The 72,089-nt window shown below is 33.8% G+C and overlaps 3 protein-coding genes across 3 annotated transcripts in view; all 3 read right to left on the reverse strand.

Annotated features, from left to right (window-relative positions):
• Window positions 1–25,130: 25,130 nt before the first annotated feature.
• Window positions 25,131–33,534, reverse strand: LOC139519620 (uncharacterized). Its single transcript, XM_071311813.1, has 5 exons — window positions 32,452–33,534; window positions 30,755–30,823; window positions 29,380–29,460; window positions 27,521–27,989; window positions 25,131–25,633 (listed from the first exon to the last, which is right to left on the reverse strand). Exons 1-5 carry the CDS (start codon window positions 33,532–33,534, stop codon window positions 25,581–25,583), a joined length of 1,755 nt encoding a protein of 584 aa, XP_071167914.1. The 3' UTR covers window positions 25,131–25,580.
• A 9-nt stretch (window positions 33,535–33,543) lies between these two features.
• On the reverse strand, window positions 33,544–42,079 carry LOC139519621 (uncharacterized). The gene is made up of 4 exons (XM_071311814.1): window positions 41,815–42,079; window positions 35,774–36,346; window positions 34,309–34,466; window positions 33,544–33,693 (listed from the first exon to the last, which is right to left on the reverse strand). Exons 1-4 carry the CDS (start codon window positions 41,963–41,965, stop codon window positions 33,544–33,546), a joined length of 1,032 nt encoding a protein of 343 aa, XP_071167915.1. The 5' UTR covers window positions 41,966–42,079.
• A 20,899-nt stretch (window positions 42,080–62,978) lies between these two features.
• Window positions 62,979–72,089, reverse strand: part of LOC139519630 (interferon-induced helicase C domain-containing protein 1-like) — a 12,164-nt gene continuing 3,053 nt past the window's right edge. The window contains exons 3-5 of the mRNA XM_071311830.1: window positions 71,706–72,053; window positions 70,831–70,887; window positions 62,979–63,438 (exon numbers count right to left, since the gene is read on the reverse strand). Coding sequence (XP_071167931.1) covers window positions 63,068–63,438; window positions 70,831–70,887; window positions 71,706–72,053 — 776 coding nt within the window. The 3' untranslated portion in view covers window positions 62,979–63,067. The remainder of the gene's footprint in view (window positions 63,439–70,830; window positions 70,888–71,705; window positions 72,054–72,089) is intronic.

Genomic DNA, 72,089 nt, shown 5'->3' on the forward strand with positions numbered 1-72,089 from the left:
TTCTAAAGGTTCCCCTGTTGTTTATTTTTCAAGTATATACTATAGGGCGTTCTACAGAATACCTGAGCGATCGATCAACAGGATACCCTGTTTATAAAAATTATGCATTTAAGATAATACTTTCAATAGGTTCCCCTGTTGTTTGTTTATCATGTATATACTATAAGGCTTTCTATAGGATCCCTTGGTTGGTCTAAAGGATCTTCTCTTTTCTCGACATTATTTATCTACTATAAGACGTTCTATAGGGTCCCCTGTTGTTTGTTTTTCAAGTGTATACTATAGGGCGTTCTACAGGATCCCATAGGCGGTCTACAGGATCCCTTGTTTTCTCAACATTATATATCTACTATATGACGTTCTATATGATCCCCTGTTGTTTGTTGTTCAGGTTTATAGTATAGGGCGTTCTACAGTATCCCCTGGGCAGTCTGCAGGATTCCCTGTTTTCTCAACATTATTTATCTACTATAAGACGTTCTATAGGATCCCCTGTTGTTTATTTTTCAAGTCTATACTATAGGGCGTTCTACATGATCCCCTGGACGGTCTACAGGGTGCCCTGTTGCTTATGAAAATTATGCATTTAAGATAGAACCTTCTAAAGGTTCCCCTGTTGTTTATTTTTCAAGTATATACTATAGGGCGTTCTACAGAATACCTGAGCGATCGATCAACAGGATACCCTGTTTATAAAAATTATGCATTTAAGATAATACTTTCAATAGGTTCCCCTGTTGTTTGTTTATCATGTATATACTATAAGGCTTTCTATAGGATCCCTTGGTTGGTCTAAAGGATCTTCTCTTTTCTCGACATTATTTATCTACTATAAGACGTTCTATAGGGTCCCCTGTTGTTTGTTTTTCAAGTGTATACTATAGGGCGTTCTACAGGATCCCATAGGCGGTCTACAGGATCCCTTGTTTTCTCAACATTATATATCTACTATATGACGTTCTATATGATCCCCTGTTGTTTGTTGTTCAGGTTTATAGTATAGGGCGTTCTACAGTATCCCCTGGGCAGTCTGCAGGATTCCCTGTTTTCTCAACATTATTTATCTACTATAAGACGTTCTATAGGATCCCCTGTTGTTTATTTTTCAAGTCTATACTATAGGGCGTTCTACATGATCCCCTGGACGGTCTACAGGGTGCCCTGTTGCTTATGAAAATTATGCATTTAAGATAGGACCTTCATAAGGTTCCCCTGTTGTTTATTTTTCAAGTATATACTATAGGGCGTTCTACAGAATACCTGAGCGATCGATCAACAGGATACCCTGTTTATAAAAATTATGCATTTAAGATAATACTTTCAATAGGTTCCCCTGTTGTTTGTTTATCATGTATATACTATAAGGCTTTCTATAGGATCCCTTGGTTGGTCTAAAGGATCTTCTCTTTTCTCGACATTATTTATCTACTATAAGACGTTCTATAGGGTCCCCTGTTGTTTGTTTTTCAAGTGTATACTATAGGGCGTTTTACAGGATCCCCTAGGCGGTCTACAAGATACCCTGTTTTCTCAACATTATATATCTACTATATGACGTTCTATAGGGCCCCCTGTTGTTTGTTGTTCATGTTTATACTATAGGGCGTTCTACGGTATCCCCTGGGCAGTCTGCAGGATCCCCTGTTTTCTCAACATTATTTATCTACTATAAGACGTTCTATAGTATCCCCTGTTGTTTATTTTTTTAAGTCTATACTATAGGGCGCTCTACATGATCCCCTGGACGGTCTACAGGGTGCCCTGTTGTTTATGAAAATTATGCATTTAAGATAGGACCTTCTAAAGGTTCCCCTGTTGTTTATTTTTCAAGTATATACTATAGGGCGTTCTACAGAATACCTGAGCGATCGATCTACAGGATACCCTGTTTATAAAAATTATGCATTTAAGATGATACTTTCAATAGGTTCCCCTGTTGTTTGTTTATCATGTATATATTATAAGGCTTTCTATAGGATCTCTTGGTTGGTCTAAAGGATCTTCTCTTTTCTCGACATTATTTATCTACTATAAGACGTTCTATAGGGTCCCCTGTTGTTTGTTGTTCATGTTTATACTATAGGGGGTTCTACAGTATACCCTGGGCGGTCTACAGGATCCTCTTTTGTTAAAAAATTATGCATTTGAGATAGGAAATTCTATAGGTTCCCCTGTTATTTGTTTATCATGTATATACTATAGGGCTTTTAAGATGCCTTGGGCGGTCTGCAGGAACCCACTGTTGTCTTAATTAACATTATATATCTTCTATAGGACGTTCTATAAGACCCCCTGTTGATTGTCTTTCATGTTTATACTATACGATTTTCTATAGGATCCCTTGGTCGGTCTGTCGGATCCCGTTTTTTCTCAACATTATATATCCACTATAGAACGTTCTATAAGGCCCCCTGTTGTTTGTTGTTCATTTTATACCATAGGGCGTCCTACAGGATCCCCTAGGCGGTCTACAGGATCCCCTGTTTTCTCAACATTATGTATCTACTATATGACGTTCTATAGGGCCCCCTGTTGTTTGTTGTTCATGTTTATACTATAGGGCGTTCTGCAGGATCCCCTGGACGGTCTGCAGGATCCCTAGTTTTCTCAACATTATTTATTTACTATAAGACGTTCTACAGGATCCCCTGTTGTTTGTTTTTCAAGTGTATACCATAGGGCGTTCTACAGGATTCCTTAGGCGGTCTACAGGATCCCCTGTTTTCTCAACATAATATATCTACTATAGGACGTTCTATAGGGTCCCCTGTTCTTTGTTGTTCATGTTTATACTATAGGGCGTGCTACAATATCCCCTTGGCGGTCTGCAGGATCCCCAGTTTTCTCAACATTATTTATTTACTATAAGACGTTCAACAGGATCCCCTGTTGTTTGATTTTCAAGTGTATACTATAGGGCGTTCTACAGGATCCCCTAGGCGGTCTACAGGATCCCCTGTTTTCTCAACATAATATATCTACTATAGGACGTTCTATAGGGTCCCCTGTTGTATGTTGTTCATGTTTATTCTATAGGGCGTTCTACAGTATCCCCTGGGCGGTCTACAGGATCCCCTGCTTTCTCAACATTATATATCCACTATAAGACGTTCTATAGGATCCCCTGTTGTTTGTTGTTCATTCACTGGGCGGTCTACACGATCCCCTGTTGTCTGGACATTATATATATACTAAAGGACGTTCTATAAGACCCCCTATTTATTGTTTTGAATGTTTATACTATAGGTCGTTCTACAGGATCCCCAGGGCGGTCTAAAGGATCCTCTTTTGTTAAAAATTATGCATCTGAGAAAGGAAATTCTATAAGTCCCCCTTTAGTTTGTTTTTCATGTATATACTATAAGGCTTTTATGATCCCTTGGGCGGTCTCCAGGATCTCCTGTTTTCTCAACGTTATATATCTAAAAAAGGACGTTCTATAGGGTCCCCTGTTGGTGTTGTTCGTGTTTATTTTATAGGGCGTTCTACAGTATCCTCTTTTGTCTGAACATTATATATCTACTATAGAACATTTTATAGGATCCAATATATTGTTTGTTTATTATGTATATACTAAAGGGCATTCTAAAGGATCCCCTGTTGTTTGAACATTATATACTTGCTATAGAACGTTCTATATGATCCCCTATTGTTTGTTTATCGTGTATATACTAAGGGGCGTTCTACAGGATTCCCTGGGCGGTCTACAGGATCCCCTGTTGTTTGAATATTATATATCTACTATGGGACGTTCTATAGGTTAGACTGTTGTTTGTTTTTTATGTATATATTAGAGGGAGTTATATATATGTGCCCATGGGCGGTCGATATGATCCCCTGTGGTTTAATAGTTTTGTATCTGTATAGGGCGTTCTATAGGATCCCCGGGGCGGTCTATAGGCTCCCATTGTTTGGTTATCATGTATTCACTAGATTTATCTACTATGTTAGGTCTATAGGATCACCTGTTGTGTTATAATCGTGTATCTGCTATAGGGCGTTCTATAGGATCCCCTGGGCGGTCTATAGGACCCCGTATTGTTTAATAATCGCATATTTGCAATAGGGAATTCTTTGGGATCCCCGGGTCGGTCCATAGGATCCTCTGTTGTTTGTTCAACATGTTTCTTCTAGAGGGTGTTCCAAAAAATCCCAGGGTCGGTCTATAGGAGCCCTGTAGTTTTTTTTATCCTGTATCTATTTGAGGGCGTTATATATATATGCTCCCATAGGCGTTCTTTATGATTCCTTGTTGTTTAATAATTGTGTATCTGCTATAGGGCGTTCTAACGGATCGCTGGGGCGGTCTATAGGATCCCCTGTTGTTTGTTCATAATATATCTATAACAGGTTGTTCTATACGATCCCCTGGGCTGTCTATAGGATACCCTGTTGGTTGTTCATCATGTTTCTATAACAGGTTGTTCTATACTATCCCCTGGGCGGTCTATAAGATCCCCTTTTGTTTAATAATCCTGCATATTCTATAGTGCGTTCTATAGGATCCCCGGGTCTGTCTATAGGATCCCCTATTGTTTATACCTTGGCGGTCTATATGATCCCCTTTTGTTTAATAATCGCGCATATTCTATAGTGCGTTCTATAGGATCCCTTTGTCTGTCTATAGGATCCCCTATTGTTTAATAACCTTGCATCTGCTATAGGGCGTTCTATGTTATCCCTTTCAAAGGTCGAGGGGGCATATTGTTATTGGTTGGTTTTTTTTCTTTTTCTTTTCTTTTTCTCCATGATTTTATTGTCCCGACAAATTCCCGGAAAAGGATAGACACATTCATATTTATGGAATTATGGCATAATGTAAACCATTATATAAAGTTGTGCTTTGTAATAAGGGGATGGTCCAAGATGGTCTCGAATACTATAAACACTGGTCAACAGTATTTTTTTTTATGTTTTTTGTATATAATTCTAGTATTCCTGAGCATAGAACCATGATATTCAATATACAAAGTAGGTGTCAACAATTTGTATGAGCCTCAGAACTACATGTACCTAGCAGTAGGTAGTTGTGTTTTTTTAGTATAAATTTTATTTCAAAATTGCTGACGGTAACCTAGCAATGGCAAGGTCGTCTGGCAACTTGACAACAGTATGACATCTGCCTTTGCTCGCAATGGCAATTCTAGTTGTTTTCGTATTCTTATGGATTTGTACAGACAGGAGAAAAGAAATTGACCCGTCTTTTAATATCCCTTTCCGATATATTGATGATGTACTGTCTATTAATGATAATAGATTCAATGAGTATATATGGCAAGCCGTTTTACTATTTATGCTAACTTCAAGATAGCTCATATAATATATCAGATATTTCAAATGATATATAAAATATCTCTCTCATATATAATATACAAGATATCTCATATAATATATAATATATAAGATATTTTATACAATTTACTCTTTATAAGATATCTTATCAACTTTAAAAGATAGCTTTTATACTTTATAAGATATCTTATTAATTCAATAAGATATCTTATTAATTCAATAAGATATATTATACACTTAAGAAGATATATTATAAACGAAATGAAAAAAAAAGAAACGAACAATAACAATATAATATGCCCCCTTTGAAAGGGATAACAAAGAAAGTCCTATAGCAGATGCACGACTATTAAACAAGAGGGGATCCTAAGACCGACCCGGGGAACCTATAAACCGCCCAGGGTATCGTATAGAACACCCTGATATAGATACATGAACAACGAACAGGGGATCCTATAGACCGCCCTGGGGATCCTATAAAACGCCCTATAGCAGATACACGAATATTGCACAACAGGTGATCATATAGACCAACAGGGGATCCCATAGAACGCTCCCTATTAGATACATGATTACTTAACAACGGAATCCTATAGAACACCCTATAGCAGATACACAATTATTAAACCACAGGGAATCCTATAGACCGCCCAGGGGATCCTGTAGAACGCCCTCCAATAGATACATTATGAACAAACAACAGGGCTCCTATAGACCGACCTAGAGATTCTATGGACCGACCCGGGGATCTTAAAGAACGCCCTATATCATATGCACGATTATTAAACAATACCAACCAACAGGGGAACATATAGACGGCCCAGAGGATCTTACAGAACGTCGTATACTAGAAACATAATGAACAAACAGCAGGTTATTCTAAAGACCGCCTCGGAGATCATATAAAACGCCCTTCAGCATGCAAATACACGACTATTACACAACAGGGGATCCTATAAAACGCCCTCTAGTATATACGTAAAGTAGATACATGTTTAAAAAAACAGGGGAACCTATAGAAGGTTCTATCCTAGATGCATACAAATCAAACAGGGGATCCTCAAGAATATATAATGCTCAGACAACAGGAGATCATGTGGATGGGCCTATAGTATAAACATGAAAAACAATCAACAGGGGATCCTATAGAACGTCCTATGATTGATATATAATGTTGAGAAAACAGGGCATCCTGCAGACCGCCCAAGGGATCATAAACGCCCTATCATATATACATAATAAACAAAGAACAGGGGAATTTCCTATCTCAGATGCATATTTTTTTTTAACAAAAGGGGATTCTGTAGACCGCCCTATAGTATAAATATGAAAAACATAGACCAGTGGAACCTATCTCAGATGCATATTTTTTTTAACAAAAGGGGATTCTGTAGACCGCCCAGGGAATCCTGTAGAACGCCCGATAGTATAAACATAAAAAAAAAAATCAACAGGGCATCCTGTAGACCGCCCCAGGGGATCCAGTAGAACGCCCTTTAGTATATAAATAACAAACAATCAATATAGGGGATCCTATAGAACGTCCTATAGTAGATATATAATGTAGAGACAAAAGGGGATCCTGTAGACCGCCCAAGGGATCATATTGAACGCCCTTTAGTATATACATGATGAACAAACAAAAGGGGATCATGTAGAACGTTCTATAGTAAATATATAATGTTCAGACAAAAGGGGATCCTGTAGACTGCCTAGGGTTTCCTACTGAACGCCCTTAAGTATATAAATGATTAACAGACAACATGGGATCCTATAGAACGTCTTATAGTATATAAATAATGTTGAGAAAACAGGTGATCCTTTAGAACGCCCTATAGTATAAACATGAAAAACAATCAACAGTGGGTTTTATAGAACGTCCTATAGTAAATATATTATGTTCAAAAACAGGGATTCCTGCAGACCACCCATAGTTTCCAGCAGACCGACTTAGGGATGATATAGAAAGCCCTATAGTATAAACATGAAAAACAATCATCATGGGATACTATAGAACCTCCTATGATAGATATATAATGTTGAGAAAACAGGGAATCCAGCAGACGGCCCAAGGGATCATAAACGCCCTATAATATATACATAATAAACAAAGAACAGGGGAACCTATATAATTTCCTATCTCAGATGCATATTTTTTTTTAACAAAAAGGGATTCTGTAGACCGCCCAGGGGATCCTGTAGAACGCCCTATAGTATATAAATGAAAAACAATGAACTGGGCAACCTATAGAAATTCCTATCTCAGATGCATATTTTTTTTTTAACAAAAGGGGATTCTATAGACCGCCCAGGGGATACTGCAGAACGCCCGATAGTATAAACATAAAAAAAACAATCAACAGGGCATCCTGCAGTCCGCCCAGGGGATCCGGTAGAACGCCCTTTTAGTATATAAATAATAAACAAACAATATAAGGGATCCTATAGAACGTCCTATAGTAGATATATAATGTAAAGACAAAGGGGGATCCTGTAGACCGATCAGGGGATCCTATTGAACGCCCTTTAGTATATACATGATAAACAAACAAAAGGGGATCATGTAGAACGTTCTATAGTAAATATATAATGTTCAGACAAAAGGGGATCGTGTAGACTGCCTAGGGTTTCCTACTGAACGCCCTTAAGTATATAAATGATTAACAGACAACATGGGATCCTATAGAACGTCTTATAGTAGATAAATAATGTTGATAAACAGGTGATCCTTTAGAACGCCCTATAGTATAAACATGAAAAACAATCAACAGTGGGTTTTATAGAACGTCCTATAGTAAATATATTATGTTGAAAAACAGGGATTCCTGCAGACCACCCATAGTTTCCCGCAGACCGACTTATGGATCATATAGAAAGCCCTATAGTATAAACATGAAAAACAATCAACATGGGATACTATAGAACCTCCTATGATAGATATATAATGTTGAGAAAACAGGGAATCCAGCAGACGGCCCAAGGGATCATAAACGCCCTATAATATATACATAATAAACAAAGAACAGGGGAACCTATATAATTTCCTATCTCAGATGCATATTTTTTTTAACAAAAAGGGATTCTGTAGACCGCTCAGGGGATCCTGTAGAACGCCCTATAGTATATAAATGAAAAACAATAAACTGGGCAACCTATAGAATTTCCTATCTCAGATGCATATTTTTTTTTAACAAAAGGGGATTCTATAGACCGCCAGGGGATACTGTAGAACGCCCGATAGTATAAACATAAAAAAACAATCAACAGGGCATCCTGCAGACCGCCCAGGGGATCCGGTAGAACGCCCTTTTAGTATATAAACAATAAACAAACAATATAAGGGATCCTATAGAACGTCCTATAGTAGATATATAATGTAAAGACAAAGGGGGATCCTGTAGACCGAACAGGGGATCCTATTGAAACAGAGATTCCTGCAGATCACCAGAAGTTTCCCGCAGACCGCCCAAGGGATCAAATAGAAAGCCCTATAGTATAAACATGAAAAACAATCAACAGGGGGTCTTATAGAACGCCATTTAGTACATATATAATGTAAAGACAACAGAGTATCCTTTAGACCGCCCAAGGGATCCTTTAGAACGCCCTTTAGTATATACATGATTAACAAACAATAGGGGATCCTATTGAACGTCTTATAGTAGATATATTATGTTGAGAAAACAGGGGATCCTGTAGACCGCCAAGGGGATCCTGTAGAACGCCCTATAGTATATAAATGAAAAATAAACAACGGGGCATACTTTAGAACGTCTTAAAGTAGATATAAAATGTAAAGACAACAGGGGATCCTGTAGACCCCCCATGGTATCTTGTAGAACGCCCTTTAGTATAAACATGAAAAACAATCAAAAGAACGTCCTATAGTACATATATTATGTTGAAAAACAAAGATTCCTGCAGACCGCCCAAGGGATCATATAGAAAGCCCTATAGTATAAACATGAAAAACAATCAACAGGGGAGGGGGTCTTATATATAGAACGCCATTTAGTACATATATAATGTAAAGACAACAGGGGATCCGAAAGACCGCCCAGAGGATCCTGTAGAACGCCCTTTAGTATATACTTGATTAACAAACAATAGGGGATCCTATATAACGTCTTATAGTAGATATATTATGTTGAGAAAACAGGGGATGCTGTAGACCGCCCAGGGGATCCAGTAGAACGCCCTTTAGTATATAAATAATAAACAAACAATATAGGGATCCTATAGAACGTCCTATAGTAGATATATAATGTAAAGACAACAGGGGATCCTGTAGACCGCCCATGGTATCCTGTAGAACGCCTTTTAGTATATACATGATAAACAAACAACAGGGGATCCTGTAGAATGTTCTATAGTAAATATATAATGTTCAGACAAAAGGGGATCCTGTAGACTGCCTAGGGGATCCTATTGAACGCCCTTTAGTATATAAATGATTAACAAACAACATGGGATCCTATAGAACGTCTTATAGTAGATAAATAATGTTGAGAAAACAGGTGATCCTTTAGAACGCCCTATAGTATAAACATGAAAAAACAATCAACAGGGGGTCTTATAGAACGTATAGTATATATATCATGTTGATAAACAGAGATTCCTGAAGACCACCCAAAGTTTCCCGCAGACCGCCCAAGGGATCATATAGAAAGCCCTATAGTATAAACATGAAAAACAATCAACAGGGGCTCTTATAGAACGCCATTTAGTACATATATAATGTAAAGACAACAGGGCATCCTTTAGACCGCCCAAGGGATCCTTTAGAACGCCCTTTAGTATATACATGATTAACAAACAATAGGGGATCCTATTGAACGTCTTATAGTAGATATATTATGTTGAGAAAACAGGGGATCCTGTAGACCGCCAAGGGGATCCTGTAGAACGCCCTATAGTATATAAATGAAAAATAAACAACGGGGTATACTTTAGAACGTTTTATAGTAGATATAAAATGTAAAGACAACAGGGGATCTTGTAGACCCCCCATGGTATCCTGTAGAACGCCCTTTAGTATAAACATGAAAAACAATAAAAAGAACGTCCTACAGTACATATATTATGTTGAAAAACAAAGATTCTTGCAGACGGCCCCTAGGGATCATATAGAAAGCCCTATAGTATAAATATGAAAAACAATCAACAGGGGGTCTTATATATAGAACGCCATTTAGTACATATATAATGTAAAGACAACAGGGGATCCGAAAGACCGCCCAGAGGATCCTGTAGAACGCCTTTTAGTATATACTTGATTAACAAACAACAGGGGATCCTATATAACGTCTTATAGTAGATATATTATGTTGAGAAAACAGGGGATGCTGTAGACCGCCCAGGGGATCCAGTAGAACGCCCTTTAGTATATAAATAATAAACAAACAATATAGGGATCCTATAGAACGTCCTATAGTAGATATATAATGTAAAGACAACAGGGGATCCTGTAGACCGCCCATGGTATCCTGTAGAACGCCTTTTAGTATATACATGATAAACAAACAACAGGGGATCCTGTAGAATGTTCTATAGTAAATATATAATGTTCAGACAAAAGGGGATCCTGTAGACTGCCTAGGGGATCCTATTGAACGCCCTTTAGTATATAAATGATTAACAAACAACATGGGATCCTATAGAACGTCTTATAGTAGATAAATAATGTTGAGAAAACAGGTGATCCTTTAGAACGCCCTATAGTATAAACATGAAAAAACAATCAACAGGGGGTCTTATAGAACGTATAGTATATATATCATGTTGATAAACAGAGATTCCTGAAGACCACCCAAAGTTTCCCGCAGACCGCCCAAGGGATCATATAGAAAGCCCTATAGTATAAACATGAAAAACAATCAACAGGGGCTCTTATAGAACGCCATTTAGTACATATATAATGTAAAGACAACAGGGCATCCTTTAGACCGCCCAAGGGATCCTTTAGAACGCCCTTTAGTATATACATGATTAACAAACAATAGGGGATCCTATTGAACGTCTTATAGTAGATATATTATGTTGAGAAAACAGGGGATCCTGTAGACCGCCAAGGGGATCCTGTAGAACGCCCTATAGTATATAAATGAAAAATAAACAACGGGGTATACTTTAGAACGTTTTATAGTAGATATAAAATGTAAAGACAACAGGGGATCTTGTAGACCCCCCATGGTATCCTGTAGAACGCCCTTTAGTATAAACATGAAAAACAATAAAAAGAACGTCCTACAGTACATATATTATGTTGAAAAACAAAGATTCTTGCAGACGGCCCCTAGGGATCATATAGAAAGCCCTATAGTATAAATATGAAAAACAATCAACAGGGGGTCTTATATATAGAACGCCATTTAGTACATATATAATGTAAAGACAACAGGGGATCCGAAAGACCGCCCAGAGGATCCTGTAGAACGCCTTTTAGTATATACTTGATTAACAAACAACAGGGGATCCTATATAACGTCTTATAGTAGATATATTATGTTGAGAAAACAGGGGATGCTGTAGACCGCCCAGGGGATCCAGTAGAACGCCCTTTAGTATATAAATAATAAACAAACAATATAGGGATCCTATAGAACGTCCTATAGTAGATATATAATGTAAAGACAACAGGGGATCCTGTAGACCGCCCATGGTATCCTGTAGAACGCCTTTTAGTATATACATGATAAACAAACAACAGGGGATCCTGTAGAATGTTCTATAGTAAATATATAATGTTCAGACAAAAGGGGATCCTGTAGACTGCCTAGGGGATCCTATTGAACGCCCTTTAGTATATAAATGATTAACAAACAACATGGGATCCTATAGAACGTCTTATAGTAGATAAATAATGTTGAGAAAACAGGTGATCCTTTAGAACGCCCTATAGTATAAACATGAAAAAACAATCAACAGGGGGTCTTATAGAACGTATAGTATATATATCATGTTGATAAACAGAGATTCCTGAAGACCACCCAAAGTTTCCCGCAGACCGCCCAAGGGATCATATAGAAAGCCCTATAGTATAAACATGAAAAACAATCAACAGGGGCTCTTATAGAACGCCATTTAGTACATATATAATGTAAAGACAACAGGGCATCCTTTAGACCGCCCAAGGGATCCTTTAGAACGCCCTTTAGTATATACATGATTAACAAACAATAGGGGATCCTATTGAACGTCTTATAGTAGATATATTATGTTGAGAAAACAGGGGATCCTGTAGACCGCCAAGGGGATCCTGTAGAACGCCCTATAGTATATAAATGAAAAATAAACAACGGGGTATACTTTAGAACGTTTTATAGTAGATATAAAATGTAAAGACAACAGGGGATCTTGTAGACCCCCCATGGTATCCTGTAGAACGCCCTTTAGTATAAACATGAAAAACAATAAAAAGAACGTCCTACAGTACATATATTATGTTGAAAAACAAAGATTCTTGCAGACGGCCCCTAGGGATCATATAGAAAGCCCTATAGTATAAATATGAAAAACAATCAACAGGGGGTCTTATATATAGAACGCCATTTAGTACATATATAATGTAAAGACAACAGGGGATCCGAAAGACCGCCCAGAGGATCCTGTAGAACGCCTTTTAGTATATACTTGATTAACAAACAACAGGGGATCCTATATAACGTCTTATAGTAGATATATTATGTTGAGAAAACAGGGGATGCTGTAGACCGCCCAGGGGATCCAGTAGAACGCCCTTTAGTATATAAATAATAAACAAACAATATAGGGATCCTATAGAACGTCCTATAGTAGATATATAATGTAAAGACAACAGGGGATCCTGTAGACCGCCCATGGTATCCTGTAGAACGCCTTTTAGTATATACATGATAAACAAACAACAGGGGATCCTGTAGAATGTTCTATAGTAAATATATAATGTTCAGACAAAAGGGGATCCTGTAGACTGCCTAGGGGATCCTATTGAACGCCCTTTAGTATATAAATGATTAACAAACAACATGGGATCCTATAGAACGTCTTATAGTAGATAAATAATGTTGAGAAAACAGGTGATCCTTTAGAACGCCCTATAGTATAAACATGAAAAAACAATCAACAGGGGGTCTTATAGAACGTATAGTATATATATCATGTTGATAAACAGAGATTCCTGAAGACCACCCAAAGTTTCCCGCAGACCGCCCAAGGGATCATATAGAAAGCCCTATAGAATAAACATGAAAAACAATCAACAGGGGCTCTTATAGAACGCCATTTAGTACATATATAATGTAAAGACAACAGGGCATCCTTTAGACCGCCCAAGGGATCCTTTAGAACGCCCTTTAGTATATACATGATTAACAAACAATAGGGGATCCTATTGAACGTCTTATAGTAGATATATTATGTTGAGAAAACAGGGGATCCTGTAGACCGCCAAGGGGATCCTGTAGAACGCCCTATAGTATATAAATGAAAAATAAACAACGGGGTATACTTTAGAACGTTTTATAGTAGATATAAAATGTAAAGACAACAGGGGATCTTGTAGACCCCCCATGGTATCCTGTAGAACGCCCTTTAGTATAAACATGAAAAACAATAAAAAGAACGTCCTACAGTACATATATTATGTTGAAAAACAAAGATTCTTGCAGACGGCCCCTAGGGATCATATAGAAAGCCCTATAGTATAAATATGAAAAACAATCAACAGGGGGTCTTATATATAGAACGCCATTTAGTACATATATAATGTAAAGACAACAGGGGATCCGAAAGACCGCCCAGAGGATCCTGTAGAACGCCTTTTAGTATATACTTGATTAACAAACAACAGGGGATCCTATATAACGTCTTATAGTAGATATATTATGTTGAGAAAACAGGGGATGCTGTAGACCGCCCAGGGGATCCAGTAGAACGCCCTTTAGTATATAAATAATAAACAAACAATATAGGGATCCTATAGAACGTCCTATAGTAGATATATAATGTAAAGACAACAGGGGATCCTGTAGACCGCCCATGGTATCCTGTAGAACGCCTTTTAGTATATACATGATAAACAAACAACAGGGGATCCTGTAGAATGTTCTATAGTAAATATATAATGTTCAGACAAAAGGGGATCCTGTAGACTGCCTAGGGGATCCTATTGAACGCCCTTTAGTATATAAATGATTAACAAACAACATGGGATCCTATAGAACGTCTTATAGTAGATAAATAATGTTGAGAAAACAGGTGATCCTTTAGAACGCCCTATAGTATAAACATGAAAAAACAATCAACAGGGGGTCTTATAGAACGTATAGTATATATATCATGTTGATAAACAGAGATTCCTGAAGACCACCCAAAGTTTCCCGCAGACCGCCCAAGGGATCATATAGAAAGCCCTATAGTATAAACATGAAAAACAATCAACAGGGGCTCTTATAGAACGCCATTTAGTACATATATAATGTAAAGACAACAGGGCATCCTTTAGACCGCCCAAGGGATCCTTTAGAACGCCCTTTAGTATATACATGATTAACAAACAATAGGGGATCCTATTGAACGTCTTATAGTAGATATATTATGTTGAGAAAACAGGGGATCCTGTAGACCGCCAAGGGGATCCTGTAGAACGCCCTATAGTATATAAATGAAAAATAAACAACGGGGTATACTTTAGAACGTTTTATAGTAGATATAAAATGTAAAGACAACAGGGGATCTTGTAGACCCCCCATGGTATCCTGTAGAACGCCCTTTAGTATAAACATGAAAAACAATAAAAAGAACGTCCTACAGTACATATATTATGTTGAAAAACAAAGATTCTTGCAGACGGCCCCTAGGGATCATATAGAAAGCCCTATAGTATAAATATGAAAAACAATCAACAGGGGGTCTTATATATAGAACGCCATTTAGTACATATATAATGTAAAGACAACAGGGGATCCGAAAGACCGCCCAGAGGATCCTGTAGAACGCCTTTTAGTATATACTTGATTAACAAACAACAGGGGATCCTATATAACGTCTTATAGTAGATATATTATGTTGAGAAAACAGGGGATGCTGTAGACCGCCCAGGGGATCCAGTAGAACGCCTTTTAGTATATAAATAATAAACAAACAAAATAGGGATCCTATAGAACGTCCTATAGTGGATATATAATGTAAAGACAACAGGAGATCCTGTAGACCGCCCATGGTATCCTGTAGAACGCCTTTTAGTATATACATGATAAACAAACAACAGGGGATCCTGTAGAATGTTCTATAGTAAATATATAATGTTCAGACAAAAGGGGATCCTGTAGACTGCCTAAAGAATCCTATTGAACGCCCTTTAGTATATAAATGATTAACAAACAACATGGGATCCTATAGAACGTCTTATAGTAGATATATTATGTTGAGAAAACAGGGGATCCTGTAGACCGCCCAGGGGATCCAGTAGTACGCCCTTTAGTATATAAATAATAAACAAACAATATAGGGATCCTATAGAACGTCCTATAGTAGATATATAATGTAAAGACAACATGGGATCCTACATATATAGAACGTCTTATAGTAGATAAATAATGTTGAAAAAACAGGTTATCCTTTAGAACGCCCTATAGTATAGATCCTGTAGACTGCCTAGGGGATCCTATTGAACGCCCTTTAGTATATAAATGATTAACAAACATCATGGGATCCTATAGAACGTCTTATAGTAGATATATTATGTTGAGAAAACAGGGGATCCTGTAGACCACCCAGGGGATCCAGTAGAACGCCCTTTAGTATATAAATAATAAACAAACAATATAGGGATCCTATAGAACGTCTCATAGTAGATATATCATGTAAAGACACCAGGGGATCCTGTAGACCGCCCATGGTATCCTGTAGAACGCCCTTTAGTAAAAATATGATAAACAAACAATATAGGGATCCTGTAGAATGTTCTATAGTAAATATATAATGTTCAGACGAAAGGGGATCCTGTAGACCGCCCATGGGATCCAGTAGAACGCCCTGTAGTATATAAATAATAAACAAACCATATAGAGATCATATAGAACGTCCTATAGTAGATATATAATGTAAAGACAACATGGGATCCTATAGAACGTCTTATAGTAGATAAATAATGTTGAGAAAACAGGTGATCCTTTAGAACGCCCTATAGTATAAACATGAAAAAACAATCAACAGGGGGTCTTATAGAACGTATAGTACATATATCATGTTGATAAACAGAGATTCCTGCAGACCACCCAAAGTTTCCCGCAGACGCCCAAGGGATCATATAGAAAGCCCTATAGTATAAACATGAAAAACAATAGAACGCCATTTAGTACATATTTAATGTAAAGACAACAGGGTATCCTTTAGACCGCCCAAGGGATCCTTTAGAACGCCCTTTAGTAAATACATGATTAACAAACAATAGAGGATCCTATTGAACGTCTAATAGTAGATATATTATGTTGAGAAAACAGGGGATCCTGTAGACCGCCAAGGGGATCCTGTAGAGCGCCCTATAGTATATATATGAAAAATAAACAACGGGGGATACTTTAGAACGTCTTATAGTAGATATATATTTTTTAAACAAATGTGGATCCGGTAGACCGCCCAGTGGATCCTGTAGATAGCCCTATAATATAAACATAAAAAAACAATCAACAGGGCATCCTGTAGACCGCCCATGGGATCCAGTAGAACGCCCTTTAGTATATAAATAATAAACAAACAATGTAGGGATCATATAGAACGTCCTATAGTAGATATAAAATGTAAAGACAACAGGGGATCTTGTAGACCGCCCATGGTATCCTGTAGAACGCACTTTAGTATAAACATGATAAACAAACAACTGGGGATCCTGTAGACCGCTCAGTGGATCCTGTAGAAAGCCCTATAATATAAACATAAAAAAAAACAATCAACAGGGCATCCTGTAGACCGCCTAGGGGATCCAGCAGAACGCCCTTTAGTATATTAATAATAAACAAACAATATAGGGATCCTATAGAACGTCCTATAGTAGATATATAATGTAAAGACAACAGGGGATCCTGTAGACCGCCCAGGGGGTCTTATAGAACGACCTTTAGTAGATATATATCGTTCAGACAACAAGGGATCCTGAAGACCGCCCAGGGGATCCTGTAGAACGCCCTTTAGTATATACTTGATTAAAAAACAATAGGGGATCCTATAGAAGGTCTTATAGTAGATATATTATGTTGAGAAAACAGGGGATCCCGTAGACCGACCAGGGGATCGTGTAGAACGCCCTATAGTATATACTTGAAAAACAAAGAACGGGGGATACTTTAGAACGTCTTGTAGTAGATACATAATGTTGAGAAAGCAGGGGATCACACAGACCGACCAAGGGATCTCGTAAAAATTCCTCTATTAGATACTTCAAAAACAAACAATAGAGTATCCTATAGAACGTTCTATACTTTATATATAATGTTCAGACAACAGGGGATCCTGTAGAACGTCCTTTGCTATATACATGATAAACAAACAATATAGGAGATCCTATAGAACGTTCTATAACTATAAATATAAGGTTCAGACAACAGGGGATCATGTAGACCGCCCAGAAGATCCCGTAGAACGCCATAATAGAACATGTAGCTTCATTATAAACAAATAACAGGGGAAACGAAGACCAGCACCCCCACCCCCACCCCCACTATCACCAACCCCTCACACCCTGTAAAGGTAATGTCTCGTTTCTAAGAACGTGTTAGCTACATGTTTTTTTTCAATTTGCCTACATCAAAGTACTCTATTAAGCAGATAATAAAAAGATTATTAACTCCATAGTATATTCAAAGCCATGGGATCACGTGCATGGGACATTTGCAAGTCTTTACAACATAATTAAGGCACCACTACTGTGTGTCATATATACTAGTATGTGAAATATCATATATATCTTAAAAAGGAATATGTATTTGCTTAATGAGGGCACAATGATATATGCTACTGTAATGCGGAACATTTTCCTATTTAAGACACCATTTCACGTTGAACGTTAAATAATTTCTGTCATGAACGTTGCACGAAAAATAAAGACTTTAAGGTGAACCTTTTGTGACTGAGTCACTGTCCTCTTGTATATATGAAGTCTTTGTTTTACTTAATATTCCCTATTTAGTGTGTACACATTTATGATATAAATAATTTACAGCTTTTAAAAAAGTATATAAAGATATTCTGAACTTTAAAAATGCAAATAAAGGAACAACATTATTGGTCTTACCGACTTATCATTTCTTATCACGGAAACAAAATTATATCAATTTCGTTCTTGTCCATGTTGACGATCCCTGTCTAGTGTTTTTTTTTTTTTTTTGAAAAATACTGAGCACGCAAAATAAGCGTTTGAATCACGAAGCACGTATAGAATTTACATAAGCAGAACATGTTGAACACCTCGCTGTTTTGCACGACTGAACGTAAAATAAAAAAAGTATAAACACGTTGAACGTGAAATAAAAAAAAACCCAATCACGTACCACGAAAATAACCCTTCATACCATTCTCCATGAAAGTTAATGATTTTGCATCGTTATTTTAAGATAGTTTTACATGTTAAGAAAATTCTATTTTTAGCATTAGTATTTTCCGAATCGTTTAAAAATAGCCTATAAATAGAATATGCATAATTCATGAATCGTGACGTAGGGCGGTCTACGGGATCCCTTCTTCCGCTTACCGTTTTTTTCCAACTTTTTATCGCACGAACTTTGTGATTGGATTTTACGAAAAAATGAGGCGAAAGACACCCATTTTTTATTTGATCATTAGGAAGATTTAAGAAAACAGTTTCTAAAAAGGTATCACTCAAAGGCATTGAAATTCTAGTTTGATCCAAATTTTGGGGGGATATATGACATGTTCACCCCCCTTTTTGCAATATTTTATGGTAAATAAATGCTGAATGTTGCCATGGATACACATACAAGGAATTAATTTTCACCCTTTTAACTTTGGAAAATTGAATCTATGGAAGATACTGATTACATACATATGCACATGTACAACACAAACAGTTAGGTTAATGTATTAAAAATCCAGGAATAGGAGATGATAAAACATTTTGGGGCTCATTTTTAATTTTATTTTCTAACTGTGGAGTGCTACCTGAGCCACGGGTGCCACATGTGGAGCAGGATCTGATTACCCTTCCGGAGTACCTAAGATCACCCCTAGTTTTTGGTGGGGTTCGTGTTGCTGATTCTTTAGTTTTCTATGTTGTGTAAAGTGTACTGTTGTTTGTCTATTTGTCTTTTGGCCATGGCGTTGTCAGTTTATTTTCGATTTATGAGTTTAGTATCTTTCGTCCCTCTTTTTTCTTCCAGGATTCCATTTAACAAATATAATTATTTTCCAAATACTTATAACAGCCTATTTCATATCTCGACTAAAATCTAAAGATTGACAATGAAGATCGGTTTTGCACAAAATTTCACAACAAAAAAAGTTGATTTCAGGATATTGTATATGCTAGAATGTTGTGATTTCATGTTGTTTTTCAAATTGTTTGATTTTTTTTCACTTAATATTAACATTTACAAATGTAATGTGTAATTCAATGCATTACTTTGCAAAAATAATTGTAATATAACTACATTGCAAATTGTAAATCGCTCAATGCCTGATTTCAGCTTCTCAATTCTAAATTTTTATCAACATTCCTGCATCACCGATAAATAAATTTCCTGTCGAAACAATATCAAGAAACTTGTAATATTTTTGACTTTGTTGATACAGGGTTGTAGCATACGTATAAAACAAGGGTTCTAAATGGTAAATATGAATAAGTCATATCTTAGAAGATTTTACAGCTTGCTGGACTATTAACTATCCGTTTGCAGATGTCGAAAGATAGATTCCAATTGTCGAACTTAAATTCTGTGATCTTTACGTCGAATGCGGCAGCACTGAATATGCAATAACAAGTGCAGTGTCCCACGTTGAGCAAAATCTGATTACGCTTCAATAACAATTAGGATCAGACCCAGATATGGTGGGGTAATATTGCCCAGTCTTTACTCATCTATTTTGTGCTTTGTATACTGTTATTAGTCGTGGCACTGTCAGTGAGTTTCCTACATATGACGTTGAATATCACTTTGTTAATTCTTCTTTCTTTTAAAAATTAGCAATTCATGTAATAAGAGTAAATTTATTCAGCAGTCTCTGAATCATTAAATAGGTCTAGGAAAATGAACATATACTTTATAGCTTGTTGTTTGGTGTGAGCCAAGACTCCGTGTTGAAGGCCGTACATTGACCTATAATGGTTTACATTTTTTTATTTGGATGGAGAGTTGTCTCATTGGCACTCACACAGTATATATCTATATGCACGTATTTCATCCAAACCCACGCCTCCTTAATCCCCTGTGAGAACTCAATGAAACTTTTTAAAAAACCTGGCTTCTTCGTTTAATAAAATAGTGTATATTATGCTTGCTTCAGGTATAAGAGTTTTTATTAGTTCCGATTGTTGATAAAGACTAACGCTTATTTTGTCAGTTTTTATGAACTTCCCCCATTTGTTAATTTAATTTGTAGTTCGTTTAGTTAAATATACTTATTTGGGCATATTAGATCATATGCATAAATGACACAAAATTTGGCTTAAATCTTTTCTAAAAACTGATATTCACTACATTTTGACTTTAAATAATGACCCATAAAACGGAAATGCAAGTGTATTAAACTGTTTTTGTCTTCTTTCTGCAATGCACAAGTATTAAACGCTTCCTTTTTGTTGATAATTTTTAAATGCAGTTTTTCGTATACGTTTAATGACGATGAACCGTGGTCATAAGATATCAAAGTTCTTTTTTTAAGGATAATTCTAAACGAGATAAACAGATACTGAAGGAATGACTGACCACTGCATGAGTACAACTTGCCGTACACAATGGTAAGTTAACTTTGGATGCTTTGTAAATATAAATACGAAGATGTGATATGAGTGTCAATGAGACTATTTTATTGAAATAAATTGTTATCTTCTCTATATTCAAAGAATATAAAGAATATGTTATTTTCTTGAGATGTTTTTCAGTATTGACAAACCGATAAAGTTATAAACAGATATTTCTTAAATGCCAAGTCCGTGTTTTATTCAAGCATGTTTGTTAGTCTAATTAATGCACTCATTGACGTCATAATGAAGTATTTCATTTTGATATTTTTATTAAATATATCAACTCGATAGAAGGGTATGAAAATTCACCAGGTATTTAATTTGATCATACAATATCCTAGATACGGAGGCAATTGTCGTGAATGACCAGAATTTAATATTGAACGTAGAAAAATTGCATTCTCATGCCAAAAGTTAAAACTGGACTGCCATAATTTATCTTTCACAATTTGTGTTGGGTTTTTTTCTACAAGAAAAGAAGAAGTGTAACAAAATTATGTTAGATCTAGGGAATATTTCAAAACTTTAATATTATAAACCCAAGGATATATTGATTGTTTGAACAGGTCTACAAAATGAAATATGTCAATATGGTCTTAATTACCAGTCTAATAAATAAAGGAGTTATTGTTCTAATGACGATTTTTCCCGTTTTGTGTTTTAGGAGAAACTACAATAGAGTTAGAGAGAAACTGTAAAATCTAAATAAGATAAATGAAAGCACTTTAGTACCAAGTCAGTGGGCTCATTCCTAGACTAAGTTAGAACACCTAAAGATATTATCTGATAATTTCATTGCACATAGGAAATAGGTAAATCTGGACATTTCTGGCATATATGCCCTATCAGATTTGTTTTCTATCCAAGTCTAGTTTCAAGATAAAGGACAATAAACGCATTTTACCCGTATGTTTTATTTAAGAAAACGGTTTGTCGATTATTTTGGGGAAAAGCTTTATTACAAGTTACTGTAATGATCATTCACTGAAAGATTGGCTGACATTGGTTACGTAGGTCCATAGTAGAAAATATTTGAAAAAATGAATGTGACCTATCGAATTAGACTATTTACCGGGTTTGTAATAACATAAGCAGCACAATGGATGCCACATGTGGAGCAGGATCTGCTTACCCTTCCGGAGCACCTGAGATCACCCCAGTTTATGGTTGGGTTCGTGTTGCTTAGTCTTTAGTTTTCTATGCTGTGTCTTCTGTGCTATTTTTTGTCTGTTTGTCTTTTTATTTTTTGCCATGGCGTTGTCAGTTTGATTTCGATCTGTGAGTTTGACTGTCCCTTTTGGTGTCTTTCGTCCCTCTTTTTTTAATTAGGACAGACAACAATAACGGACCCAAAATAATGGCAATAGCTCACATTGCTTTATGGACAAACAAGGCTGAGGGCTAAAAAGACTTCTTACACAAAGCGTCACTACAAGAGTACTCCGAGTTACTGAAAGCTAGTTCGCGTAAGTTAACTACAACTAACAAATATTTAAATCATGTTCCAAAAATAAAATATCAATCAGTACATGTAAAGTCAGTAAATAGCCACTGGATTTATAAATTGAATTGTAAATATATATGACAGTAGTTTACTTAAGTTCATATATCCATAAAAAGAAGAGACAAATCAATGTAACAAAGAAAAAACTGTGGGAATAATATTGTTTGTACATGAGCTTTACAAGGAGCAAACAACGGTTGCATTGACAGGGTAAGTAATGCCTACTTCCATGCATCTCCTGTCATACAATTCATATTAAGTTCAAATATTACGATCGGTAATAGGACCAAATCTGTTTAATTACAGGCCAATCGCAATAATATCCTGATTCAAACATGCCAGGATATATAAACAACAGGATTTCGGACTGCAACTGATCATTATTATACAGCTATACATATATAGTTTAATTTGATCTAATCTAATTACGCTATACTTCAGAAATGAGGACAGAGACCACCAAAATGTCAAAACCACAAGCCGTCCTCTATTCCTCGAATGACATACTAAATTTGACTTATCACTTGGTTTGTGCATGTATGACCAACACGACAAGTGAAACATGTGGCACATGCTATGTTTATCCTTTCAGTGTACATAAGATCACCAAAGATTTTTGGTGATTTTCGTTTTACTCAACATTTAGATTTTTATGTTGTGACTTGAACACTGTTGTTTGTCTTTTGATCTTTTTTTGGGGGGGCCGGGGGGGGGGGGGGGGGGAGATGGCGAACGATACCAGAAGGACAGTCAAACTCATAGATTAAAAAAAAACTAACAACGCCATGTTTAAAAAATAAAAATTCAAACAGACAAATAATAGTACACAAGACACAACATAGAAAACTAAAGACTAAGCAACACGAACCCCACCAAAAAAACCGGGGGTGATCTCAAGTGGTCCGGAAAGGTAAGCAGATCCTGCTCCACATGTGGCATCCGTCGTGGTACTTATGTTATTACAAAGCCGGTAAATAGTCTAATTCGGAAGGTCACATTCGTGAAAGGGGAAGGGTATTGTTGTTATGACATAAGGAACATATCCGATATCATCTGTGTAACGGTTATTCCATAACGGTCAACCAGCTTGTGATGGAGTCCGTAAATTTTACAGATGGATGATTTCAACTTCACCGTTTGGAACTCTTGGTTTATGGTTTAATAGCTTCCTTGTGAACAGCAACCCTACATCAAGGAAACCATGATAGGACATACAAGCCCGGGAATATCGTATAAATTTGGAGATATATACTCCGTATGCAGGCGCTGCTGGAATGTTGCTACATAGAAATGGAATGTTCACAATTGGAAAGCTGAAATCATCTCTTTTGTGGTTAAGTTTTGTTTTAAACCGACCCTCCTGATCAATTTCTAGATGTAAGTCAAGATATGAGGCAGACTTAAGGTGCCTCGGGCCTATTCGAAGTATCTGTCAGAAGTGCCGTATTTTTTGTTCTTTTAATTTTTATAGAGAGTGAATCAATTGGGCAGAACAAAATAGGGGGTCCCGGACCATTTCAGCTCAAAATATTACAATAAACAGGTATGTAAAAGGGACCATTTTTCAATGAAATGATAGGAAAAACAGAGGTGTTGACATATTTTTTTCGGAATATCAAACTGTAATATAAAAAGCTAGCTTCAAGGACATAAAAAATATAGGTCACCAATCAGGAAAACAAACTATTTTTCCTTAAAATCCAAAATTTTGGCGAGAAAGTAGTGAAGTTGGGTGAAATGTCATTCAGAGCCGTCACAGATACACATAATAACGATAATAATGTGTTGGTGACAAAAAAAAACATTACTTAACATTTTTAATCAATTCAAATTTGTAAAAAAAAATTAGTGAATTTGCGACACAAACTTGTGTGCATAGTAATTCATGCGTGAAATTATATGCAGTCGAATATTCCCGACCCCCTTAACTGTATCTGTAGTATCCTTTATCTCTGGTTCGATGGGATAGGTTCGTTCAATATAGTCACCAAATATTGTTTTTTTTAGTGGGAGAACATCATCTTTATAGCGGAACGTAAAGTTATAGGATATTGCTTACTTCTTATCTTTCTTCCTTTGTAACTTACCTTATCATTATCAGATTCTTTTCAACTTATGAGTTTGATTATTCCTTTGATATATGTTGCCTCTCTTGTGCAATGTCAACAATTCGATACAGAGATGGTAACTTTAAAGTCTGCTTTTTATCAAAGATATACTGAAACTTTACCTCTATCAGTTCTTTCCAGTTAGGTCTGTTGAACGACATCCTGTTGTTCATATGTTTTGTTATTATGGACTATGTTTTACAGTTTCGTAATTTGAATATTTTAACATATTATCAAACTTAATTAAACATATATTTGTTAAGTACACGTGAATTATTGAAATTAAAATAACAATTGGTAGTATTTTCATTATAGTTTCTGATACATGTTTTTGTTTAAAATTGCTGAAGGTGTCTAATATTTCAATAATTGTTCTTCCTCGCTCAAATGTCTGTCAATAATTGTTCTTCCTCACTCAAATGTCTGTCAATAATTGTTCTTCCTCACTCAAATGTCTGACCATCATTTAAAATTTCAGTTTTGGCCTAGTAATTTATTTTCTTTTTCAGATCTAAACATCTAATGTCGTTACAATATTTCTACTTGGGATCACAATATCAATAGGTTGACTACTTGAATTTCAAAACCTCATTTTAAAATATGTCAATTCATTAAAGTTGGGCTTAATATTCACATTTGGAGCACAATCAACACGTTGACAATGCTGTTTACGAGTTGATTTTCATCTATTGAGATTAGATCATTCCTTCACAATTCTGTTCTATTGATGTGAAACGTTTATTTGTTGTTCAATTTCAACTTCAAAAGCCATTTCTAAAAAAAAAAGACAAACAAATCACTGCATGTGAACAACTTAAATGAGTGTTATATCTCATAAACTATATCATTACTTTCAACAAAATTAATTGATTGTTGGTGTTAAAATATAAAGTAAAATCACAAAAATAATGAACTCCAAAGAAAATTCAAAACAGAAAGTCCCTTATCAAATGGGGAAAAATCAAAGCACAAACACATCGAACGGAAAACCACTGTCAAAATCCTGACTTTGTTCAGTCATTGTCTTATGTAAAATGGTGGATTAAATCTGGTTTTATAGCTTGCTAAACATCTCAATTGTATGACAGTTGCATCAAGTTCCATTATATTGACAACGCTGTGTGAACAAAACATACAGACATAATAAGTTAAAATGTCAAAAGTAGGAATACAGCAGTCAACAGTGTGTTATAATATTATTATTAGCATGACCAGTCTTGCTAGTAGTGTAGAAAGACTTCAAACATAACCATTGGACTTGATTGACTATAATTTACTTTTATTAGTTAATCTTTACAAGTTCGTTAAGTAACGCTTCATGTACCACTAGTCTACGATTGCCTTGTTTGGTGTTAATATTAATTCAACACCTGATTTGCCGTATAGAAAAATGGCAAACTAAAATAATATCGTGATTATTAATTGATTCATTGTTGGAAGTTTAACTCCAGAGGCAAATATTTTAACATAAGCACCATTTTTACTTTAAAAAACTAAGAAAAATAACAAGGACTTTATAAGACTTGAAAGAAATGGGTTATAACTAATTATAAACCATATTGACTAAAATTATGAAAAGCATAGAAGGGGTTAGAAGACAAAATGAACCACGTGGATAGACACTAGATGATTCGGAATATCTGACAAAATGTCAAAAATGAGATAAGCGAAGTCCTTAACACCACTTCAATTACTATTAGCTATATGGTGGCATCCAGTTGTTTTTATTTGAGGGAGGAAACCAGATTTCAAGCAAATAACCAACAATCTTAGTCAATTTAAGATTGGAGTCGAACCCAACTGCCATAAATAGATATAAGAAGATGTGGTATGAGTGCCAATGAGACAACTCTTTATCCAAGTCACAATTTATAAGAGAAAACCATTATAGGTCAAAGTACGGTCTTCAACACGGAACATAGGCTCACACCAAACAGCAAGCTATAAAGGGTCACAAAAAAATACTAATTTCTAATCTATATAAAAACGAAAAAAGAGAAACACATAAACAGACGACAGCCACTAAACATCAGATTCCTCACTTAGGACAGGTGCAAAAGCAGGTTTCAAAATCAGAAACCATCGTATAAATTTAACAAAAATACAGAAAATCTCTACACCGTCTTTTTCAGCATTGGCAAACAGAAAGTGGGTACATTGCAGATTTTGAAAGTGCGTACTTGCTACAACTCAACATCATCAAGCGGCAGATCAAATATTGAATTAAACTCTTTCATAGAAGTTCAAAAAAATACTTGAAAATAATGTCCCTCAAATGAGTGTTGTATTTCAAACTATCGACACACAGGAAATGGCTGTACATCAGATGTACATCAGATGTAATAACTGCGTACTCACTACAACTCAACAATCCTAAACTTTACACCATAAAATGAGTCCTTCTGTTTTATAGACTTACAGAGGTATTGTTCGGGTGGAAACTAGACCTGCTTCAGCCTTCTGTGAAGCAGGTAAAAAGAGGTCCTATCTTGTAAAATTATCGAAATGAAAGATTGTTTTTAATAATAGCTAAACATTTAAATAGAAAATAGTGTAAAAGTCAAATAGTCAGGGAAGCATAAAAATACACAAACAGACAGTTTAAACAAACTGGGTAATATTTTCATATTATAGAAGTTTATCAAATTAAAGTAAGATTACCTGTTTTCACTTCATTTTTTATCTGATTCTGAAGAATTTTCACATCATCCGCAGATACTGATGTAGATAAAATCTCGTTGAGGTGATCTGAATACAGCTTTGTTGGTTTGTTATGTAGATTAAATCTGTTCACAAGGTCAAGTATTATATTCTTTAACTCATTAAAACGGGTATCATTGAGTGTAAAGTTCCTTGAGTGTTGTAGCTCATTTCTTGTAAGACGTACACGTTCAACATCATCTCCAATAGCTATGTCTGTTTTCTGAATTATTTGCCACTGACCACCCCATGAATTTGTTGGAATATGTTTGTTAAGTTTCCTTATCTCGCTGTACAAGAATGTTATATCACAATCAAGCCTTGGTCGCAGATTTTGTGTATCTTTTTTTAATAGGTCATATAAAACATCAGCAAGAATATTCAACACAATCATTCCCATCTTTGCAAAATTTATCTCCTCCTTAGTAAACTGAAAAAGAAATCAATGTAAAACATAAAGTGATATAAAATATGTACAGGCAAAAGTTTACTACATAAAGTGTGAGTTTTAAATAAATGATTTATAACTTTGCCTAATCTTCTAACTAACTTGGAAAATATACAGCACCCTAATCCTCATTATTGAAAATCTAGCTTATCCTTTTTTACCTTCCTGAATGATTATAAAATACACGAAATATTCTTCAACAAATCAACTTTTTAATACGAAATATCCAAAAAAGTAGCATAGTCGCATATACGACTTGTAACTAAGATGCCATCTGACCAAATAAAAATTATAAGTCAATTCGCAACGGTAAACCAATACAACCATTTAGATTACCAGTATCGTTTTAATTTGTTAAGCTACAGTACCTGTAACTGATTTAATATTTGTATTTGGTAATTAAGGGAGAGTTATCTCAGTGGCAATCGTACCACATCTTTTTTGTTTTAAATTTATCAGAAAATCGAACTTTTAAACTTACTGGAGAAAACTATTAGCAACAAAATGCGTAAAGGTGCATATTATATATATGTTTTTACTCAACAGATATAGTCTAAGAAAGCTGAATATTTGGGGGAAAAAATTGAAGACATGAATAATGATTTTTCACATTGAAATACATCAAAGCATATAAAGTAAAATCCAACAGTTAAATCTAAAATTATTTTTTTGGAAAAAAGATCCTAAAATTTGCAATGATTTTCAAATTTGGTTGATGATGATGCAACATACTTCCAAAAGTTTACACAAACAGTGTATGGAAGAAAATTGATCACTCTTTGGAGTATGGCTATAGTGACATACTTTATAGAAAACACTCAGCAATCACAGTATCTTTGTAAATGATTAAAATGATATCCAAAATCGATGAGGATTCCATCAGACAGAACACATTCCCAATTGTTTCAAATCAGTTAACCTCAATCAAGTCTTCAAGGCATATATCAAAATTATAAAATCTTCTACCTCGAAAATTGATTCAGTAAACCTGCACACTAAACTGGTAAGAGGACTTTCAATATACAATCTTTAAGAAATGATCTTCACTAATAGTGACAATTGAGCCCATGGAACTAAGCAAAATATAATATGAATCAAATTTCAAAACCTAGCTGATTATTCATTTTATATATATTTTTCGCTTTTTAAAAGCATATAAAACATGTCACAAGCCACGTTTCTCATGTTTCTATGTATGCTGTTTCTGAAGTTCTAAAATGTTTCATTTTATTCTTAAGCAAACTAATATTGTTACTACCTAAGGTTATTTTTATGTTACTTAATCCTGAAGATGAACACTACGAAATACAGCAGGACCAGTTTATTGACGCATAATAACCTTAATTCAAGACTAAATTGTGTCATAACATACCCCTGTCATACTTCCTGTTGAAACTGACTCTCCAGATAATTTTGATAATGTTTCCATACTACCTTGGAAACTGCAACGCATCTACAAAATATGTTCTTTGTTGTTATTGTTACTAAGTAATTCTTTTACATTAATTTGATAACTAAATATGTGGCTATGGACTTCTTGTATTGCACTATTTTGTACTTTCAGATATGGTTCAAGTTGTATGTCTTGAAACGAAAGTCCCTATAAAGCTTGTGTCGCTCATCCATATATATATGCATCCCCATCTCATACATTGTTGAATAAAAACATTTTTGTTTGATCTTTTATTTGTAATAATTTCTGATCTTTTATTCTTAGTAATTTCGGATCCATACTGGGTCTATGTGATCATTTTGGATTTTCAGATGGGGCAGCATTTTGATTTGAATACATATCATGAAATTAATTATGTGTTTTTATGACTTGAAGAAACATTATGTTGATTCCCGTATTTTGTTTCAAGTACAGTTATTCCACTTCTTTCCTAAGACACGTACGAGTACTGATACAATATCCGTATAGCAGACAACTGCCAATAGATTTACAATCAATGACACTATAGTCAAAAGTCAACTGAACTCAACTGTAATGATAATATCAATTGAGCAGGACCTATTTTACTATAAAAATCAGTGTCTTAATCATCTGATATCAGTCAATCAATGAGGTTAATTTATTTAATATCATACGTTATTTGCTTGAAATCATAAACCAAATTGCATAAATCTAATCTGAGCATTTTCTGCAATAAAAATTAGTTGTTAATTCACTATTTATATTAAAAAATTATTTTACTGCATGGTCAGGACAGGTCATCTTAAAATATTTAAACACAACGTTTCTATTTATATCACACTGAAGGTTAAACCGTATACCTTTAAAGTTAAGTGACATATAGTAAAGAGTGAGCCATTTGGACAGCAGTTTTGTTTTGTAAGTATTCATCTCTTGTAATATGATGCAGGCTACGTCATATTTTTAATCCAAACTTTTCATAGTGTATTCATACCTCTTATACATCTACCATAAAACTGTTTGGTTAATCTGTAAATACCGGTTGCACTCAAAATATTTTTCCTTTCTTTTGAATTTAAAAATGTAGCTGTAGAGTGTTCCCGCATTAAGAAATCAGCTCAATCTAAAGATATTTGACATTATTGATCAAATGCCAAAAATCTTTTCTATTAGAACTAATTGTGTTATATAATTCAGACATGGATTAATTGGTAATACACACCACATCTTCCTATATCTGTTTATTATTCAGTGACATGTAATAATCCTTGTTAGGTATTGAAATATCAAAACTATTATATTATTCAATAAATAGTCTGTAAAGGTATGGTACCTTTGTTAAAAATACTTTGTTTTCTGATTGGTGATTTGATTTCGGAGCATCGTCTGAACTCTGGGACAACTGAAAATGATATACAAACTAGTTACAGACAATAACAGATTTAAAGTCGATATCATTCTTATTATTCAAAATTATTAATGTAAAGCATTTGCAAGTGCTTACATGTTTCATCGCTTGAACATTATGCTATCTATTTCATATTAAAGCTGTTAAATTCATGTTAATCGATGTGACTCAAATTCTCATATTTGATTTATATCAATGTAAAACTTTTATCCAAACCATTAGAAGTCTAGAATAATCTTCAGAACATGGACTATATAGGATGTAGCTTCGTTTCGTGTGTATTTTAGTCTAGACGCTATCTCATCAACTATCGAGTTGACCTCCAAAGTCCTCCGATAACCATATAAGTGATGTAAACATAAATATAGATATGAATAAATTAAGCGAACTCGTGCAATTGGATTTTTCTAGGTCTATTAAATTGATATTATAGGTTAAAAATATGTGTGTATCATATTTTTTACCTGTATAAGAATAAATTTTGTAGATCAAATAAGTCAATCAAATGATTAACTAAAGGGAACAGTAGTATACCGCTGTTCAAACTCATAAATCCATGGACAAAAAACAAAATCGGGGTAACAAACTAAAACTGAGGGAAACGCATTAAATATAAGAGGAGAACAACGATACAACACTACAATGTAACACACACAGAAACGGACCAAGCAACAGACAAAATCCTACGAGAATAACAAATATAACATCAAAACCAAATACATGAATTTGGGATAGACAAGTACCGTGACACGTCTTATCGCAATGTGAATTTACACTAAAAAATAAGAGAAAACAAATGACGCAACGTTAAAATGTAAAACATACAGAAACGAACTATAATATAACAATGGCCATATTCCTGACTTGGTACAGGACATTTTTAAAGAAAAAAAAATGGCGGGTTGAACCTTGTTTTGTGGCATGCCAAACCTCCCCTTTTATAGCCATGTGAAATATAACATGAAGATGACAACTCAACACCACAGGACTACAATATAAATAAATTGGAGAATACAATTGACAAAGAAACATACGAACAACAGCCAACAAAAGGCAACAAGTTGAAAATTTAACATATTAACATTTGTTTCACTTTCAATGTTGACATTCTTTTCCTTTAAATAACCTGCAAGTGAATAGTTTACCAACAATGGTTCTTAGCTTATTGAACAATACTGGCTGCTAAAAGAGAATAGCTATCTCCCTATTTCACTTTCATAAATGATTGAACAATATTTTTTTAGATTTTAGATTTTTTATATATCTGGTAGCTAGTGGCCCTTTAAAACACATCAATTTCTTTAAAAAACTCCTTTAGTTATTTCTTGTCTGATAGAATGACATATTTTAGCATAGTGTACAGACATGTTGTAAATATTAGTAAGACATTTACAGTTTTATGGTAATCACTGCTTTAAGACAAATATGAATTTTTGCATAAAAGATATATGGCTAGTGATGCTTATATCAACGCCATTTGGTCTCGTGTGTTAGTTTGTCTCATTGTAATCATTTTTGCGTCTCTTCTTAGGCCAGTAATCGTCAGCCCTAAATATTTGTTGACATGAATATTGATACATTAAAATACATATATGTCTTATATATTTCAACATTTTACTTACACATAGTGTATTACTTTGTACATCTGACCATTCACCAATGAACATGTGCGTTCCTATACATGTCTCACAGTAATATTCTGGATTCTGCTCTTCTGTAAAGGCAAAAGAACCTGTCACAAACTCTGGTTTTTTAATGCCACATTCCCACTTTTTCGCATAGTTCACATTGGTCATCCTAAATCTTGTACTTATAATTTTGTTGATTTCCTCTGTCACAAAGTCGGCAATGTGTTTGTACATGCCTCCCGTGATAATGGCTCTCCTACCAAATTCTAAAATCTGCATCTGAATAATATTTGGACAAGTCGTTACTAGTAATTTTCTTAGTTTTCTTGTCTTTTCTAACTCAAAGACAGCAGTTCCTTTGAAAAGAGCAATTACCCTTTCTACTTGATTGTTTCCCTGTTCAGTGATGCCCACTTCTGACACTTCATACTCCCGACACAGTGAAGCAATCAAATGATTCATTAGATGTGGTGGCAAAAACCTGAATTTGAAGCATATCCGAGTGGATTTTTTACAGGTATCATCTGCCACATTAAACATTTTATAAATGTCACAACCTGGTTTTTCCATAATCATGCAAGGTACATAATAACACAATCTTTCATCGGCAGGATATCTATCTGATTTGATTGGACGTATAATTATATCAAATTTCTCCATTACATTCACGATATGGTTCTTGTGTTTGTACAAAATGTGTTCTTCTTTTCTTAATATATCTTCCAAAACCACACTATGTAATTTTCCCTTAGAATGAAATTCTTCCCATCTTTTTTGATTCTTGATACTTACAGCTCGAAATTTCCTTGGAGTCACTATGCATTTAAAAACATTAGACAACCATTGTGTATCTAAAATAATATAATCTGGAAGATCTTGAAAATAAACCAAAGCTCTTATTTCGTGATGAAATTTCAAAAACAAAATTAGTTCCTCATCCTTCAGTGGCATTGGTGTTTCTGTACAGATATGCTTCAATTCCTGAAAGGCAATAATTGGTATATCCTTCTTCTTCTCTTGATGGCTTTTTTCCAGTTGAATAAATTTCAAAGGATAGTCTATATTCCATGTTCTCATCGTTCTAGCTTATTTTAAGATGTCTTTTCGTATTTTCTGGAATACATTATCATCATCTTCAGTATTGGAAATGAACACTTCATTCCTTATGTGTCTGCGTTCATCTTCAGCCATATTTTTAGTATACATTAAGATGTTTTCTCTGTATGAGTCTTCAATCTTAAAAAGAAATGAAATATGTGTTTTTGCTTAGCCTTTTCAACAAGGAAGTTTTCAGGTCAAATGCTTTCACAATATTGAAAAGTATTAAAACTTTGTATTACAATAATTGTCATATTGCTATTTTGTGTTTTTCTTGAGTTTCAAGGCTTGGAGTTTACAAACAACATGTTTAATGTGGTACCCAACTCTTTGACTAAAATTAATTTGGCTCGTTAAAATTTTGACAAAATATTCACTTTGACCCTTTGAAAAAAATGTAAAAAAAAAAAAAAAAATGGAACCAATCACTTTTCACGGAAAAATTTCGTTGGATATATAGCAATTTGTTAAGCACTTATTTTGATTATTAAAAAGCTTAATATTTCCTGAACAATACAACGTGATTAAAACGTTTAGCTGGTGTTATCTCCCTGTAGTGTTCGGTACTACCTTAAGGGTAAAACCTCCGTCACCTTGAAATATTTGTTTTTAATCAATGCCTTTTTTATTTGAATTCGTCAAAGGCAAAGGTGAGATAAGGTTTCAATTTTACTAGAATAACAGAACAAAATGGTCATCAATATACACAACGAAAAGTTTGATTTGCTTTAAAAAAATTTACAGGTTCTTAACCTCTTCTAACTTTGAAGTCACAGCATCTTTCCAAGTACAAACAATTACTACTGGTGGATCAAGACTTTCAGATGCACTCATGTTTTCAGCAGATTTTTGTTTGTCCTCTTCAAGTCTACTGTAGCAATGTATTGAGTCTATCCACAATCGGAATAAATCTACAAAGTGATAGGACAATGATTTTGCATCAGCATTTTTCGAATACAATGAAGATTTTATGTTCGTTGTAGCAGACAAGAAGATAAAACAGTTACTCTTCAATATGCAAGAAGTCAATGATACCAATAGAAAGCAACTGAAAGTGTCATTAGAAACATATCATTTACAATATTAATATGTGTCCTCATGACACCATGCCCTACTTGCACTTCCATATTTCCATGATAAATGAAACGCCTTCCATGTATTTGAATTTAACAGTTCACTGCCTAATTAATATGTCATGCTGTATTGTTCATTTCGGAAGAATAGCCGAACTTTAATATTTACTTTGAGGGCCATAACGCTTGACAGGTAAAGGTGAAAACCATCAATATCTGTTGATTTTATCAAGCGCTGTATCATCCTTACCATCGGAAACCAGTATGTATTTTATGGCCCATGACTGTCCTAGACATTCTTTTTAGTTTCGAAGTTTTGGTCAGGCAGTGGTTAATCAAGTTTATCATCCGGAAAATATCAAAACCCAATTGTTATGTACTGGGAGACATACATTTTGAACAGTAGATGTCAAAACCATTTAACTTGATCTGTAGTTTAATGAGAATGAGGAAACGTCAACGTTTAAAGGTAAACAAGGGGTGTAACTCATGCTCAGTAAAACCATCATATTAAACTTGACTTGTACTTGATGGTACATGACATAGTTCTAAATTTCAAAAGTTGTCTTTTTTTTTATCATTTGGAAACTAAACTTGATGACAGATGGACATATGCATTATGTTCAGAAAACTGTATCAAAGATGATAACTGGTATGTCCACTGTGTCTTGCCAATAATCATTGGAATACAATTAATAGAAAGAAAGAATATAATGCACTAATGTATGTCAAATATGCTTACATTGATATTTGGCAATAATTGCCTTACACTCTTATCTTATGCTTGTTAAATTCCGAAACATCACGAAACATAATCTGTGTTGGAGATCATTTGACAGAGAATAAGATTTCAATAGAGAAAATGGACAAATACACATTAGAGAACTTATTTTATGAATAAATACAGTGTTCTTGATTGTCAATGTATCTGTTCCTGTCCAAAGCAACAAAATAGGTCTAAATATGCTCACGGTATAAATAATAAAACTGTGGTTGTGGTGTGATTGGTTTTATTCGATCTTTTTTTCCCTTTTAAACCTTTATTCTTGTTGTGCCTTTTTCATACATGGAACCTTGAACCATCTTATTACCCCATTCCTTCAATGCATTAAGAAGATTTTATCAATTAGTGGTAGTTTTGTTACCTTGCGCCTTTTTGTCATCAGCCTCGTTGAGCTTTGTTACAACAAGGTAAATTGCATCTAGAGACAAAAAAGTTTGATGTGTATGGTAAAATTCTTCATCGCCTGCAAAATCCCACAACAATAATGTTGCATACTCCTCTTTGTCATACAAATCAACTTTAGATTTGAGCATGGTTTTAATATCACTATATGCTTGTTCTAATAATAGATTAGCAGGTAGTTCATGAGATGTGGTAGCTACTGGATCTGGAACTTGAAGATTTGGCTGCGATGATGCGGATTCAGATTCCTTTGATTCATCAAGGTTTTCTGCTGATGTGCTCTGAAATGCTTCATGGGCTGCTACTGCTACTGATAATGGTAGATCATGAGATATGGGAGACACTTGATCTGTTACTTGAGGATTTGGCTGCAAAGATGCTGCTTCATATTCCATTGATTCATCAACGTTTTCTGAGGATGTGTTCTGAATGGCTTCACGGGCTACTACTTTAACTGATGATGGAATGTTCTTCAATTTTTCCTCATATGGTTTTAACAGTCTTGCATGAAGGTCAGATTCTTCATTGTTGCCTGTGATAGGATAATAAAAGTACTTATGTTGGTTTTCCAAGGGTTATAAAATAAATAAATAATGGACATGTGGTTCAAACGATGTCATCCAGAAACCGAGATAGAGTACACGATTCCGTCTATCAAACACTGGTGCTTCCTTGACCTAGTGACCACAAACTCAATTCTTTCTCTGTACGAGTTTATCAAACAAAGATTGGTGAATATTTGACTTATAGATTTAACGACATTGTCTTGCAACAAGACATTCTGACAATTTCAGATTATTTATGACTCTGTTACCTTTACGTTTGACTCGTCCAAGACATCAATCATGGGTCTGTTCATATCCAATGATTATTTTTTACTTCAGGTTGGTAAGTGGATTAGACAAATCATTTAAACGATAACATCTTGAAATCAAAATACTGCCCTATGAATTGGCTAAAAATTAGTGTTGACCCAATTATTAAATTGAAAATCAATAGGGATCTTTATAACAAAGAAAGTGTCAATGACTAAAAAAGAAACTTCCGGGAAACCGAAATGTAATGTCATTGAAATGATTCATCTTATGATAAGCTGAGTTTGATAAAATCAGTTTGAAATTTTGAGAAATTAACTATAATGGTATTATATCATGGCAAAACAAGTTTTTTGGATAAATCTAATGGTATTAATGTAATAGCCTACAAGATATATCAAAATTTTATTAGTATATCAGTAATGTTTACTGCAAACCTATATATTCACACTGTCGTTATCAGGATTTATCATATGTTTAGTAGAAAATACAGTAGTTTTGAATATTTGATAAATAGCCTGCTGATTAATCCATATAGCGCAACTTTGATGCACACCCTTTATAGCATACCCTTTATCACACCCCTACCCTTTATCGCATACCCTTTATCACACCTTCACCCGTTATCACACCCCTACTTTTTTTTTTTACATTAAGTCAGTTTTTATTAATGTAAGCATAAAGAATATTGTTCCTCAAAATAGGTACGGTCATTCGGGCGTGACGCAATTTATTGAATGACGTCATTGTTTGGTATGTACATGTGATCTTCCAATATCTACATGTGATGCCACGAACGTCAAGTTGTCATATTTTTTTGGCACACTAAATGCAACTATAAAAAAATACAAAACACACAAAAAAAATCAATAATAAACAAAATATTTTTTAAACAACAGCACGCAAATTTTAAGGTTACCTAGGTGCTTTGGATAAGTATTTGAGCAGTTCTTTTAAGGCTTTTAAAACAAGACAAAAATAGAACTGAAGGTAATCCAGTGAACAGTTCATATAATACAACTCTCCTGTTGAAATATATGATAAAGCGTATAAAACATGGCAAAATCCGTATCATATGTCGTATCATCCCGAGACACCAATATCAGCCCAAGGGCCTTTAGGCCCGAGGGATGATATTGGTCGAGGGTGATACGGCATGTGATTTTGCTATGTATTTTTCTCTATGTATCACACAAATGTCTTCCTATTATCTGGCTTTTCAAGTTTTTTCCTAAAAAAATCAAAGGAGTATTAATTCATAAATATGAGAACCAAACCTGACTTAAACCCGGTTCATTTTGATTCAGGTTTATAAAATGGTATTGTATTTTTATATGACACTAGAACACACCCGTGATATCGCGGGTTTGTGACTGAATTAAAGTATATAACTATGCGTATGCCATATTTTAGTATTGATATTGTCAACTGATAAAGTCATGAAGATTATATGATGCACAGTTTTCTCTGCTTTCAAAATCGTTCTGTAGGAACCCGTCGATCTGGAACCTATCAATTATTGGTAATATTAATTATTTGGAAAACAAAAGGGTCTGAAATGGAGTACTCCTTAATCAACAACATTGCTCTATATTAGTTATGAATAAAGTTGAATTCTTAGATTCGCTGTTTTACGTCATGCCGGCTAACAAATTGAAAACTGTACCTATACGCCTTATTTTAAGTCCATATTTTTAGTATTGGTATTGTCATCTTAGAAAGCCATACTGATTTAAAAACTACACTAGGGAACAATGTGACAATGATTGAATTTAGTAGTGTCAACCCTGTGATATGACCCGTGTATATAGCAAAGTCCTAAATACACCGTTTGGTGGTGCGCCTTTCAGATGCGGAACGTACATATAAGGTAATAGGTAACAGGTAAATATACTATTGGTATCGGTATCGGATTCCACCCGGAACTTGTTAATTATTGGCAATATTAATTATGTGGAAAACAAAAGGGTCTGTAGTGGTGTAATTTTTAATCAACACCATTGTCCTATATTAGCTATATATAAAGTTGAATTCCTTGATTTGTCGTTTTTATCCCATGACGGCTGACAAATTGGACCTCGTTATTTTAGAATTATAGATACTTCATAAGATAATCTGGGACTAATAAATTCATCTATTATGCTTGTTGGGATAGGAAAGATGTGTTTTATTGCATATTTCCTAGTGGCTTAGCTGACCATTTCCTAGGTCAAGCTATTGTATTCTTTTTTATTTTATTATCATTTTATGTTTTGCATTTAATATGAGGCAGGCATTACCTGTGAATAGGGACGAAGTCTGTATTATTTTTTTTTAAATTCAAACATGTTGATAAAAAAAAACAAACGGAAATACCGTAACGTTTCCGATATTGATTCTGTTTTTATGAATTTTACTTGTGACGGTATTTAAGTTATGGCGTCATGTTCAATGTAAACAAAGAAACGCAATGCATCAGGTAATGTTTATTCATACCAAAGACAAAGAATGATTAAAAATGAAATATTGGTATTGTGTTCCTTGAGTTCCTATATCCTACTAGACTAATCAAAGTCTCACGACAACAAGACCGGAAGAAGGAAGTAGAGTTATGTGTTCTGCGCAGATCCGGAAATTAAAAAACGCGACAAAAAAAAAATTGAAAGATTTTGAGTTCATTAGTACAATGAAAAGATTCGGGAAATTTTCCCGATTTTTTTTTTTATTGAATTTCCTATTGTAATAGGGGACTTCGTCCCCATAATATGAGGAAGGCATTACCTGTGAAAGGGGACGAAGTCTGTATGGTTTTATTCTATTTCAAACATATCTTAATTTCAAAACGGAAATACCGTAACGTTTCCGATTTTGGTTCTGTTGTTAGGGAATTTAGTTGTGACGTTATTTAAGTTATGACGTCATATGCAATGTAAACAAAGAACGCTATCATTAGGTAACGTTTTTTCATATCAAGGAATTATTAAAAATGAAAGTGATATTGCGTTCCTTCCTATTTTATACTAGGCTGATAAATATATATTTTACTCAAAATTTCATGCAAACGAGACCGGAAAAAGGAAGTACTTTGTAGATTTCTGTGCAGATGCGGGAATTCAAAACATGACCATAAAAAAATTGAACGATTTTGGGTTCATTAGTATAATTTTCTCGATAGTTTTTTTTTTATTGAATTTTCTACTTTTTACTCCATATTATTATCTTGTTGGACTAATGAATATGTATAAATCTTTTCGTTTTGTATGAGAAACATTTTTGCTCTGAATAAGTAAACATTTTGCAATTCACTTTCCTGTTTCTCTTTTCATTTATATAATGCCCCAATGGCTCAATAGAATGGTAAATAAGTGAAATACTCATTGATTTATTCAAGTAAATGGTTAGAGATGGAAAGCATAAAGGCAAGTTATTTGATTATGTAATTTTATGCAAACGACGAAACCCATTAATTTGTTTCTAAATTTCGATTATTTTCCTTTGGAGGAACCCCAGGATTACGGTCTTTTGGCTTGATGAACATTGGTCAATTTTCTACACAATGTATCTTATAGTAACACATTCTTGCCGATCTTAAGGGCGATAGTTCGTAAACAAGATTTTTTTCGGGGATTTTATAAATTTTCTCGTCCTTCATTTCCTTTCAACACCTTATGTTTTTTTTTATTATGATGTTTGTTAGATGTACATTATTATATATTTTGTCCATTACAATTAAATTGAGAATGGAAATGGGGAATGTGCCAAAGAGACAACAACCCTTCCATAGAAAAAAACTACAGCAGAAGGTCACCAACAGGTCTTCAATATAGCGAGAAATTCCCGCACCCGGAGGCGTCCTTCAGCTTGCCCCTAAACAATTATATACTAGTTCAGTGATAATGAACGCCATACTAATTTCCAAATTGTGCACAAGAAACTAAAGTTACAATAATACAAGACTAACAAAGGCCAGAGGCTCCTGACTTGGGACAGGCGCAAAAATGCGGCAGGGTTAAACATGTTTGTGCGATCTCAACCCTCCCCCTATACATCTAGCCAATGTAGAAAAGTAAACGCATAACAATACGCACATTAAAATTCAGTTCATAAGAAGTCCGAGTCTGATGTCAGAAGATGTAACCAAAGAAAATAAACAAAATGACAATAATACATAAATAACAACAGACTACTAGCAGTTAACTGACATGCCAGCTCCAGACTTCAATTAAACTGACTAAAAGATTATGATTTCATCATATGAACATCAGGCACAATCCTTCCCGTTAGGGGTTAAGTATCATACCATCATAACATATATGAGAAGAACATAACCCGTGTCATGCCAACAACTGGTTTTTGAATAAATGTGTTTAGTTCCGATGCAAAGACCCTATAAGTGAATCAATATAAACGCCAAAATATGCAATCTTTAATGACCTGACAACAGTATCGTAACTATATCCCTTCTTAATATATTTTTGTAGTAATGTTAGTTAAATTTTGTGGCCATCTTCATTTTTTAATGCTTATGTTGCATGTTTAAAAAATATATTAATAAATTTTGACTAAAGATAAATAATTTAACGTTACTTGGTACTTTTGACATCCAACCAAAATGAATAGAACTAAGCAATATATCATTATATTTTTTTAAACTGCTATTTTTTGGGCGGGATTTTCAAATACGCAGCCTCTGTTGTAATTACTCTACCGTTGTCACATTTGAAATATTTACAAACTTAGATCGGTCAATGTTGTTTATTTGGACTTTTTATTAAGGTAACATCGCAACTGTCGTCACTTTCGAATTTTAGAATTGTGCCAGTTGATATCGCACATTACAATTTTTATTTCTAGCATGTCTTTGTAGTCTCTGTTGTTAAAGCTATATAACATATGTCATGTTTAAAAGTTTTAGAATTTTCCCAATCCACTATAAAATAAATATGTTTAAACTAACTATAATGTTCGGTTTTAACTATTTTATATTGTATAAATTTCAAGATTGTAATAGTTTAATCAAAGTACTAGTAGATTGGTATGCTTCATTTTACATCATAATCAAAAACTAAAGAAAGATATCTGTTATCCGAAATATTTATAAATAATTACATTTATAGTTTCCATTTTTTGTGATTGGTGTTGTTTTGTACACTTTTTAGGCGTTAATATATGTATATGACATTTTGTTAAAGTTTTAAAATCTTACCATCTAATTTATTCCATTTGCCATCATCAAAGTTTGCTTTACATTTTATTTTATGAATTTCTATCCCATTAGTACTGGCCACCTCTTTTACCATGCTAATCTCTTCTCCAAATAGTCTCTTTAGTAAAGATGTTTTTCCAGATCCTTTCATTCCAACAGTAACTAAACGAATGTCCCTTTTTTTCTCAGATCCCGACTCCAGTAATTTGAGGTACAAAGGAACAGAGTTTATGTCTGCCTAATTTTAAATTTCAGTTGGAACTATATCCTCTAAAATGAAATATTTTCACAGACAAGAAAGTTATACTAATCATGAAAAAAAATGTTGTAAATATTGCCCACAGAGTTATAATCATGATAATGATGTAGGAAAATTTATTTTAATTTAATTTCTAAGGGTGAGTTAAAATTGAAGAGTAAAAAGAACAATATGTATCTTCGTTACTTATGTATCTAAGATACGGAAGCTAAATATATTTTCTAACATTCTTTAAGTCATATGATACTTCAAAACTAAAACAATGGGTTTTATAGACTTGAATTGGATAATTTTATTTTAAAACACTTGTACATGGACTTTCTTATAAAAGAAAATCCTTTATCTTATCAAAATCTTGAGAAATGAACAGTTATTGAATTATTATAATATAATATTTCAGGCTCGAAAAAATGTATTATAATTTTGGTTAAATGCTGATGTTTTATAACACTGAAAAACCACCCACCAAGGTCTTACCAGAAAAATTATTATCACATGCCAATGTATTTGTACAAGTCGAGGTTTTTTCTGCCGATTCAAGTTGATAATCATGAAGCTTGGTCTTCTTCAGCTTAGTTAAATCTTTTTCAGACACTAAAATATTTATTTAGCACCAAGTTACTTATACATTTTATATGGTCTATACAATTTTATGTGACAAGTCAATAAAGTTAGTTTTGACTTGAATATAGAGCTTAAACAACCTTTTTTAGAATGTTTTAATTTTTAAAGCTTAACGGTAAAGTATTCAGTAGCAAAGTCAGATAATAATGCGTCGAAATTAAACGCAACTTTGCTAATGATAGAAATTGTTATTTAAGATTATTTCACTTGATGTAAGTATGCTGTACAAGATGCTAATTACAAATAATGATCAAGAATTAAACAAAATAAAACAGTTCAAGACCCTACGAATTTCTCTTTGTTATCTTAAACCTCTCTAAAAAAATTAGTGTCCACTGTTAAAACAAGCGAAACTGCAAGCTACTGCTCACTGATGATACCCCCTCCCAAATATGTCGGTAAACAGGAAGTTGTTGAGTGAAGAATCTAAAAAAACATCACACGGTATAGCTGACTTACAAAAACTCTGAAACCAAATGTTAGAAATACTTATGATGTAGTTATACTGAGAAAGATGTGACGAAAAATATTCATTGGACGGATGGATGGACTGACGAATGGACGAATGGATGGACTGACGAATGGACGGACGGAGGTAAAACAGTATAACCCCTATTTTTGTTTTAAAGCGGGGGTATAACTAAACAAAATAAAAATGCCCCAGCTGGCTGTTAAAGGTCGACTTGAGATGGTTGTGTCTTATCGGATACAAGAAAATCAAAATCCTTAAAATATGTACACATTTTGTATAGTTACTTACACCCTATATAATACACTAAATAATGTGGGAATAATTAGCTTAACAAACCATATACACTATATGTGGGACAGAAGGGGATTAAAAATATTCCCAAGACATTTTGTTGAAAAGGTATAAAATATCATTGACTTTAAAAAATTGGGTACTGGATTCCAATGATGGATTGTCACCACCTTCTATTATATATATTTTCTTCTTTTCCTTCAGAATCCAGTCCAGCTTTTTCTCTATCTACAGCCAAACCTAGAACACTTAGTCGTTCTGATAGCTCATCTTCATTATCACTGTCTTGTACTGATGTCTCCATCTTTGAGTAAAGATATTTACAAGTACATATGTATTTAATTATATTTTCATCTATAATATATCAAGACAGAATTCAAATGACTAAGCACTTATATAATCCTTATGAAATTAATGTGCGAATAACTATTAAATAGTACACGATTAAATTTGGTCTTACTTAATCTAGACAGTTTTCTGTTTTACAAATTTTCAAATGCATTCTGTCCAAACTACACCGTCAAAAAATGTTTGGAATCAATAGTATCTTATATCCGGTACGGTCACTGACCATCAACAGACAGAGAAAAGGTACGATTTCTTATTATTTATTTGTTATATTTTAATGATATTGAAGAACATAAATACAAAATAAATATTTTCGTTTGTAAGATGTAGTATTTTCGGTTATGCTTTGTAACATGTAAGGACGAAACCGGGTCGTACACATTACACAAAAAAAGGTCAACCCATTTTGACATGAGGTATTTCTTTCGTTCCATACACATAAAAATAAACATTGAAAGGATCAAAGTGACTAGTCTTAGATTGCAATCTCCATGTTAATTTATTACGGTCTGCACCTTTAATTCTGAACAATGTGCATTATTTAACGAAATATAAAACAAATTCGAGGCAAGTTTAATAATATTTAATTTTCCGTGCCTTTTTTTTACCTATTTATCCATTGATCTAGAATTATTGAAGAAAATATTCAATCTCACAATCGAAAATATTTATACGTGAATTAATCTTCTTCAATACCATAAAAATAACACATAAATAAACAGAAATCCCTACTTTTTTTCAGTCTGTTGATGGGACATCACCGTACCAGATATTAAATATTATTATGTCCAAACATTTTTTTCCGAGGTAGTTTAGACACAGTTAGACAAATGGTCAAAAGCATTAACTAGATATATAGTGAACACACATTTCCTTTTGTCTTTTGAGTCAATAATTACTGTCTCGTTGAAGTATACGTCTTCGATGATTATCTTATGAGTATATACTTCATCAATTGGTTGTGTCTCTGAATTGCTGGTGGGTTGTGTGCTATTGAAGTGATTATGTTTAATCTTTTCGATTTTCTACATGTTTTGGTAACATCAAATGATAAAACATTACATATTAACCATGAGTGTTAAATTTCAAATGAACGCTGAATAGCCCGAAAATGATATGGTCAATTTTGTGATCAGCCATTACAAATGACAACATTGGGAATTCACACGAAGCTCGTTTAGCACAGAGATAATCAAAGTACTGAAGTACTGAACATCAGAGGACCTCAAGTTGTGTTGAATTATTGATAAATGACATGTGTTTATATTATACCTGCCGGACAGATATGTTCACCTTACAATATAGTACAAATAATATAATTTGCTATGCTATATCTGAGATTAGAACATACTCACCCCTTCTCGTCCAATGAAAAGTAAGTTTTTTACCCTCAAATTTTCATAGTACATGGTTTTCCATGCACTATGAAATGCTATACATGAATGACTTTTCATTGTCAGTTAATTATGAAAGTGAACTCTTAACAACTACACTAACGAACTGTACAATTCTTTGAGGCATTTTCCATAGGGAAAAAGTCTACTGATTAAAGGTGAAAGAGCAATGATCAAAACAAAACATTTTAAATTTCGCAAATTTTCATACATTTTCTAATGGTACACTATATAGAATAAACAAAAAACAATTGGGGTAAGGACATAGGTAAAAATAGTATTTATTTAATTTAGAATCCTGACATTTGAGGGATTTTTTTTTCTTTCAAGAAAACAATACCAGACTGCCGATATATAAAGCAAAGAATTTGTTTCAGAGAAACACAATACATGTAAAATTATCAATAAAAAGTAAGCATTTAAAGTTGAATGGTCTTAATTTAAATATTTATACAGAGAGTTTTATATTTATAAAAACAAATCAAATTTCAAAAAGGGAATTTATTTAATACTGTGTTGCTTTTCAAAATAAAAATATCTCAAGATAAATAAGTATTAAATTTTACCTGAAGCAGAAGAAAAACATTTTATCCACTTGGTCCTGACAAACTATGTCAGAGCTATAACACTCCATCCATTGAAATGATGATTACCTATGTTTTACATTTAGTTTATTATAAAAAGTGAACTCTTATTTAGGTTTGAATACATTACAATGGGAAAGGATAATTGTGTAAGGTCACTCGAAAGTGTGAATATGTTCTAAATTGGTCAGACAATACTTGGTCATGTTTTATGAAGATTTAAGCCCTCGGCTTCGCCTTGGGCTTAAATCTTCATAAAACATGACCAAGTATAGTCTAACCTATAATACTGACTTGAACTAGGATACTTAACTTTGTGAATTATCAATGATTATGTGGTCAAATGAGAACTGTTAGATTTGCATTATGACCATATAGTTGCACACATACAAAAATAGTTAGCATATAACTTACAATAGAGAATTAACATAGCAAACAATTCTTCGAGTAGCTATATACATGTAGTCACTCACCAATGCTCACTGAACTATGATATTAAGGAGGTTCAAGACAATCATATTAAAACGGACAAATTGTAATATTGGAGCTAAAGATACCAGATGAACAGCAAACTCATAAACCGAAAATAAACTTACAATTCCATGACTAAAACTAAAAAAGACATGCAGACAAATAAAAGTACACTAAAAACAACAGGTGCTCTGGATGGGTAAGCAGATCCTGCTCTACAAATGACATTTATTAACAATGTTTGTTCATGTAGTATCCATGGCCAGGTCTTCTACTTTCTGGAACATTTAGCTTTTGGATCAATCACTAATGGGGTGGATGTTAACACAGCAATATTACTATCCCTTATTCTAGATTTTTCTTGCAGTCAACAAAAACTTTTTTAATGTTCATAAATAGCTTCACTGAGTTATCTTGGTTTTATTGCAACACAGTCAATCATTTATCCATTATATTTAAAAAAAAAAATAAGAATCTGCAGCTATACATGTAAAAATGTACATTGTAGGTTCTGTTTTCTAATTATTAAATGATTCATTGTAAATATTACAATATATGATATGTACATGTAGATAGCCTTTCGCTAATGATGGTATTTTTGTTAATTGAATTTCACAACATCTGGATAGTTTTTCAACTGTTAGTCTTTTTTTACTTTGTTCTGGATTTAATACTTTGAATACCACTGGTTTAAGCAATGAGAAAATTTTGCACCACACATATAGAACACAACTACCATATGAATGTGTTGGTCCTTAGTAAGAAGCATGTAAAACAGGGCTTGTAATTTTTTGGTGTATATCTTGATTTTCCGTTTGTACATTGATGTGGCCATTAGTTTTCTTGTATGTATTGTTTAACATTTGTCATTTAAATTTCATGGCTATTTCTTACTGATGTATGTATAGTTTTTTTGATTGTAAAAGTGTTGTATGGTAAGCTTTATTTCTTTTTTGTCATTTTGTATAGGGCTGGTGTCTGATTACCAGATTACCAATCATACCACCCTTTTCATTTCTTTTTTTTATGCATTATGACAACAGTTTGGTGTTAATTTTCATTTATGTATGTACAGTAACTAATGTACATGTAACAATATAAAACAGTATATATACATGTATAATCTCATTCCATCATTAATATTGGTCATTGTTGGTATATATTTATCTTTAAGTTTAACAATGTACTGTGAAAGAGCTATCTTCTAACAGATACTTAGTATATGTATAGTATGGTTATTAGTGTGAAACCACTGATTCAAAGGACAAGTTTCACTTCTTGTCCAAAATGGCCTAAAATATAAAGTTAAACATAAAGCTTCAAAAAGTTCACAATTTGGTTTCTCAAATGGGTCTATTTCTAAAGTCATAACGCTCAATAAATCAGTTCTTTTCATAAAGGTACATTTTATGTTCCAAATTTTGTCAAAATATGATGATTTTGGGCAATTTTCAGACCCGAAAGCTTTAAGCAATTAAGAATTAAGATTTAGCCACCACCTACCATCCAAAATGTTTTGTGACCAAAAGAATCCAAATCTGATATATATAATTTATCAATATAAAAACTTTTTGGATCTTGTATGGCAGCCAAGTTTAATTATTCCAACAACAATTAAAGTTTTACCATAGTTATCTGTGGTATAATTTTCACAATTATTCAATAGTTTTGTTGTGTATGATTTACAAATATAAAAATAAAGATGGCAAGAGCTGAAGAAGGCCGCCTGATTTTTTTAAGTGACATATGAACAACAGAGTCAGTGTGGGGCCACTAAGCTAAACTGCCCGCTTTGCACCAGCCAATATAAATGAATGCCTAGGGTGGGAATCGAACCCACATACACCAACTCTGTTGTCCCTATATTTTTAAATGAACAAAAAATTGTCAAAAACAAATTTAAAAAAATGTATAAATTGGTTAAAATTTAATTATCAATTTATACATGAATATATCTATAGGTTGATTTTCTGTGATTCAGATGTCTACTCAGATTGTAGTCTCATAGGCTCCAATGTACAGCTACACGAATAGACAGCTTAAGAGTGTTTAAAATTGCTAAGGCAGACTTTTGTGGGGAGGAAAGAACTGAAGGCTTGCCCTTTTCGAGGAGCTCCATGTAAATGTATGGTAAATGCATAGTCCTTTTTTTATATAGTTTTACCCAAAATGTTGACTTGCTAGACCCCTCCCCCTTTAAAACTCCTGGATTCTCATCCAATTTGATAGAAATCTAAACTGTTTTAAAACAAAGTTGTTTAAGTAATAACAATTATGTTTGGGAATTAAAAATAGAAAGGTTCCTTTAAATGTTGCTGAACATTTTGTTTGAATAATCTAGAATATACATGTACATGTGGTTTTAATCGTGGACATTTTAAATCCATGTTAACTTATGCGTGACTTGGGCTTCTGGTACAAATTAAAACATGGAATTATTCATGCAAACTCACAGAAAGATTCTTGAGATTTAAATTTCCACAGAATAATAAATTAACAAAAACATTAAACAATTTAAACATTTAACATACTAAAATTTATGATAAAAGAGATGATTTTTCATTTCCTATCGTTAACTATCCATTTTTAGATGGTGACGTTCCCTTGTCACCATCTTACGGTGTTTATATACACTGTATCTCAACTTGTACGATTCTCTCATGTATGTAACAATGTTTTAGATTTTAACGAGAGAAATTTATGTATTACTGAAAAATTATTACACCAGGGTTTTCCATATCACAAACTAGTCACAACATTTACTAAATCTTATCAGCGGTATAAGGACATTATTCGTAAATATAGCTCAACATGCAGACTTCTTATACGTTCAGGTATTTCACATCCAATTTTTTATGGAAATATTCTTTATAAAGCACAAAGGTGTCAGTATTCACCTCAGAAACTAACAAAACCTTTGAATAGACTTATTAAGAGGGATTTAGTAACGATACTGTTGTCAGGTCATTAAAGATTGCATATTTTGGCGTTAATATTAATTCACTTATAGGGTCTTTGCATCGGAACTAAACACATTCATTTTAAAAACCGTTGTTGGCATGACACTGGTTATGTTCTTCTCATATATGTTATGATGGTATGATACTAAACCCCTTATGGGAAGGATTGTGCTTGATATTCATATGATGAAATCATAATCTTTCAGTCAGTTTTATTGAAGTCTGGAGCTGGCATGTCAGTTAACTGCTAGTAGTCTGTTGTTATTTATGTATTATTGTCATTTTGTTTATTTTCTAGACTATGGTTACATGTACATCTTCTGACATCAGACTCAGACTTCTCTTGAACTGAATTTTAATGTGCATATTGTTATGAGTTTACTTTTCTACATTGGCTAGAGGTATAGGGGGAGGGTTGAGATCTCACAAACATGTTTAACCCTGCCACATTTTTGCGCCTGTCCCAAGTCAGGAGCCTCTGGCCTTTGTTAGTCTTGTATTATTTTAATTTTGGTTTCTTGTGTACAATTTGAAAATTAGTATGGCGTTCATTATTACTGAACTAGTATATATTTGTTTAGGGGCCAGCTGAAGGACGCCTCCGGATGCGGGAATTTCTCGCTATATTGAAGACCTGTTGGTGACCTTCTGCTGTTGTTTTTTTTTCTTTGGTCAGGTTGTTGTCTCTGCGACACATTCCCCATTTTCATTCTCAATTTTAACATTTTGATAAAATAAAATAATACACTAACCCTTTGCAATGTTGCAGTTCAACTTTTAATCTACTCTAGGGTTCTGGAAAACATTTAAAATATCTCTTGCAGTCATATGCAGGGTATAGGGCTCATAGGTTTGACTCAATAAAGATTTGCTAAGTTTACTGACATGTAGAATCCCAATATCGCTCTAATTAGTATAAATAGCCACATGTGTGCTCAAATAACCATTTAGATTAGTCTCAAAATTGATATATCTAACTCAATTGAGTAGATCTAGCTAAAATTTTACTCATAAATGTAAGTGATCATATTTGCTCAATTTAAGATCTCATGGGTGCTCGTAGTGAAATTTAACTGATTGTATTTGCTCAAGTACTCATGTATGCGTGAACAAATGTCTAATTCAAATACCTAAAATTTTACATGGATATGGTTACACAACTTAATAATTTTGGCAATACATGTACATGTGACATGTTAGTCCAAATAATTATGACGTCTTGAAAGACGTCATAATTATTTGGACTAGTGACATGTATGGTCAAAATTATACAATACTACAAGGAAGACTTAAAAAACAGAACAGTTAATCTATATTTATATATACCTCTAAAACTGTAAGGATTCTCCAAATATATCTAGTGGCTAGTAAATTCTGACATTTCACTTTCAGTGTAAAATAAGACTCTTGCTTTTACGAGCAAGAGTCATAATTGACACTCAAAAATAGTCCATCTCTATTGGAAGAATAAGAAGTCGAAGATTCTCTGAATATTACATAAAATACAATTATTTCAACCAATAATTATATATAAGAATTACTTACAAATTCATTAACAAAATCCGCTTTTTTTTCTAGTCAAGGGACAAATTATTCAAATATACTAATGCAAGTAACTAAGTCGGAGAAGGAGCGAAAATCCGAAACAGCACCTTATGTATGTATGTATGTACTGGTAAATGCCTCCGATATCCGAAGAACCCCTCGAAAGCTGCGAGGGTACAGTGGCATCCATGTACACTCCCTAACGGGATTAATGGAGATGTGTCACTAACGTATATTTATACGACAATTATTTTTACAAGGACAATCAATCCCCACCCAACACAAAGGGAGTGCTAGGACACCGGGAAGTCTGTTATTGTGGTGGAGGAAGCCGAAGTACTCGGAGAGAACCACCGGGCAACTCGGTGGAAACAGACAAACCAGAGAGATATCAGAAGATTGATCTCCAGGTCAAAGTAAGGGGCAACTTTGACCAACCGAGGCCCCCAAAGTACCCATTCTAGTTTAAACTCCGGTCTGGGTACCAGAGATGTGTGTGAGAGGGTGAAAATTACCCTTCTGATGTGCTAATATTTTTAGCACCCTGAGTGAGAATCGAACTCGGGACCTTCAGCACTGTAGCCATCGGTCTTAACCACTAGACCACGAACTCACCTTAATTAAAAAACAGAAAATAGTTCCACGTGTGTGTCCAAGTGATCAATCGTTATTTACGAAGAAAAGAAATTTAACTTCAAAAATTGTTGAGATCTTTAAAAAAAAAAAAAAAAAAATGATTCCATTAAAGAATACAAAGAAAGTAACCTTATCTTTAAGGGCCTTGCAGGTTCTTGTTACTCCTACCCAATCTGCTGGTATTTTCAAAATGGCTGCGGGGGACGCGGCCTGACAAATTATTTTAATATTGTGTCAGATTAAATATTCCTGATTTTGCTTCGTTAATATTATAGACGAATATGCTACAAACGGTTTAAAGATGTTACTCTATTTCAAATAATTGAAATATAATTACCTTTCTGTGTGTAATTGCGTGAATTGATTTTCTCTCGTTTATCTTCTAGCTCTTGCTCATTTGATGAATATGCATAGGTGGTATTCATCCGCGACAATAATATTTCGGTATATCATTGATATTGAAGATCGTTTGATTGATATACGAATATTTCTAACGACAAAACATTTTCATATTATTAATTTGCATTTAAAAAAATCTGAGTATCCATTGAAAACATGAATATAAAAGAAGAGACAAGGAATTTTATTCTGCACTATAATGTCCGCGGGTTCATAATGTCGGTTATTATCCCAACACTAATTATATATGCATCTCTTTGATCTTTGAAGATTTTTGAAAAGTAGGCGATGGCAATACACCCGAGGCCCCTCAGGGGCCTCTGATGTAAAAAGTAAATCAATTTTGCCATATTTTTATATGACCTTCCCACTCAGGCACAACTGCTTGAAAGAGTAACATGTTTTTACAATACCAAATACAATTAAAAAGACAAGTATTAACAAAGACAGTCAGTGACCATGTAAGGTGAATATAACTGATTTATTTTAACATAATGAATTTGAAATCTCAGATGACTTTTTACTCAGTTTAAAGTTTAAACCAAAGTCAATGATGAATGAAAAGTTAGTCGAATTTACCATATCTGCATTCACTAATATATACTAGTAAGTTGAGATGAAATAAGATCTTTTAATTCTGTTTTCACTAGTTTCAACATTCATTTTGTTATCAATAACTTTTAATATTATTGCTATATGCTAAGGACATTGGATTAGCATGCAGTCTGTCAATATGTATATTTCGGCATTGCACATGCTCTTGTTTTTGTCTGTTCAGTTAAATCATGTATTTTAACCGATCAATCGGATCTGTATGGATTGATATTTGAATCTTGGGTACGTGACTTTTGGCTTTAAAATAGCTCTCAGTAACTATGCTCGACAAATCAGTACTTTGTGTCTTAAGTCTAGGTTTTTTGTGTGTGTGTGTGTGTGTGTGTGTGCGTGTGTGCGTGTGTCAGTCGTGTCAACTGGGGACACACACGTGTAGGAAACCCTTCAATTGGGGACACATATCAAACGGGGACGTCCCCAATTGTCAAAGTGCTGTAAATCGAATTTTTTTGCGTCCTTTTCTATCAGAAACAAATTTTCTTACAAAAACAATTTTATAAACATTTGTCCTCAATTCAACTATTTCAACCGGACATAGTTTGTGTGACGGCTTACATGTTGGAAACTCGCAAAGCGCGGACGTGATACACTCGGTCCCCGTTTGCACCATCTTATTCATATCATGTGACCAAGCACAAAATGGCGACCGATTAACTAGCAGCGAGGTAAAGTATTTGTGTTGCACTATTTCATGTATTATGATGGGCGGACCAAGGATTTTAGATTAGGGGAGAGGGGACGCAAAGTTATTTTTTTTTAGGTACAATTATCGAAACATTGGGATATTCTTTTAGAGAGGGTGCTATGTAGATATCTTGCCTGCCAAGCGTGGCGAGAAATATTTTGTGGTATAAAATTAACACAGGCACAATGTCTCAGAAAAAAATCCTATATTAAGGTATATATAGGGGGGGGGGGGGGGCGGAAATTTTGAGACAAGTGCCTTTGTAAATTAACGAGAAATAAAAGTTTCAAGCTAAAACCGCATAGATCCACCCCTGTCAATCTACAATCACCATAATTTATAACAAGAAATCTGTGAGCTTCTATTCAATGACTCACAGGAGTGGCTCACCTGACCAATATTAGATTTTGAAAACAAATATCTCTTCTTTTGCAAGCGATTTTTAATTGTCTTTTCATAAAAAAAAAATATTATTGTTTTTTGTTGTTTTCTGAGGTCATGCCAAACTTTTTATATACATTTTTTACTGCAAACCTAACCACTTAAATCAGAATGAGATGCTTACAAAGATATTTTTATTTTAATGGGATCCTTTGTAATATGGAAATACGGGTTGGGGCCTTGACCTGTCAACGTATAGTTGTATATACATGTATATTATGATACAAACTAATAAACTAACCTTTTGTTTGAACCAATATTTCTATCTTTCATTAACATGATTAAGAAAGAATCTTACCTGAACTGTTTTCTTGGCCGTACAATGATGAAATAACCAACCCAACCGCGGGTAGGGCCTTTCGCCTAATTCATTTTACTTTGTGGGAAAGTGAGGTACATATGTTGGGATGTTTTGGAACTTCGATTATCAAAGAAAGTGTTTATAAAATCAGCAACTACACCATGTACACTATCACAATTGTTTTACTTTAACTGACAAAAGCCTATGATTTTTGTCATCAAACTCAGTACCGCGTTCGACACCTTTCTTTGAAGTGTAATATATTTATAGAACTTATAAATAAATCATAGGTCAGTTTGTTAGTAATCATGTTGATTCTGTTAAACTTACTGTTTTATATAATTCTTTGAATGTTAACAGATGAAATGCGACGACATTAATTTTTCGTCATCTGTTCAGATACTTTATTGATCTGAGGACAACCAATGCTTTGCAAATTTTATAGGGGGCGCACGCCCGCCAAGCCCCCGCCCGCCAAGCCCCGGCCCGCAAAGCCCTCGCCTTAATCTGCCCCTGATTATCCATCTATGATGTTTTTTCTTTTCGACGATTTACACGTTACGTAAAATGCCTCATATGGAGAACAGGTCCAGGAACAGATTCATACCGTCAGTTTCCATTTAACGTAATAATTCTAATCTTTAATACTTTTATATAACATGGTAAATCAGAACTATCAGTAGATTTATCTACAGTGATTTATATAGTGTGAAGGGGAAGGGACCAAGCACCTTAACAATTAGGAACAAAAGATCGTAAATGTTGGCTTTGCGGAAAATATATTATGTATATATACAAGTTGATGCCGGGGTAAAAATTTGCGTTGCAGCTCATTAGCCATTTGCAAATAATTTCTAAGCCCTCATGTTAAAATCATGTTTTCGGGACAAATAAGTGTCCTTGGGATATTATTCAATTTTAAAATACTCTGGGAAATTATGTTACCCTTTGCTTTTCAAAGTGCTGTACGGTTAATAGATTTTTTTGGGGGGTCCTCGTCTATCAGAGACAAATTTCTTATAAAAACAATAATTTAAATAATTGTCCTCAGTTTAACTATTTCAACCGGACATAGTTTGTGTAACGGCTTCCATGTTTGAAACAAGCAAACCGTAGACAAGTCACACTCAGTCCGCATTTGCACCATCTTATACATATCACTTGACTGAACCATACATGTAATGGCGACCTGTCTGCATGAAAATAGTGGTGAGAAAAACTTAGTTTATCAGTAGTCCTTTTGGGTCTCATTGGGGGGTTCTGATCCTGGATCCCACTTACTGTTTTGACAGATTCCTGTATCCTGCTTACACTATGTACTTAAGCAATTCTCATTTTTGTCGAGCCTGCAACTTTTGTTGCAGAAAGCTCGACATAGGGATAGTGATCCGGCGGCGGAGGTGGTGTTAGCTAACTTCTTAAAAACTTTATATTTTAGAAGGTGGAATACCTGGATGCTTCATACTTTGTATATAGATGCATTATGTTACGAAGTTTCCGTCAGTCACATGTCCAATGTCCTTGACCTCATTTTCATGGTTCAGTGACCACTTGAAAAAAAAGTTCAAATTTTTTGTAAAGTTGAATTCTCTCTTATTATAAGTAATAGGACATACATGTATATAACTATATTTTATATGTGCGTACCTTGCAAGGTCCTCATGTCTGTCGGACAGTTTTCACTTGACCTCGACCTCATTTCATGGATCAGTCAACAAGGTTAAGTTTTGGTGGTCAAGTCCATATCTCAGATACTATAAGCAATAGGGCTAGTATATTCGGTGTATGGAAGGACTGTAAGGTGTACATGTCCAACTGGCAGGTGTCATCTGACCTTGACCTCATTTTCATGGTTCAGTGGTTATAGTTAAATTTTTGTGTTTTGGTCTGTTTTTCTCATACTATATGCAATAGGTCTACTATATTTGTTGTATGGAATGATTGTAAGGTGTACATTGTACATGTCTAGCGGGCAGATGTCATGTGACCTTGACCTCATTTTCACGGTTCAGTGGTCAATGTTAAGTTTTTGAGTTTTGGTCTTTTTATCTAATACTATATGCTATAGGTTAACTATATTTGGTGTATGGAAATATTTTATGATCTTTATGTCAGTTTGTGCAGGTTTTATTTGACCATGACCTCATTTTCACGGTTCATTGCACTGTGTTAAGTTTTTGTGTTTTGGTCTATTTTTCTTAAACTATAAGTAACAGGTCAACTATATATGTTGTATAGAAGCATTACGAGCTGTACATGTCTGTCTGGCATGGTTCATCTGACCTTGACCTCATTTTCAAGGTTCATTGGTCTTTGTTTAGTTATCTTGCTTAATGTTAAGTTTATGTGACAGTTGTTATAAAGCTTAACTTTATACTTAGGACTATCAACATAATATCAATGATTAGTATAGAAGGCGAGACATTTCAGCGTGTGCACTCTTGTTTGTCATTTCCCCAGGTCCCGCTAGACTCCATTTCCCGTTTAAACGGCATAATAATTCGACTTTCATTCACGTGTCACGCTTACAAAAAATCATCAATCCCGTGTCACGCTTCGACCCCAATGAGACCCAGGTTGAAGACTTTGACCTACCATGGTTTTTCTTTAACAAATTGTGACTTGGAGAGTTGTCTCATTGGCACTCAAACCACATCTTATATCTGTATAAATATAGGGGATCTCCATGACCTGTTTTAGATGGGGCACCACCATTGTTAAATTATCATCTGCCACCGTCCAAAGATCACCGCCATCATTAAATTATCTTCCGCCATCCTCAAACAATGTAAAAAAAAACTGCTGTTGTACATTTATAGAAAAAAATGTTTTTGTTTCTCTAGCGACCCCCATTTTCTTGGTTAGCAACCTATAATCAATTAACCCTTAAGCTTTTTGTATTACAATCCAAAGGGTTTTCCTGATTACAAATTTAAAGCCCTAAGGGATATATCCGGCTAAAAATTACTAATCACTTAACAATTGATTGCATTATCATGATTATTAGGTAATGTCTGCAAATGCTAACGAAAATTTAAATAAAAAAGATAAAGGTTAAATCCAGTATTTTAACAGAATGACAGAGAAAAAAGTGTTACAAGTGGAACATATGATTGACTTGCGCAATCAGCATCTCCCTTTTTTAAAAGAGTACAAAATAAGACGTTAAACTGAACATAATTTTATATATATACCAAAAAGCATATTAGTACAGCAATTATTGATACATGTAATATTTGATCACTCTTCAAGTTTAAAAATAAATACATCATCACTTACAAAACATGAATATTAACTGCAACTTGATAAATTGATAAAATGACAATTAAGGAAACTAGTTGTTATTCTATAATGAAATATATATATAACATGTATAATAAGCAATGTGTATCAGCCTGTTCAGCATTCCTTACATGGAAATGAGGGAATGAAATATTTTCGATCATGCAACAGCGTAAATACAAGTTTTTTCATGGTGAAAGTTGCTCCAACATTAAATTTTCATCTAAAAATGTATAGGAGTCCCTGGATATAAATTTTAAAAAAATATTAAAAGTACTCAGAATATTGGCTTGTTTGCCCACTAACATGACTAAGCACCCTGTAGTTCCCCTTATAAAATCAAAGGCAATGCACTGGGTGTGTAGGTCTATATGATGTAGATGAAATTTATCGGTACTTACAATCTCCGTACAGAATAAAAATTTACTTATAACGATGATAATTAAATTAAATTGACCGACCCATCTGCGGAGGAACTGATAATCTTGTAATAAACTAAGCATGCTAAGAAATATGGTTTCTGTTGACATGTTTGATAAAAATCGACAAAAAAATGAAAAAAGTTAAGTTGGTAACTGCTTAAAGGGAAATGATGTGAAACTGGCTTGACAGGTACAATGTACATTGTATGTCATGTAAAATTGCTTTTTTTTATGGTTATCAGTTTTTCAAAAGTCAATTAAACCACATATTTACCGACACAAAAAACAGTAATTGTTTTATTTCATTTTCTGGGAGAAATGTATACATGTATTGGCAAGTATTTACCAAAACCAATTGTACATAGAATGTTTTTTTAACAAAATTATGCACGTAAAAGCACCTGACGTTTTGCAAGGTGAATATACTTATTTATTCAAAATCCCATTCATATAGAAAAACTTACTAAAATTTTATCAATATGGAATAAGAGTTTATATTTAGGATAGTAGGTATCCATTAGCATGATTAGCATGATTGGGGATTAATGAGAATTAGTTGGTAACCATTATGGATTAACATGATTAATGAGAACTAACTATATATAGTACGTATCCATTTAATGATTAGGGTTTAATGAGAACTAGTAAGTACCCATTAGAGATTATTGAGAATTAGTAGCTATACATGTACATGTAGGTACCCATTAGATATTTATGATCATGAGTATTTAAGTGAATATGATTATGAATGAGAATTGAATTGTCAAAAGATTTAAATGTGAATGGCAGAAATATAGATTCTACAACTGCAACAGGTGTTATGATATTTCTCCACTCGAGACAGTTAAATTTTAATATTTAAAGCACGAGGCTTGCCAAGCTTTTTAAATAATGCAAGTTTAACAGTTGAGAGTGGAGAAGTATCGTAATACACTAGTTATAGTGGTGGAATCTGTTTCTCTAATGATTTTTATCCTTTCTTTTCAAAGATTTGAAGAAAGTTGTGTACTTTTTATTTGATGTCATCATGCACGGTCGCCTTTTTAGCTCACCTGGCCCAAAGGGCCAAGTGAGCTTTTCCCCATCACTTGGCGTCCGGTGTCGTCCGGCGTCGTCGTCGTTAACTTTTACAAAAATCTTCTCCTCTGAAACTACTGGGCCAAATTTAACCAAACTTGGCCACAATCATCATTAGAGTATCTAGTTTAAAAATTGTGTCCGGTCACCTGTCAAAATAATCAAGATGGCCGGTATGGCTAAAAATAGAACATAGGGGTAAAATGTATATTTTGGCTTATAACTCTGAAACCAAAGCATTTAGAGGAAATTTGACTGGGTTAAATTGTTTATTAGGTCAAGATCTATCTGCCCTGAAAATTTCAGATGAATCAGACAATGGGTTGTTGGGTTGCTGCCCCTAAATTGGTAATTTTAAGGAAATTTATCCGTTTTCGGTTATTATCTTGAAAATTATTATAGATAGAGATAAACTGTAAACAGCAATTATGTTCAGCAAAGTATAACGTAAGATCTACAAATAAGTCAACATGATCAAAATGGTCAGTTGACCCCTTAAGGAGTTATTGCCCTTAATAGTCATTTTGTACCAATTTTTCATAAATTTTTGTTATCTATTACAACATGTACAAAAATCTTCTCCTCTGAAACTGCTGGACCACATTTAACGAAAAAGTTTTTACGAAGTGTTTTCCTCTGTAACTAAAGGGCCAAGTTCATTACAGATAAAGAAAATTGTAAGTAACAAGAATGATCAGTAAAGTTTGATCTTCAAACACATCACCATCACCAAAACACAATTTTTTGATGAATCCATCTGTTTCCTTTGTTTAATATGCACATAAACCAAGGTGAACGACACGGGCTCTTGAGAGCCTCTAGTTTCATGAAGTCACAATAAGAAAATTCAGAACAAACCAAGAAAAGTTAACGTCACAATTAAATTTCGACCAATGATTTGCAGAGAACAGATTTTTCACTAGTAAGGAGAAATATTTTTCTCACAACGATCAAGAAATGTGAAAATACAATGAACATGATGAAGCATGTGTTCAAAATTAAACTTGGACATTTGAAGCCAAATTTATAAAACTGTTCAACTGTAATTTTCTGAAATTGATTTAATAGATATAGGAAGATGTGGTATGAGTGCCAATGAGACAACTCTCCTTCCACATAACAATTTCAAAAAGTAAACCATTATAGGTCAAGGTACAGCCTTCAACACGGAGCCTTGGTTCACACCGAACAAAAAGCTTAATAATCATGATAATACATATTGTAGTTACTCAGCCTTCATCCTTAACATTTGAGTTCACAAGCCAGAAGATAATTTTTTGTTATAATCCTATGCCGAAGGACTTGTGGTTACGCATGAAGACTGGTTACTAGAACATTATAGATCCTTGACCTACATAATTACGCCTTATTTCAATAAAATTGCGAATGGAAATGGGGAATAGATCAAAGAGACAACAACCCGACCAAAGAGTGCTCCCTCAACAGCCGAAGGCCACCAAAGGGTCTTTAACGCAGGGAGAAAATCTGGCACCCGGAAGTCCTCAGCTGGCCCCTAAATAAAAGTGTGTACTAGTTCAGTGAAAATTGACATCATTAGGTTAGGGGGAGGGTTGGGATCCCACTAACATGTTTAACCCTGCCACATTATTTATGTATGTGCCTGCCCCAAGTCAGGAGCCTGTAATTCAGTGGTTGTCGTTTGTTTATGTGTTACATATTTGTTTTTCATTCATTTTTTTAACATAGATAAGGCCGTTAGTTTTCTTGTTTGAATTGTTTTACATTGTCTTATCGGGGCCTTTTATAACTGACTATGCGGTATGGACTTTGCTCATTGTTGAAGGCCGTATGGTGACCTACATGTATACTAGTTGTTAATGTCTGTGTCATTTTGGTCTTTTGTGGATAGTTGTTTCATTGGTAATCATACCACATCTTCTTTTTTATATATTTTTAGACATCTGCAAAGGACAGACAATTAAAAAAGTCAATAAAGGCACAACAAAGTCCTCAGAGTTCAAGAAAAGATAGAATGACATTTTTACTTGTATACATTTGTAAGTTAAAAAACATTAAAATCTAAGGAACATAACTAAGCCTATTTTTGTTTACCTATACAAGTCAATAGAATACACTTGTTTATGTAACTTATATAAGTAAAAAAATGTATATAATATTTACTTCTTCAAGTAAATAAAAAATACTCGTACAAGAAGGTACCCTGACTGATATACATGCCATTAAAGTCATATGAAACCTCAAATTAAAAAAAAATATGCATCTGTTTTTATAACTAAATGGATAGTTTTCATTATAAAACTTTTGTACATATACTTTTTTCTGAGGACAATTCTTTAATTTGTCCACATTTAGAAGAAGTTTACTTATTTTTAATTGCTTGCTTCCAGGAAGCAATTCGCCGACATATTTTCCGTATGCATAGTGACCTGAGCGTAACCCTCCTCGTAAAAATCCGGTGATCGCAATATGCATGAATCTGTCATTAAAATAAACAATTATCTGATTGTACATGTTAAACACGTGCTCAATACCCATGCTTTTTGTTATTTATTTACTATAAGGTGACAATCGGTAAACTTCGGCTTCAAAGCACGGCATTTAATGAGCAGTCATATTTGTTAAATCATAACAGACAGAGAGAAAAAAAATTGACGATTATACGATATATTTGCGTAAATAATGATAAAATCGTGCACAGAGGACTTAGTTTGTGATATATACATGCATTGGTTCAAGAATTGGAAAAACATTATTTTTCAGCACTCACTCGTTTCATATGACTTTAAGCTTAAAACATAAATTTTATGTTTTAAAAAAAATATTTGTTGGTTTTATTGTTTTGCTCTTGAAGCCATTTTGTGGTCATGTAAATGTATAGGACAACAGAGTTGGTGTACGTGGGTTCGATTCCCACCCTAGGCATTCATTTATATTCGCTGGTGCAAAGTGGGCAGTTGAACTTAGTGGCCCTGCGCTGACTCTGTTGATCCTATATCAAAATGTCAACTTGCCATGGGGAGGGCTTGCTTGCTTTCTTCAACTGGAGGGGATATTCTTCATGACTTTTTGGTTCCAGTGGTTTACCAATGGCTTCTACTCCCATCTGATACAACATTGACACTTGTTTTTCCTTGACTTTGACAGGACTGTTATTAACACCTGTTTTTTCAGCTGTTTTTTTGGAATTCTTAGTATTGAACAAAAAGAAAGAAGTTGCACTAGTAATTTCATAACTTCCTCTGCTTTTGTTTTTTTTAGAATCATAAATATCCGGGATTTCATCACCGATCTTGTCATTTGTTATTGTCCTTGCAACAGAACTTGTAAGAATTTCTTTCAAACATTTCAGATGATCATCAGCAATGATTTTTGTTTCACAATGGTCAATCCAAGACTCATCTTTAAATTCATTGTCATCACATGCAGGGATCTCCATGGATGAAAATTGAACCATGGAGGAACTTTCACCATTACAAACCGTGTCTACGCTGTACAGTGTAGTGCGATCGGAAGTATTTTATCCCTCCATACAAAGAATGGTGAACATGCAAATTCATTGCTTATTTAAATTTTATTTATTTGAATTTTCATTATAGAATTAGAAGTATCAATATGTTCATTTATTGCCGTTTTTAACCATTCAAATGCCAAGTCTTCATGGTCCCCCCTTAGTCGAGAATGACCAAAAGCTGTCATGAAGGTCCCCATGTAGATTTCTTGTATTTTTGGTAATTGTTAGGGGGGTTAGAAATTATATGATGTGGAGCTTATTTTTCATGGACACTGTCAAATTCAGAACCCATTACCGGTATGGCTGATTTGCAGCAACGACAAAACGATTCGTACGGGTTATGTAAAAGATTAAAGAGATTTGTAAAGCAAATGAAAAGGTTTTTAATGACTTTATCTGACAAATTGATGTTGTGCAACATGCATCTTTCGAGTCTGAATAGAAACCGGAAACGCGGATGTATCAATTTGATTGTAATATACGAAATGAATTCGGAATTACGATACGATATTTCTTTACAGGAAATATTTATAAGTTTTTACTTTTAAACTTTTAAAGTCATTCTAAATTCTCGTTACAGCAGTACTCGAGTTATTTGTGATGAAATAATATTTACTGTTTTGTGTCGTATTTTGTACTTCTTAAAAAAGGGGGATGCTGATTGCGTAAGTCAAAATAAAGCACGTGTTCGACTTGTTAAACTGTTTTCTTTGTAACTGGATTATTAATTTTTTTATTTAATCTAAATTATCATAATCAGTTGATTAATTCGACAAATGGATCGTCTATCCTCAGATAGTATTCTCCTGTCTGGTTTGTTGATCTACCTGTACAAGCTCAGGTACAAGTGATTAGCGATCTTAATCCGGATATCCCCCAGGCGTTAGAACTGTGTTGGATTATAACATAAAAAGCCTAAGGATTATGCAATTACATGCATTTGATTATAATTGATTAAAAAAATGGCGTCGGGCTACAAAAAATGATGAAGTTTTGAACGATGGCGGAAGACAATTTAACGATGGCGCAAGACAATTTAACGATGGGGCGAGTCATTTGACGATGGCGCAAGATATTTGAACGATGGCGGGGCGCCATCGTTAAACAGGCCATGGAGATCCCTGCACATGCCCTGGTGCCATTTTCTGATGGTCCGTCAACTGAGGAACCTTCATCATTATCCATAGACAGTGAGAACATTTTATCTGAATTTGGTGTGATAACTTCTGCTTTGGGACTCTCTATTTTAGTTTCCACTCTATCAATATATTCTCCTTCATTGATATCTAAAGACAGATCTGTACTTTTTGCTGTCATTACCAAACCTAAAACATAGAGCAAATACAGTTGTTCTAGTTAACCTAAGTTTGCATATACTTAAAACAGGACTACATGTCTTTTTAGAGGACACCTGTATGTAATTATTTCGACACCCCCATGAGGGGCCTCATAAAAAGACATTATAATTACAATCTGTCCATCCTAAACAGAGGGTGGTAAAGGGATATTTTCGTGCAACATTTTCAGCTTTTTTATTTCACGTGTTTTCGTGTTTTGACCTTTTAATTTCTCGTTTTCCAGTGTTTGGTTCGACGTGCGTGCCTCATGTTCTCCTTTATTTATTTTCTGTGTTTCTTGTCAGTACTCTTAATTCCTCGTGCTTGTCCAGCATTTGATTAAAAAGTAAACCAGGACTAAATTCAAAGTCAGTCTGGAGATTGTTTAAATTATGTGTTCCGAGAATATTTAAAATTGCTATCAAATTAATTATTGTGAATATTTTTTTTTCAAATCAGTTGCAACTAGTGAACACTAATAGGTTACTGCAGGGTCATCATGTCCATTTCATAATGACTAGAGTGATCACCAAGAATGGCTGATTAATAAATCATTTTACTTTTTCCATTAATATTTACGATTTTATTTCTGGTGCTTCCGTTTTTCGATTTTTATTTTCCGTGCAACATGTTTGCGATTTTTATTTCACGTGTTTCCGTGTTCAGGGCTCCCCTTTATCACCCTCTAAACACTATTGTAACCAGATGCTCCGCAGGGCATAGCTTTATACGACCGCAGAGGTTGAACCCTGAACAGTTGGGGCAAGTATGGACACAACATTCAAGCTGGATTCAGCTCTAAATTTGGATTGTGATTAAATAGTTGACACAGCATAGGTTTCTGACACAGAATGAATGTGTTCTAATGAACTTAAATTTTTTGTTTTCTCTTAGAGCAATTCACTATGCTGTTGAATATTAATCCTCTCAAAAAAATGTTTGAAGAAATTTTCTTTTTTATTTATGAAATTTCAAATGAGAAAAATTGAACCCAATTTTTTTAATCACATCCCCCTTTCCCTTATTCCAAAACTAATCTCAATTAAAATTTCTAATGGAGTTTGCAACAATAACTACTCATTTAAATACATCATAAAATATTAAGATGTAAAAAAAACTGCTTGTTATCACTGAATGGTAAAGATTATTTTAATTTATCAGTTGGTAGTAAAAAGTGAATATACATTGTATATTGTATATAATAAAGATTTAAGTTGATTCTGGACAAAGAAAGATAACTCCAATTAAAAAAAATCTTGCTATTGCACAATATTTTGCAATTAGATATTTCTTGCTTACTATTCTGGACAAAGAAAGATAACTCTAATTAAAAAAAAATTTGCTATTTCACAATATTGTGCAATTAGATATTTCTTGCCATTACGCAATACTGTGCAATGATTTGGACCAACTTGAAAACTGGGCCCATAATAAAAAATCTAAGTACATTTTTGGATTCAGCATATCAAAGAACCCCAAGATTTCAATTTTTGTTAAAATCAGACTAAGTTTAATTTTGGACCCTTTGGACTTTAGTGTAGACCAATTTGAAAACAGGACCAAAAATGAAGAATCTACATACACAGTTAGATTTGGTATATCAAAGAACCCCATTTATTCAATTTTTGATGAAATCAAACAAAGTTTAATTTTGGACCCCGATTTGGACCAACTTGAAAACTGGGCAAATAATCAAGAATCTAAGTACATTTTTAGATTCAGCATATCAAAGAACCTAACTGATTCATTTTTTGTCAAAATCAAACTAAGTTTCATTTTGGACTCTTTGGACCTTAATGTAGACCAATTAGAAAACGGGACCAAAAGTTAAGAATCTACATACACAGTCATGACAGTTAGATTCGGCATATGAAAGAACCCCAATTATTCAATTTTGATGAAATCAAACAAAGTTTAATTTTGGACCCTTTGGGCCCCTTATTCTGTTGGGACCAAAACTCCCCAAATCAATACCAACCTTCCTTTTATGGTCATAAACCTTGTGTTTAAATTTCATAGATTTCTATTTACTTCTACTAACGTTATGGTGCGAAAACCAAGAAAAATGCTTATTTGGGTCCCTTTTTGGCCCCTAATTCCTAAACTGTTGGGACCTAAACTCCCAAAATCAATACCAACCTTCCTTTTGTAGTCATTAACATTGTGTTTAAATTTCATTGATTTCTTTTAACTTAAACTAAAGTTATAGTGCGAAAACCAAGAAAATGCTTATTTGGGCCCTTTTTGGCCCCTAATTCCTAAAATGTTGGGACCAAAACTCCCAAAATCAATACCAACCTTCCTTTTGTGGTCATAAACCTTGTGTTAAAATTTCATATATTTCCATTCACTTTTACTAAAGTTAGAGTGCGAAAACTAAAAGTATTCGGACGACGACGACGACGACGACGACGACGCCGACGCCAACGTGATAGCAATATACGACGAAAATTTTTTCAAATTTTGCGGTCGTATAAAAACAATTTTACAGCTGGAATACAGAAATTTTTTTAAATTTTTTTTAAATTCAATCTTATTTAATATCAGATGTACATGATACAGTATCATTCAAAGTAATTCAAAACAATGTGCTTTATAGCAGTGCTTGAATGATGTGGTAAACGGTAATGCCAGGTTATCTTATCAGGGGGTGAAAAATAACTCTACATATTTAAATGAATACAAAGTCCCTTTTTCATTGAAATCTTACTGAAATAACCTTTGTAAGAACATGAAGAAGGAGATGCAGATACATCATCACTGGGGTAAAGCTGATGACCGTAACTGCATTCACGGTCATCCCAAGATATCGGATGAAAAATTAGGTCAGTTTCTGTATTGTCTGTTAAAGTGTTTCTATATCATTTTCTATACAAATCATACATTGAAACGATGTAAATTTATAAAAGAATCACTCGAAAATCACTAATTACTTCCGAGAAATGTGCATGAAACGGGAAATTCGATTTGAAAAAATCGCTAAGATGACCGTAAATCATAATCAAAATATTTCCAAGATGACCGTAACATAAAACAAGGATGACCGTGATTGGTAAAAAGATGACCGTAACTTGTAAAGGATGACCGTAATTTGTAAAGACTGACTGTAATTTATATAGGACGACCGTAACTTTTATAGGATTACCATCAATTCTAAGAAATATCCGTATTGTATTAAGGTTTTTTGTTGAGTTTGTCTATCTCGGTTAGCGGATATAAATATGTTTCATAAATTTCTTTTTTTAAACTATAATATAATTGGCCATATTTAGGATTTATAACAATGATAGTAAATTGCATATTTCTCGTAAACAATGAAATATTTATTGATATCGACGTTAAAATTTTTTAACACAAATTGACAGCGATACGACGAAAATTCGAAGAAACATGAATGTGTCCCTAGTACACGGATGCCTCATCTAGACTACACTATGATTTTCTATGTTTAGTGGACTATGAAAATGGGATAAAACTGTAATTTGGCATTAGAATTAAAAAGATCATGTATACCATAGGGAAAATGTGTATTAAGTTTCAATTTTATTTAACTTGAAGCTTGACAAACGGACGAACGTACGCACAGACCAGAAAAACATAATGCCAATAAATGGAGCATTAAAAACATTAATAATACATACGAATATTTGGTAATCGAGCCCATGTGTATGGTTCCAGAGGAAGCAGATTAAAATCTTAATTTGTCTTGATATATGCACACGGAAACACTTTTGAAATAGAACAAAAGAATCGAAGCTCTGTGTTTATCGAGAAAGCGATAAATGTTAACTGTAATGTTTGATATAGTTACAAAATTTTAAAAAGTTAATAGAAACAAATAAAACGACAATTTTCTTATTTTAAAAACACCATTTGCATAAGTTTTCAATGTATCTGTTACATAGTAATGCAAAACAATAAGATATCAAGTCGACAACATGGTTCTTATCGGGGCCTTTTATAGCTGACTATGCGGTATGGGCTTTGCTCATTATTGAAGGCCTTACGGTTACCTATAGTTGTTAATGTTTGTGTCATTTTGGTCTTTTCTGGATAGTTGTCTCATTGGCAATAATACCAAATCTTCTTTTTTATATATAGTATCTATAAGTTGGATGTAGAAAATGCATAACCTCCGATTTTTTTTTTATCACGGACGGAGAACATATCAATCTTTTAGTTCAGAAATTTTCGTGTCTGCCCTTCCATTATGTGAATAAAAAAAATATCCCCAAAACAGGTAACGATTGTATCGAAAAGAGAAAAATCGAGTGCACCTTTTTATGTTAGGGCATGTTTGGGTTGTATATTTTGTCTTTAAAACGTACAAAGCAAGAGTATTTTATATAGCATCTCGCTTCAGATTCTATCATTATTATATATCAAAGCTACAGGTTGACTTTTTAACGTAAAACAATTACAGTACGAAAAGATGAAATATATGGGTCAAGTGAGACACCTATCTAATGAATCACAAAAACAGAGTAGGTGTGTTCGAATAGCTGTTTTTTTTCTAAAAGTACTTGACGACAGTCTTTTAATTTGGATGATGAAAATGAATATCTTCGAAAAAATATGATTTTCTTTTGTGAGATAACTAGGGTTTATAATCTTCAACCACTGAAAATGTTTAGTCTGCCCTTCCACGAAATATTTAATAAGAATTTTTTTAAATGCTTAAAGAATTATCAAAAATTCCATCTGACATCCGAACAGACAATATTTTTAAGTTGAATCAATGCAGACAAGATCATTAACTAATGTTCATGAGCTAGTAGATACATTTGTCTTTTAAAATATAACTGACATATAACGATCGATCGTAATGGTGCTATGTGGATAAATTTATCAGTTTTCAAGGGCAAAATTGGCAGAGCGTCATCCCTACAATGGCTTCCATTTCTACGTTTGTGAGCATGAACTGGCGTAATGGGGAGATAATTTTGAAGAAGTAGAATCCTGACTGTATGAATAACATTTCTGTATATATACAAATTGACAACGTTCCGCCTTGTGATACGCTTTTCGTACAATACTATTGTGATGATTTTGTATCTAAGGTTAAATTGTTTACATTGGTTACAGTTCGATAGAAGCCTTATTTTATGCATTGTATATATACCTTAATAAAACATAGTAAAGAATTGGATGTTTCGCGGGTAAACTTTGGGTCAAGTCAAACGTGAAGGGGTGTTCCAAAGGAAACTGTCAATACGAGTAATGAGACACTTTGGAAGAACACCCCTCCTATAATAATGGTACGGCTACCATTGGGGTATATAAGCAGGAGAGATTCCTAGCTCAGGGTCGATTGTCATAAAGTCTTCAGAGACATAAGACCACGGTACGGTGATATTCGAGATCGCTCGCTCGTATATATTTAAATATTATTACTAAGAGTAATAAAGAACAGGTCGGTGCCTGTTATAAATACGGATTTGTATATTTACAAGCGGAACCGTATTGTACCGTATAGGACAAGTGTGAGTCTGTGTGACCACCTTGTAAAGTACATAATTGTACAAGAGGAACAAAGACAAGTGTGTAAACTTGTAGGGTACATCATTGTACCAGGAGGACAAGTTTGTTCCTGACCCAAGGACAAATTTGTAAGAGTACAAATTTGTACCAGTTGTATATAGATACTAAGTAGAATAGTTTATAGATAGTTTATTAAAGATTGCAAAGAGCAGTTGTACATATTTTGGTTCATTGACGTATATATTTGAATAAAGATTATTTGTTATATGTTTTGTAAAGAGAGAGCAATTTTGGATCCAGTATCAAACTGGTAACGGACACATTCTAAATTGAAATAGACACGCTTACCCTGTGTACACGTTACACTATTTTAAGGATCTACTTTGCTGGAGCTCACCTTCACTAGTTTATTCGAATGATATTTTCAAAATATTTCTGTTATTTTATTTGCACGACAAAATGAAAGACGATATAATATCAATGGGTGTACATGCAATTTTTTGGCATTTTTAAAAATGGGTATTTATTATATGTCATTAAAAGGAATCCCAGAAACAAAAACAAATCTTTTGTCGAGCAGTTGAAGGCTGTGCACCGCATTTTTTTCATTATGCTTGTAAGGTGTCATTTTATCGCGCTTTTGTAGCATGTTTTCCCTTCCTGTTCATTTGCATGTCTTTAGGCAAATTCATTTTTAAAATTAAACTCTCTACTGTAAAAAAGATACATATGGTAATCTTTGCATTTGAAGCACGTCTTATTTTCTTCTACCTATAGGATAAAACTCTCATATTAATATGTGTATACCAACACGATTAATCATTTGATACAAAAAGATAGTTATATAAATACGGACATTTCTTAGAATTGAGGGTCATCCTTTAAAAGTTACGGTCATCATTTATAAATCACGGTCATCTTAAAAGCAGTTACGGTCAGCCTTGTTATGAATCGCTGATTCTGTTACGGTCATCTCGATTGTGATTTACGGTCATCTTGGCGATTTTTTCAAATCGAATTTCCCGTTTCATGCACATTTCTTTGAAGTAATTAGTGATTTCCGAGTGATTCTTTTATAAATTTACATCGTTTCAATGTATGATTTGTAAAGAAAGTGATATAGAAACACTCTAACAGACAATACAGAAACTGACCTAATTTTTCATCCGACATCTTGGGATGACCGTGAATGCAGTTACGGTCATCAGCTTTACCCCAGTGATCATTCAAAAAGAAATTTCATCATATAAAATAACTTTAGATGTTAACTGATGCATCAAAACAAAACCTAAAACAATCAGTTGAACAAAAAAATATTATGGTGTAACACTAACAGAGATGGAGCATTTATGATTTAATACTAAATAACATAAAACAGCTGAGAACAATTTAAGAAACAAATGTTACAAATTATGCAAAGAAAAATGAACTACTAAGGATTAATTTATTTTCTTAAAAAGAGGAAAATTTGTACTTTCATGGTTATTAGATTTTATGGTTTTTCCAAAGTTTACATGTACATTTGTATACCAGTCTTTTACAAATGTATATACTTTGTTGATTACAGAATTTTTCTTGCTGGGTTGAAGACACTTTTACAAATGTATATACTTCATTGATTACAGAATTTTTCTCGCTGGGTTGTAGACACATTGGTGGCCTTCTACTGTTTTCTGCGTTTTGGTCGGGTTGTTATCTTTTTGACACATTCCCCATTTCCATTTTCAATTTTATTCCTTGAACATTTAAATTTGTGGTTTACATTTACCAACAAAGCCCACAGAAGTTGGTAACCCATGATTAATAATAAATCCACAGTATCAGTTATGTGACTTTAAAATGTAATGTAGTAGTCAATTGAAGTTGTATATCATATATCATGTATAATAGACTTCTCACTTTCTACATCTTCATTTTGCTGTGAACCAACAGTAACACCAGTCCTCTCAAGTTCTTCTGAAATTCAAGAATTTCAATATTAATAATCTAGTAACTTTCATAGTCTCAATAAGATATTTCAGTTTCATACAGGAAACTTTTATAATGGATGGTGATGTTCCTTTGGACTCCTCATAAGGTACAGTTTGTTATAACATCATACAGTTTCTGTAGCTACTATTAAATGAATGTAATCTGAATATGTCTAACTGGTAAATTATTTATAGTCAGCGATCCTGTTAACACAAATTACTTGAAAATGTTACTAAATCTATTCATATATACCATGAATACAAAGATTTGAAAAATGGAATTTTAGCTGTACTCTCATCAAATCCTAATTTTTACTGTGATGTTGTTTATAGAGCAAACAATTTTAGAAAAAAATCCATTTAAACTCATTGTCAGATCCTTATAAACTTATTCTTTATGGTTATAGAAATTAAGTAAGATCTATGGATATTATTTTTATAAGTTTTAACATTAAATTAAGTAAGATCTTTGGATAATATTTTTATAAGTTCTAACATTACAGATGGCTGTTAGACAGACAGAGACAAAGTGCAAATAGATGTTTGGCAGCCAAAAGTAACTTTGAGTAAACCAAAAGAAGCTTTCCATCAATAATTTATAACAAGAATATGTCCACAGTACAAGTGGACGAACGGACGCACAGACCAGAAAAAAATAATGCCCATAAATAGGGCATAAAAATTAATGTGGAAAGACCTTCAACATGTTCAATTGTTCTTGCCATTAGGGTCAGGTAAGCTAAAAAAAAAGATTCAATCAATAAGAGTTAAACCTGCATAAATTTAAAGACTTCTGTACAATACCTGGTGTTGCTCCTGGATCCATCTTAGCTTTTAAATCTTCTCTTCCAGATTCTTTCAAAGCTTCCAAAAACAGACTTGGCCAATCAGGCCTTCGTCTTTGCATTAAGAAAAACAGTTCTTGAACTGCTTGAAATTTTCCATTAGAATAATATTCTGATCGTATAGTCTCCATATCACTCAGTTCAATGCATTTATTCTGGTATAAAACCCCACAGACATCTAATGGTTCTATTCTTTCAAGAAGATCTCCCTTCATATAACAAATTAAAAATTCATAGTAGTCCTGACAAAACTTGTCTCCCCTGTCTGGATATTCTTTATTAATAAGATCAATGAATCTCTGATAACCTGAAGTAAAATAATATAAAGATTGTCAATTTTCAT

Source organism: Mytilus edulis, chromosome 4 (genome assembly GCF_963676685.1).
Source record: "Mytilus edulis chromosome 4, xbMytEdul2.2, whole genome shotgun sequence".
NCBI classification, from domain to species: Eukaryota; Metazoa; Mollusca; class Bivalvia; order Mytilida; family Mytilidae; genus Mytilus; species Mytilus edulis.

Excerpts from the sequence above, each read along its gene's own strand:
- LOC139519621 (XM_071311814.1), bottom strand. The coding sequence starts at position 41,965 with ATGAAAGGATCTGGAAAAACATCTTTACTAAAGAGACTATTTGGAGAA. Across the intron at positions 34,467-35,773 it reads TGATGACAAAAAGGCGCAAG|ATTTATTCCGATTGTGGATA; the intron begins GTAACAAAACTA and ends ATCACTTTGTAG. Across the intron at positions 33,694-34,308 it reads TGACTTCAAAGTTAGAAGAG|ATTGAAGACTCATACAGAGA; the intron begins GTTAAGAACCTG and ends TTTCTTTTTAAG.
- LOC139519620 (XM_071311813.1), bottom strand. The coding sequence starts at position 33,534 with ATGAGAACATGGAATATAGACTATCCTTTGAAATTTATTCAACTGGAA. Across the intron at positions 29,461-30,754 it reads ACAAAGTATTTTTAACAAAG|ATGCGTTGCAGTTTCCAAGG; the intron begins GTACCATACCTT and ends CATATTTTGTAG. Across the intron at positions 25,634-27,520 it reads AAAAAATGAAGTGAAAACAG|AAATGGCTTTTGAAGTTGAA; the intron begins GTAATCTTACTT and ends TTTTTTTTTTAG.